Here is a 72089-nt window from a genome sequence, read left to right on the forward strand (position 1 = left end):
TCCTAGGATAGGATATCAAAATATCCTAGGATATCAAAAATATCCTAAGGAATGACCTGTCTGGCCTAATTCCAAATCTTTCCCATCTTCCCCAAAGGGTCTAAGTGGTTCTGGGCAGTTTGGGCCAAGGTCTAGACTCCCCCTAAACTACATCCATCCAAACAGACCAGAAACAAATTCACCTTCAGGGATCAGACGTCTGGATCCTACCCACCTACCTCCCCAACCTCCAGGGGGGATTTGAATGAACGGTGACACCAGAATTGTTCAAACCTGCCTATTTTCAGAGCTGGAGAAACCAGCCATGATTTCTATGCCAGGTTTGGGCTTGTCGTCTTTGCCCAGTGCACGACTCTATGCCCCCCGCCCACCCTCCCAAAATATTATTGCACGGGAAGCAGAGCTTCCTAGCTGAAAGAGCTGGGCCTGGGCGTCAGAAGACCTGAGACCTAATCCGGATTCTGCCACTTGTCTGCTGTGTGACTCTGGGCAAGTCATTTAACTGCTGTATGCCTCAGTTCCCTCATATGTAAAATGGGGGTAATAATAATAATGGCATTTATTAAGCACTTATTATGTGCGCTGGGGAGGTTACAAGGTGATCAGGTTGTCCCACGGGGGGCTCACAGTCTTCATCCCCATTTTACAGATGAGGGAACTGAGGCCCAGAGAAGTGAAGCGACTCGCCCAAAGTCACCCAGCGGACCACTGGCGGAGTGGGGATTTGAACCCACGACCACCGACTCCCAATAATAATAATAATGTTGGCATTTGTTAAGCGCTTACTATGTGCAAAGCACTGTTCTAAGCGCTGGGAGGGTACAAAGTGATCAGGTTGTTCCACGTGGGGCTCACAGTCTCAATCCCCATTTTACAGATGAGGTAACTGAGGCTCAGAGAAGTTAAGTGACTTGTCCAAGGTCACACGCCCGGGCTCTTTCCACTGAGCCATGCTGCTGTTCGTGAGAAGCCCAGTGACTTGCCCGGGGTCACTCGGCAGACACGTGGCGGAGCGGGGATTAGGACTCAGGCCCTCTGACCCCCAGGCCCGGGCTCTAGCCACTAGGCCACACTGCTCAGCCCCTCCCCTCACCCCTGGTGGGGTCGGGCAAGCCTTGCGGAGGGTCTCAAGTCCCGGGGGGGTGGGCAACATGGTTAGGTGGGCAAGGCCCCTTGCTCGGACCTCTCAGGTGCCGCGTAGTTCAGTGTTCCCGAGGGACAAAGTGGGGGGTCTTACCATTGGTACTACGGGGGGGGCCTCGGAAAGAAGGGTGCTCTGGTGGTGGGGGACCTCATGTGCAGCCCCCTCCCCATAATAATAATAATGTTGGCATTTGTTAAGCGCTTACTAGGTGCTAAGCGCTGGGGGGGATACAAAGTGATCAGGTTGTCCCATGTGGGGTTCACAGTCTTAATACCCATTTTACAGATGAGGTGACTGAGGCTCAGAGAAGTGAAGCGACTTGCCCAAGGTCACACAGCAGACGTGTGGCGGAGTCGGGATTCGAACCCATGCCCTCTGACTCCAAAGCCCGGGCTCTTTCCATTGAGCCACGCTGCTTCTCCCCATCATTCCCAGGAGCCGGCTGTCGGGGCAGGGAGAAGGGCCGGTCCCTCTTAGCTCTCTACCGGGGCCAAGCTCTGCCCACAAGCTGAACGACAGGGGAGCTCGGCCCCCCTCGCTTTGGGGGAGTCCACGGGGGCACCCCAAAACTCCGGCATCCCCCCGGTCCGTCTGATCCCTTCCTTCAATCCTGCTCCCTCTTACTCAGATTGGGAGCTCCATGTGGGACAGGGGCTGTGCCCAACCTGATTATCTTGTACCTAGCCCAGAGCTTAGTTCAGTGCTTGGCACATAGTAAGAGCTTAAGGTGTACAATAAGAAAAAAGAGAAAGAGGCACCCAATCCACCACTAAACTAAAATGTGGGACAGGGACTGTGACTAACCTGATTATCTTGTACCTATCCCAGAGCTTAGTTCAGTGCTTGGCACATAGTAAGAGCTTAAGGTGTACAATAAAAAAAAAAAAGAGGAAGAGGCACCCAATCCACCACTAAACTAAAATGTGGGACAGGGACTGTGACTAACCTGATTATCTTGTACCTATCCCAGAGCTTAGTTCAGTGCTTGGCACATAGTAAGAGCTTAAGGTGTACAATAAGAAAAAAGAGAAAGAGGCACCCAATCCACTACTAAACTAAAATGTGGGACAGGGACTGTGACTAACCTGATTATCTTGTACCTATCCCAGAGCTTAGTTCAGTGCTTGGCACATAGTAAGAGCTTAAGGTGTACAATAAAAAAAAAAGAGATAGAGGCACCCAATCCAACACTAAACTAAAATGTGGGACAGGGACTGTGACTAACCTGATTATCTTGTACCTATCCCAGAGCTTAGTTCAGTGCTTGGCACATAGTAAGAGCTTAAGGTGTACAATAAAAAAAAAGAGAAAGGCACCCAATCCACCATTAAACTGAAATGTGGGACAGGGACGGTGACTAACCTGATTATTTTATATCTACCCCAATGCTTAGTAGAGTGTGTGGCACATAGTAAGCTTTGCACACAGTAAGTGCTTAATAAATACGATTGAATGAGTAAAAGTAAGGGCTTAGCATGTGCCATTAAAAAAAAAAAGAGAGAGACATGCACCCAATTCCACCACTGACCTCAACATAGGAGGGAATCAGACTCATGGTATGAGACCTCCTAATTTGCTGTTGATTTGCCCAATGGTTTCTAGCAGTTAACCTCTCTGTGCCTCAGCCTTCTCACCTGCAAAATGGGGATAATAATCCTGACATCTGAAAAGTATAAAGGGAAGAATTTTCTCAACAAGAGCTATTGCTGAGAAAATAGAATAGAATAGAAAATAGAATAATACCTATTCTATTTATTTCATTTTGTTAGTATGTTTGGTTTTGTTCTCTGTCTCCCCCTTCTAGACTGTGAGCCCACTGTTGGGTAGGGACCGTCTCTATATGTTGCCAACTTGTACTTCCCAAGCGCTTAGTACAGTGCTCTGCACACAGTAAGCGCTCAATAAATACGATTGGTTGATTGATTATTGAATTTTTTTTAATTTCTTTTTAGTGAAAGAGCTAATCTTTGCAGCTCCTCTCAACTAGCTCTGGGAGACTCATGAGGGACAGGGACTGTGAACCATCTGCCTATATACATACATATATGTACTTTAAGTACATACTCCCAGCCTCAGTATGGTGCTTGGCATAATGAAACTCTTAACAAATACCTTAGTCATTATTATTAGGGTACGGTGAGCTATTTGAACATTAACACATTGAAGAAGATCAGTTCTCTTAAAATGCCAAGAACAGTTAACTGTTTCCTTATGAATAATACCTATTCTCTCCTCCCTTTAGCCAGTCTTTACCTTGCGGTATTACGTTATTCTGCTCCTCAGAGTGGAACATTTCCTTCAAAGCATAAAACATCCAAGGATCTTTCCTAGGCTAAAATCTGACACTTTTGGTATTTTGCATTTATGAAACCCATAAAATGGATCTTACATGTGCAAAAACAAGGATCACAGAACTCCGGCGAAAGGCATGATAATAAACAGTCTCTAATCTGTAAACTAGACTAGCTAGTTTCTAGACTATAAACTCGTCATGGGCAGGAAATGTGTCTACCAAATCTGTTGTACTGGACTCTTTCAAGTGCTTAGTTCGTTGTTCTGAACACACTGAAGGCTCAATAAAGACCATTAATTGATTGATAAACTCCTTTCTAGATCGTAAACTCCTTGTGGGCAGGGAATGGGTTTACCGACTCTGTTGTATTATACTCACCCAAGCACTTACTACAATGCTCTGCTCACAGTAAGTGCTCAATAAACACCAATGATTGCTTGAATACAAACTCCTCCGAACGGACTAGCACAACAGTCCGGCACTTTAGAGCCGCACGTAACTACTCGCAGGTCTAAAGTCCGATCTCAGTCCACCTTAAGAAGCCCCCTTTGTTTAGACATTAAGCCATTTTAACAGACCCTAGAGGCCCTTTCAGTGGCATGCTGACACTGCCACTTTTGGCTGGGAGAGATCAGGAGATAGAGGACATTGTGGGTTATGAATGGTAAGATTAAGAGCAGTGGAGCCGTCCCCTGTCTCTCTGGAGTTGATTCTGCTATTCAGGTGGCAGGTGTGCTATTAAAGCAGTGAGAAGCTTATTCAAAAGCTTTGAGCAGACTCCTTTATATTCATTGCCCTTTCTTAAAGCACTAAAAGAGAACCCCTTTCCATTATGCTAGAAATCCGTGACTGTTTAAAGCGTCGAGTCCATCATATTTTTTAGGTACACACATACACAAATACACACAAGGCAGACTTCCTGCTTTGAACAGCTGGAGTGCAAACAGAAAAGAGTAGGCCACCACTGAGGCTTTGGAGAGAATTATTGATCAATGCGAAGCCCCGGGGGCTGTGGAGGTTTGCAAAATCAATCAATCAGTCACAACCAGTGGGAATTATTGAGCGCTAGGCACTGGATTAAGCAGTTGGGAACGGTACTACAGCAATGATACACGTTACAAAAGTTAAGGGTGGCAATGGAGAGCTGCTTGAATTTTCAGTGGATGCATATGAGATTCTGGTTTACCGATCTTGGACGTAATGAGCGAGACATCCCAGAATGGTAACTGATCCTGTTGGCAGAGGTTGGGTTAACTTACTCATTTTCTGAAGGAGGGAAAAAAAAAAGGATCCTGGATAAAAGTGGAATTTGAAATGGCTGATGAGGTACATTAGCTAGACAACCAACCTGTGGGTCAAGGAGAAAGGTTGCTTTCAATCAAGAAACAGAGTCCATCCTTTCCTAAATCAATCAATCATTTTTACTAAGTGCTTACTGTGCCCAGAACACTGCATTAAGCACTTGGGAGAATACAATATAACAGAATTGGTAGGCATTTTCCCTGTCCACAATCTATATTATGTCTTTCTCCCCCTAGAGACATTCTGGAGGGGGAGACAGACATAATGCAGATAAATAAATTATGGATATGAACATACGTGCTGTGGAGCTGAGGGTGGGGTGAATTAAAGGGGGGCAAATCCAAGTGCAAGGGTGATAGTCAAATTAGCCGACTATCTGGAATCCAACTGGGCAAGACTCACAGTTTGAAATAGTGTAAGCTCATTGTGGGCAAGGAGTATATCTGTTAATTAATAATAATAATGACATTTATTAAGCGCTTACTACATGCAAAGCACTGCTCTAAATTCTGGGGATATTACAAGGTGATAAGGTTGTCCCCTGGGGGGTTTACAGCCTTAATCCCCACTTTACAGATGAGGTAACTGAGGCCCAGAGAAGTTAAGTGACTTGCCCAAAGTCACACAGCTGACAATTGGCGGAGCTGGGACTTGAACCCACGACTTCTGACTTCACAGCCCGTGCTCTCTCCATTGAGCCACGCTGCTTACTCTCCCAAGTGCTTAGTACAGTGCTTTGCACACAGTAAGTGCTCAATAAATACAATTGAATGAATGAATGAATTGAATTTTTATTAGGGCATGGATTCAATGTTCTCTTGGTACTAAAGCATAGGATTAGACATAAGAAAATCAGATAAAACACATTCTCTGTTCCACACAACCCTCAGGATCTAAGAGGGAGTGAGAGTGGATATTTTATCCAAGCTCGTAGTGGGCAAGGAACACGTATACCGACTCTGTAGTAATGTACACCCCCAAGCATTTAGTACCGTGCTCTGCACACAGTAAGCATTCAATAAATACGGTTGAATGATTGATTGCTCTGCACAAATAGCTCAATTAATGCCACTGATTGATTATCCCCATTGCACAGTTAAAGGAACTGAGGCAGAGAGAGGTTAAGTCAATTGCACAAAGTCACACAGCAGGCCAGCGGCAGAGTTGGAACCAGAACTGTGCTCTTTCTATTAGACTTTATTACTCCTTGATTTCTGATATTAAAGATGAAATAAGCCAAGGAAAAGAGCCACTTTGGAATGGAAGAAGATGGGAGTTTCTGAATAATTGGTTAGTCCTCTTTGGTTCTGATTATAATTGTTGCTCTCATATAACCACTGTGACTGCTTCCGTGAGCTTACTGAAAGCAACAGGAGAAAGAATAGTCTGCAAAAATTACTCTCTGAATCTTTTCCTTCTGGTTCACCATCTCTATGAGGATAATTCCCCAAAATCTCCATCTCCAGCACTGATCTTGCTCCTTCTCTGCAGTCTCGTACTTCCTCCTGCCTTCAGGACGTCTCTACTTGAATGTCCCGCCGACACCTCAAACTTAACATGTCCAAAACAGAACTCCTCATATTCCCACCCAAATCCTGCCCTCCTCCTGAGTATCCCAACACTGTAGACAGCACCACCATCTTCCCTGACTCACTAGTCTGTGATATCAGCATGGTCCTCGACTCATCTCTCTTTCATTCAAGCCACATAGTCAGTCTGCCACCAAATCCTGTCAGTTCAACCTTCACAACACTGCTAAAATCTGCCTTTTTCTCTACATCCAAACTGCTACTGTTTTGATGCAAGCACTTAATCCTATCTTGCCTTGATTATGTATCAGCCTCCTTGCTGACCTCCCTGCCTCCTCTCTCATCCCATTCCAGTCCATATTTCACCCTGCTGCCAGGAACAAAAAATAATAAAAATATCAAAAAAAATAAGACCTTGCTTCCCCATTCTTCGAAAAGCTCCAGGGCTTCCCATTCAACTCCACACCAAACAGAGATATTACCATTGACTTTAAAGCACTCAAGCAGCCTGGCCTACTGCATAGAGCATGGGCTGGGAATCAGAAGGACCTGGGTTCTAATCCTGACTCCTCCACTTGTCTACTATGTGATTTTGGGGAAGTCACTTCATTTCTCCTTGGGGGCAGGCAACGCATCTTGTGTTTCTAGTGTATCTCTAAGCACTTAGGAAAGCACGGTGCATTTAGTGGGCTCTTGATTAACACTAGTACTCCCAGTAGTTTCATTTTTTGTTCCCTCTAAACTATAAGCTCACTGTGGGCGGGGAACATGTCTACCAACTCTGTTAACACATTGTAGCCTCCCAAGTGCTTAGTACAGTTTGCTGCACACAGTAAGTGCTCAGTAAATGCCACCAATTGATTTTGTGCAGAAAAAAATAAGTCTTTATTTGAGGTATTTGCTGAAAAATCTTTTTTTCCCCATTAGCTATATACCAACGGGCCTTACATTAATAAGAAACAGAAAAAAACACTCATTTCACCTAAGAATATCAGGCACATTGGCCAACTAACAGAGGTAGTATTTGCTATTGGTGTACCTTGCCACAGTTCAGATGAGGAAGGAAGTCAAGATTGCACTTGTGCAGAAGGTAATTTTGCTGTGGGATGGGATCCAGGAGTCCTAATAGTAAAAATAAAAATAATAATAATATTTGTTAAGCACTCACTATATGCCAAACACTTGTATCTGGGGTAGATACAAGTTAATCAGGCAGGACACAGTCCCTATCCCACATGGGGCTCACAGTCTACATAAGACACTTAGTTAACAGTCACCTCCAACCCCCTGCACTGCTGCTGCCCTTATCCCACTCCTGGTTTTCCTGAAATCTGGGAGACTCCTGCCACCAGCAGCAGAAGGGACTTTACAGAGAGAGGGGAAAGGCAGAAGGGGAGGAGGAGAGATTGAAAAGCAGAAAAGCTAAAATACCACAGGCCAGTCAGGCAGTCTTGCTGACATCGGCATTTCTATATAGCGAGGACGGTCGATTGTCTTTGTCCCAGACACTCTGTTTTTCTGCTGGTCTGTTCCTTGTCTGGTACAGATAGTTCACCCGCTGCCTTTATGTCTGGTGTTTCTGTTTTAAGCACCAGACACCTGCCCTCCCCTCCTGTCCTGAGCCCTGGGTTTCACAGCGAGTAAAGAGGTGACCCAGTTCATAAGGACCTGGAAAGGGAGGACGATGGCCCAAGAGCAAGGAAGGAATGAGGGGTCCCTCCAGTCAGTCAGTCCATAGTATTTATTGAATGATTTCAGTGTGCAGAGCACTGTACTAAGTGCTTGGGAGAGTACCATTTTTCTTCAAAAATGTTCAGGCCATGTTTTCCCACTCCCTATGAAACTCCAGTGTTGCCCATCCACCTCCCCATCAAAACACAAAAAACTCCTCACCAATGGCTTTAAAGCATTAGATTATTTAATTTATTTGTACATATCTATTCTATTTATTTTATTTTGTTAGTACGTTTGGTTTTGTTCTCTGTCTCCCCCTTTTAGACTGTGAGCCCACTGTTGGGTAGGGACTGTCTCTATATGTTGCCAATTTGTACTTCCCAAGCACTTAGTACAGTGCTCTGCACATAGTAAGCGCTCAATAAATACGATTGATGATGATGATGATTAGATCACCTTGTCCCCTCCTACCTCACCTCATTACTCTCCTACTACAAACCAGGCCATACGCTTCGCTCCTGTAATGCTAATCTTCTCACTGGACCTCAATCTCATCTCTCTGGCCACCAACCTCTCTCCAACATCCTGCTTCTGGCCTGCAAAGACCCTCCCTCCCTAAATCTGATAGACAATTACTCTCTCCCCCTTCAAAGCCTTATTCATCATCAATCGTATTTATTGAGCGCTTACTATGTGCAGAGCACTGTACTAAGTGCTTGGGAAGTACAAATTGGCAACATATAGAGACAGTCCCTACCCAACAGTGGGCTCACATTGAAGGCACATCTCTTCCAAGAGGCTTTCCCTGACTACGCCCTCCTTTCCTCTTCTCCCTCTCCCTTCTGTGTCTCCCTGACTTGTTCTCTTCATTCACCACCTCCCCCACGTCCCAGCCCCACATTATTAGGATGGAGGGTTAATTTTTAAATGGGGGTTAAGATGCTGACCCCCAAATGGGACATGCACTGTGTCCAACCTGATTCGCTTATATCTACTGCAGTTCTTAGTACAGTGCCCGGCACAGAGTAAGGTTTTTACAGATACCACTTAAAAAAAATTACTCCATTCATTCAATCATATTTATTGAGTGCTTACTGTGTCCAGAGCTCTGCACTAAGCGATTGGGAAGTACAAGTCAGCAGCATAACCAAATAACCATGAACCCAAGCCATGAAATGTGTCTTTCATAATTAAATTTGTCCCATGTAGATCTAGCCTTTGAGATTGTTTTATGAACTGTTTAAATGTTTCTTTTTAATTGATAAGTAGTAATTAAATGATAGAGAACTATTACAATTTAAAAGGACCTTTTTTGTATCTTCATATCTTGATTGTGAGCCCACTGTTGGGTAGGGACTGTCTCTATTTGTTGCCAGCTGTACTTCCCAAGCGCTTGGTACAGTGCTCGGCACACAGTAAGCGCTCAATAAATATGATTGATTGATTGATTGACATATAACAATAAACGGACACATTCCCTTTCCACAATGAGTTTAGTGTCTAGAGTTGCAGGAATTAAAAAGAAATTTAGGTTTTGAGGAGCCACAGTTAACTACCTACCTCAGATTCCTTCCTCAATCCTACTCACAGGTGGATCTGGCCATGAGCTAGTGACAGGAGCTTTGACAAAATCAGAACAATACTTGTATTCCCTTTTATTATTTAAGTAATTGTTTTCATTCCATCCACCCTTTCCACAAACCTCTTAGAGACATAGAAGAACAGAAGTGCAGTATCCATTTCACAAGTGAGGAAGCAACAGGAAAGTTAAAGAACTTATTTAGAATTCCAGAACAGGACTATTCACGGCCAAGATGGGAAGTCAATACTCCTGACTCCCAATTCAACACTTTTTCCAATAGACCATACGGCTCCTTACAGTTACAGGCAGTGGGATCTCCAATACGTGTGCCTATTCATAAATAGGCCCCTGTAAAAAATACTTTCTAAGAACTGCCAGGGTTTAGAGCATTAAAAATGGGTTTAGCAGCTTTCGAATTCAACTGTATGGCAATAGCTTCACTACCTGAAAGCAATTCTGTACTTTCACTCCCTTTGTGATGTGTTGTTGCAAATTCCTTCAGTCATTCCTAACAGACAGAGCACAGGCCTGGCAGAGAACCTGGGTTCTAATACCTGCTCTGTCACTTGCCTGCTGTGTTACCTTGGATAAGTTACTTTGCTTCTCTGGGCCTCAGTTTTATCATCTGGGTATTGGGGATTCCATACCTGTTTCCCCTCCCACTTAGACAGTGAGCCCCATGTGAGTCAGGGACTGTCTCCAAACTGACTGTCTTTTTTTATGGTATATGTTAAGCGCTTACTATGTGCTAGGCACTGTTCTAAGCACTAGGGTAGATACAAGTTAATTGGGTTGGACACAGTCCCTGTCCCACATGGGGCTCACAGTCTTAATCCCCATTTTACAGGTGAGGTAACCGAGGCCCAGAGAAATGAAGTGATTTGCTCAAGCTTATACTGAAGTCAAGTGGCAGAACCTGGTATTTGAACCCAGGTCCTTCTGACTCCAAGGACCATGCTCTATCCACTAGACCACACTGCTTGTCTCTATTCCAGTGCTCAGCCCAGTGTTTGGTACATAGTAAGCACTTAAATGCCATCATTACCATTAATTTTTTTAAAAAACTTCAGTTTCCACTTAGTATAGAGTCAAGTCCAAAATAATAAGCTAGCATGTACCTACAATTCCATAATCGCTGTAATATAACCATCCCACATAAAACTTCTGTAATATTTCACAGGATTTCCTTCATAATTGTTCCTGGATCTGTGTGAAGGGTTGTGTAAAAACCATAAATGTTCCTCCAGGGAACCAGATAATTTGAAATCTTGTTAAACAGTTTAAGTAAATGCGCATGAATGCTACATGGTATGTTCAGGCTGGGGAATGCTTTAGACTACAAAACAGAGCAGGCCAAAGCTCCGTCTTCAAATTGAGGGTTCAGACTCATTGAAACCTGGCTCCCCGCCACTGCGGCGGTTTACCTCATAAGAAAAGTTCTAGGCAAAAATCAGGGTCTTGGAAGGACAAAGCAGCAGTTTATATCCTGGTGTCCTAATTCCATTGTCCTTCTTGGGCCAATCAATCAATCATATTTATTGAGCTCTTACTATGTGCAGAGCACTGTACTGAGCACTTGGGAGGGTACACCTCATTTCCTTGTGGCTTAATATGGACAGAATCAAACAAATGAGGACAAACTTTCCCGAGAGAAGGCATGGCTCTAGTGTGCTTTGAAAACACACAGAGATTGAATAGTATGAATGTGAAGGAAGAAGTGAGATTCGAACTTGCCCCTACTTGTTTCAAAACTTAGCCTCCAACAAGCAGCCCATGATTCCCCAACCCCAGCAGATGAAGAACCGAGATCTAGCGCATGACTACTCTTGTCCTCAATCAGTCAAAAATGCCAGGTAATATCCACCTGTCAATCACACGTTGAGTGAGAGAGACGGGGAGGATGTCAGCTGCTTCCGTTACTTGGGTACATGTGTACTTTGTTCTGTTGGCTTGCGAATGGTAGGAGCAGAAAAATGAAAACAGGAAAAGTCAGTGTCGAGAGGTTCAAAAGTCACAAATTGTTCACTGGGCTTCAATTATTTCAGTATTTGATTAGTGACGGATTCATAAATGCATTTCTCTGAATTTGGGTATCTTTCGTGAGGGATGAAAATCAAGTTTGCCTTAATGCAGATTTCTGGACACACTTACTTGGGTGAAATCAATAAATGGTATTTACTGAACAATTACTGTGTTAAGTTTAAATGAAGTGAAATACACTATTAGCTGCAGCATCTTTGCCCTTTGCACTGTTCTGTTCACAAGAGGCATGATGATGATGATGATGATGATGATAGCATTTATTAAGCACTTACTATGTGCAAAGCACTGTTCTAAGCGCTGGGGAGGTTACAAGGTGATCAGGTTGCCCCACAGGGGCTCACAGTCTTAATCCCCATTTTTACAGATGAGGTAACTGAGGCCCAGAGAAGTTAAGTGACTTCCCCAAAGTCACACAGCTGACAATTGGAGGAGCTGATATTTGAACCCAGGACCTCTGACTCCAAAGCCCGTGCTCTGTCCACGGAGCCACGCTATGTCGCTAATAATGATAAGAGAAGCAGTGTGGCTCAGTGGAAAGAGCCCGGGCTTTGGAGTCAGAGGCCATGGGTTCAAATCCCAGCTCTGCCAATTGTCAGCTGTGTGACCTTGGGCAAGTCACTTAACTTCTCTGTGCCTCAGTTACCTCATCTGTAAAATGGGGATGAAGACTGTGAGCCCCACGTGGGACAACTTGATCACCTTGTAACCTCCCCAGCTCTTAGAACAGTGCTTTGGACATAGTAAGTGCTTAATAAATGCCATCATTATTCAGCGATTAGAACAGTGCTTCAGTGCTTAGAACAGTGCTTTGCACATAGTAAGTGCAAAATAAATGCCATTATTATTATTATATAGATGTCAAAGACCACTCTATATGTATATAATTATACCACTCCTCTTCACATGACTGAGAAAGAGATGGTTCAGTGAAAAGACTTCAAATCTAGGAATCAGAGGATATGAGTTCGAATTCTGGCTCTGACACTTGCCTGCTATATGACCTTGGGCAGGTCACTTCACTACTCTGTGCCTCAGTTACCTCACCTGCAAAGTGATGACTTAAGACTTTGAGCCCCGTGTGGTATATGGACTGCATCCAACCTGATTAACTTGTATCTACCCCCAGAGCTTAGTACAGTGCCTGACACATAATAAGCACTTAAATACCTTTTTTTTTTTTAAAGTGCAATCCTGGGAATCAGAGCTTCTGAGTTTTATTCCTGAATCTATTGCTTGTCTACTGTATGACCTTGGGAAAGACACAACTTCTCTGTGCCTCAACTTCCTCATCTGTAAAGGGGAAATTAATATCCATTCTTCCAATACAAACTTATTATAAAGCAAAGTTTTCTGAATGTCGGGTTGAACAGGATTGCAACCCCTATGTTACGGAAGTACTGAATGCATTCCTTCCTATGGAATGTGCTGCGACATATTTAAGATGCCTGTTACAGAGACTGAAGTTACTGTAATTTGATTAACCAGAAACTGGCAACTGCTAACGAAACTTCAGGGCAAGACCCATTCCGAACCTAATTATGGGCCCTCTTTCCAAGTGGCTTCGCAGAAATCCAGCATTTCCAGGCTTCCAACCAAACTGATCTGAGTGCACAAAGAATTCAGCATAGTCTGCTGAAAAAATCCCCTACAAATCCAAGGGTTGACTCCCTATCTCTAGGCCCCAGTGACTTAGCTTCAGAGTCACTGTTGCAAGTCACTGCCACACTTAGACTTTGTGTGTTTATTCAGAGCTCAAGAGAGGAACGGGTAGGAGAATAGCCAGTCCCATCAAACTACAATGACCCTCTGGAAAAGTCAGTGGCCACTCTTCCCTATGCCGATTCATACCTAACTCTGCTGCGTGGATCATTTTTCTAAAAAAAAGGAGTCAGTCCATGTTTCCCCACTCCTAATAACCTCCGGTGGTTGCCCATCCACCACTGCCCCATTCATTCATTCATTCAATCGTATTTATTGAGCGCTTACTGTATGCAGAGCACTGTACTAAGCGCTTGGGAGGTACAGCTTTGAGACACATCGAACTGCGCTGTATATTGGCTTAGTTGAAAAAGCACGGTCATGGGTTCAAACCCCAGCTCCGCCAATTAATAATAACAATAACAATAATGGCATTTATTCAGCACTTACTATGTGCCAAGCACTGGGGGGCTCACAGTCTTAATCTCCATTTTACAGATGAGGTAACTGAGGCCCAGAGAAGTGAAGTGACTCGCCCAAAGTCACCCCACTGACAGTTGGCAGAGCCGGCCCCAGACTCCTCACCACTGACTTTAAAGCACTCAAACACCTTGCCCCTCCTGTCTTACTTTGCTGATTTCCTACTACAAGCGAGCACTCTCACTTTGCTTCTCTAATCACAACCTGCTCACTGTACCTCAAATTTGTCTATCTCACCGCCAACCCCTCACCCAAATCCCAATTCTGGCCTGGAACTCCCTCCCCCTTCATGTCCAACAGACCACCTCTCTCCCCAACTTCCAAACCTTATGAAAGGCACAGCTCTTCCAAGAGGCCTTCCCTAAGCACTAGTTTCCTTTACTCCATCTCCCTTCTGCATCACCCTTGTACTGAGATTGTTTTGTCAGCCCCATAGCAGCTACGTACACGTCTACAAATTATTTATTTACATTAATGTATGCCTCCTCCTCTGGACTGTAAGCTCCTTGTAGACAGGGAACATGTCTGCCAACTCTGCTATATTGTACTCGCTCAAGAACTTAGTACAGTCCTCTGCACACAGAAAGCACACCATAAAAATGATTGATGGATTAAAATCACATCTCCTCCAAGAAGCCTTACCTAAGTCCTTATTTCCCCTACTTCCTCTCTTTTCTGCATTGTCCTTGCATTCTGTAACTGACCCGTCCTCCCCACTACCAGACCAAGCCGTTACAGAGGGGCACCCACCCTAGCCTGGAAGACCAGATAAGAGGTGAGAGAAGTGGTCCCAGGACTCTTATTGTTGTACTCTTCTTGTAGTATTGTACTCTCCCAAGCATTTAGTACAGTGCTCCACACACATTATCATCATCAAGTGCTGTTGAGTCGTTTCCGATTCATAGCGACTCTATGGATATATTTTCTCCAGAATGGCCCGTCTTCTGCCATGATCTGTAACCTTGCTAACGGTTCTTCCGTTATTGTTGTTATGGTTTCTATCCACCTAGAAGCTCTTAATAAATACGACTGAATGAAAGGACCTCACCCCACAAGAGAGAAGGGGACCCAAGACTTTGGCCCATTGACAAGGAGGCCAGCCAGCCAAATCCAGATAAAGCCACTACCATCTGGACGCCAGCCCAGGGCTTCACCACCACATGTTACTTGGGTCCGGGGGGCAACCTGGGTGAATCCCACCCCATGGTGAATGGGAGAAGGGACCAGAAAGAAGGCAAGGCTCAATCCTGGGATGGGCGGTTAGTGCAGTCCGCTGGTAGTGTCCATTTGACAATAAAGTCCTGCTTGCTTGAAACACAGACTCCACCTCCTCTTCTGGGGAATGGCTAACAAGATCGACAGCCCCACACCCCTCTGTACTGCAAACTCCCCTCTCGACTGTAAACTCCCTGTGGGCAAGGAACGTGTCTGCCAAGTCTGTTGCATTGTACACCCTCAAGTGCTTAGTACAATGCTCAGCACATAGTAAGTGTTCAATAAATAGCATTGGTGACCTCTGGAAGCCTCCAAATTTCCTTAGAAATAGATCTCTTATGCCTTGGGCCTCAGTCAGGGGATTCATTCATTCAGTTGCATTTATTGAGCATTTACTGTTCGCAGAGACTGTACTAAGAGCTTGGGAAGTACAATTCAGCAACACATAGAGACAATCCCTGCCCACAATGGACTCACAGTCATCAATCGTCATCATCAATCATATTTATTGAGCGCTTACTGTGTGCAGAGCACTGTACTAAGCGCAGTCTGGAAGGCATGGAAAGACGAGACAAATGGTGAAGAATGCCAACTATCCAACGCTTAGTGCAGTGTCTGGCACAGAGTAAGTGCCTAACAAGTACCGATAAAATTTTAAAAAAAATCTGTCTCGCTGTATGGGTAACTGGAATACATTTTTCCTTCCACCTATGCCCTCACCAGAAGCTGATGAGAATGGTGAAAATCCTGCTTTGTACACGGCAGTCGGGGCCCAACGGTCTTGAGGCCAGGAATTCTAGGAGATTCAGAAGCTGGCTCCCTGTTTGCCTGTTAGGAAAGGGGAGGGAGAAGATAAAGAAGAACAAGTGAGTGGATGGGAGTAGGAAAAGTTATCCTAAAGAGAAGTTCTGGGACTGCACAGAAACGGGGGGATGGAAGGGGGGGTGTGTGTGACATGGTTGGGAGTATCTGTAACAGTCAAAAAAAACCAGTTGAATGAACCCTCTTACCTGACTTCAGCAAGCCACTGAGTGAGCAGCAACCTTCATCTTCATCACCCTCTAGACTATAAGCTCATTGTGGGCTGGGAACATTTCTATCAACTCTGTTGTCTTGTCCTCTCCCAAACCTTCAGCTTTGAAGATAGTAAGTGCTCAATGAATACCACTGATGATGATCTCACTCAGAACATAGAGCTGATCACCACGGGAGATCTTTTAGACTGTGAGCCCACTGTTGGGTAGGGACTGTCTCTATATGTTGCCAACTTGTACTTCCCAAGCGCTTAGTACAGTGCTCTGCACACAGTAAGTGCTCAATAAATACGATTGATGATGATGATGATGAGAAGCCTCTGGGCTTGTGAGCCTCTTGCTTCAGAGACAGACAGGAACAAATCAGAGCCGTGGAGGGAGAGAAAAGAACAGGAGCCCCCCTGTTGGGTGTTTAAATGCTGTTGGCTCAGGGGTAAGCTATAAAAAAGGGTCCCTGAGACAGAGAAAGAACCTCTCTACCCTGAGTCTCCACTATGTGTCTTATCATCAATTATCAATGGCATTTACTGATCACTTGTTATAATTATGGTATCTGTTAAGCACTTACTATGTGCCAAGCACTATTCTAAGCTGGGGTAGATGCAAGGTAATCAGATTGTCCCATGTGGGACTCACAGTCTTAAACCACATTTTACTGACAAGGTAACTGAGGCACAGAGAAGTAAATTGGCTTGCCCAAGGTCACACAGCAGACAAGTGGCGGAGCTGGAATTAGAACCCACGTCCTCTGACTCCCAAGCTCATGCTCTTTCCATTAAGCCACACTGCTTCTCCTGATGGTGTGCAGAGCACTGTCCCAAGTGCTTGAGAGAGTATAATGCAGCAGAGTTGGCAGACATGTTCCCTGCCCACCATGAGTTTAACATCTAGAGGAATGTGGAGCGCATTGTTTACACATGTGAACCGATTAATGATCTCTCCAGCCTAGTATTTCGACTCTAAAAGACAATCTGGCCCATGACTGGTGCTGCCTTTCGCATCATCTTAATGCTTTGGGAACAATCAGTGGCATTTATTGGAGCAACCTAATCATCTTGTATGTGACCCAGCACTTAGTGCAGTTATTAAGTGCTTAAATACCACGATTATTATCAATCAATGCTATTTATCAAGCCGCTCACTGTGCAGAGTGCTTGATGCATTAAGCGTTTGTCTACTATTATGCTATTACTATGATTATTATTGAGTATTCTATCCTTAGTAGGGCGTACATTTAGTTAATGGATGACCTTTTAGACTGTGAGCCCACTGTTGGGTAGGGACTGTCTCTATATGTTGCCAACTTGTACTTCCCAAGCGCTTAGTACAGTGCTCTGCACACAGTAAGCACTCAATAAATACGATTGATTGATTGATTGATTGATTGATTGATTTTGTTGAGCTAGCCACATTCTCTCACTCAGTCCCTGGGGAGGTAACTGACATTGCAAAATGGTGGGCAGAAGTCGGGGGATGTTGAATTCAGTCAGGGTTAAATTGAAATCCCTCTGTGAGACCCCCTGGAGCGGATGACAATGAGATCAGTTTGCCAATCATATTTATTGAGTGTTTACTGTGTGCACTGTATTAAGCGCTTGGGGGAGTACAATATAGCAATGAAACAGACATATTCCCTGCCTTCAATGAGCTCGCAGTCTAGATGGGGAGACAGACAATAATGTAAATTTTAAAAATTATATGTATGTCCATGTACATATATATAAGTGCTGGGGGACTGGAAGGAGGGATGAATAAAGGGAGTGAGTCAGGACAATGCAGAAGGGAGAGGGAGAAGAGGAAAGGAGGGCGTAGTCATGGAAGGCCTCTTGGAGGAGATATGCACTCGATAAGGCTTTGAAGCAGGGAAGAGTAATTATCTGTCAGATTGTCTGTCAGCTGCCTCTACCTGCTTAATAAGCTAGAATTGAAAGTGGCTTCTAGATGGCCCTTGATGGGGTCAGAGAGATAGATTCTTCCTGGAAACGTTAGAATTCAGTCGGTAATGGAATAAATGGCTATCTGATCTCCCGGAAGCTGAAGCTTATTTCGAATGAACTTGAAATGAACATTTTCTATAAATAATGATGGTATTTGTTAAGCGCTTCTATGTGCCAAGCACTGTTCTAGGCGCTGGAATAGATACAAGGTAATCAGGTTGTCCCACATGGGGCTCACAGTCTTCATCCCCACTTGACAGATGAGGGAACTGAGGCCCAGAGAAGTTAAGTTACTTGTCCAAAGTCACACAGCTGACAATCAATCAATCGTATTTATTGAGTGCTTACTGTGTGCAGAGCACTGTACTAAGTGCTTGGGAAGTACAAGTTGGCAACATATAGAGACAGTCCCTACCCAACAGTGGGCTCACAGACAAGTGACGGAGGCGAGATTAGAACCCACAACCTATGAGTCCTAAATCCGGGCTCTTTCCACTAAGCCACACTGCTTCTCCAGAGTTTGGAAGGTGGGTGAAGAGGGGAAAAGGAAAAAAATGGAAAAATAAAAGGAGGAGTTCATCAGTCAGTCAATCATCGATTGAGCGCTTACTGTGCGCAGAACACTGTACTAAGTGCTTGGGAGAGTACAATACAACAATATAACGGACACATTGCCTGCCTAAAATGAGCTTACAGTCCAGAGAGAGATGCAGGCGTTAATATAAATTAAAATCGCAGATGATGATGCAAGTTATGTTGCCAACTTGTACTTCCCAAGCGCTTAGTACAGTGTTCTGCGCACAGTAAGCGCTCAATAAATACGATTGATTGATTGATGAATACATAAGTGCTGTGGGGCTGGGAGGGGGGTGAATGAAGGGAGCTAGTCAAAGCAATGCAGAATTGCGCAGGCGAAGAAAATTCTAAAAGAAATTATTCCACATGCAAACTCGGTGGGTGGAAGTTCTTCTTCTCAACGAAAATCGGCAAAATCTCCTCAACTCCCTTCCCCACCTAGTTCATTTCTCTGAGGAATTTTTCCCTAGGGGTGAACTTTCACTAAGACTATTCAAAGGTGGTGGTTTTGGTGGGATCAAAGGACCGGGAAGCTGACACAAAACTGTAGGACAGCCAATGGGAAAATGGGGCATTGCTATTTCTCTCTGCCGTGAGTCAAAGAGTTAAGTCTCCGCATTCACGGGCGTTAAAGTCTCACCTCCCCTGCTGCACTACACATGTCCGCGGCAGATGGCTGGCTGGGAGCTGCATTTTTTAACTTGTTTCCTCTGTTTAGGACTGGACTAGAACTACAGCCAAGTTATTATCTTCACTTTCCTTTCTTGATCAAAGAATCGGCCCGTGGCCCTGTTGACCTTATCCTAGGCGGTGAAATGCCTTTCTTTTTTTCCTGGGCAACTGTAAACAACAAACCAGTGGGAATATCTAGGTGTTAAACCACCAGAACAATCTCCCTATTAGCAATGATAATGAACTAGCGGAGGCGATTGTTTTTCTGGCAATGCTTCTCTAATCTAAAATTATTGGGAGCCCACGTAAGGGTTTTGGCATTGATTCTGGCGAGCAACAGCGTAGAAAGACAGAATAGTTATTGTTGCCTTTCAGACACTCCCCAGATTTTCCTCTTCCATGGGCGATATGGAAACTAGGGCCCTGTGTATCGTACCACTCTGGGGCTGAGTTTACAGTAAACTCTCAGTTACCCCTGGTAATGGGACACAGTGTGAATGGCAGCTTACCAGTTTGGAGCTGATCATGAACAAGAAGGGTCAAAAGGCTTGAAGCTGGGGGGGAGCAAAACGGCCACGGCCAGATGGAGGAAAGCCAGTGGTTGACTTAACCTAGTCTTGAACCAGTGCGTGTCTTAAGAACAGAAACACAAGCAAACAAGGTGTCTGCCATGAATGTTTTGGTGGCCACTTTTGAGGATTGGTTAAGAGCACTGTGCGTGAGCAGGCCTGGATCTGGGGTTTGGGTGTCTGAGCCTTTCTGCTGTTGGCCTTCAATAGTCCCGTTGGGCTGAGAACACAGGGTCCACACTGCTGCCTTCTCTCTGCGCCTGGACTCTGTGGACTGGACCGAGACCAGTAAGATGGAGGAATAGGATTTGTGGCAAGAAATGGCACGGCCTAGGGAAAAGAGCAACCATCTGGGAGACAGAAAACCTGGATTCTAAACCCAGCTCCTTCACTTATCGGCTGTGTGCCCTTGGGTAAGTCACTTTATGTCTCTTATGTCTCCTATGTCTCTGTTCCTCAGTTTCCTCAACTGTAAAATGGGGATTCCATACCTGTTCTCCCTCCTACTTAGACTGTGTGGCCCTCGTGGGACAGGATCTGCGTCCAACCTAATGGATTTGGATCTATCCTAGCGTTTAGAACACATAGTAATCACTTAACAAGTGACTCTTTTAGACTGTGAGCCCACTGTTGGGTAGGGACTCTCTCTATATGTTGCCAATTTGTACTTCCCAAGCGCTTAGTACAGTGCTCTGCACACAGTAAGCACTCAATAAATACGATTGATTAACAAGTACTTTTAAAAAAATAAAAGTATGAATGCTATAATTGAGGTGCCTCAAACTCTTTCCTCCAAGGCATATGTTCTCCTCCAGAGTTGGTGCTTGATGCTGACACCTCATACATCTTTTTATTTCAATGTTTGTTAAGCGCTTACTCTGTGACTGGAACTGGTACAAGCGCTGGAGTAGATATAAGCTAATTCTCCCCCTCTGGACACAGTAAGTGTTCAATAAATGCCACTGATTGATTCAGTTCATCAAAGAGTAAAGATTCGGCAATATTTCTATAGATCCACATGACTCTCTGCAGAGGCACAGTGTCAGATGCGAATCTAATCTAGATTGTACGATAGCACATGTGAGGAATGGCAATGGGTGAAATAACCCTGAATGTTGGTGATGAGGATTTGAGGTTCCCTTTTAAATGATGATGTAGACATGCTTTCTTAATTCGGGGACTCTTGGTTAATCCACTTCCCACCCATTCACAGGGGATCTAATCGTTAACAATTTTTTTCTGGTATTTGTTCAGTTCTTACTATGTGCCAGGCACTGTACTGAGCGCTGGGGTAGATACAAGCTAATAAGTTTGGGCACAGTCCACATCCAAACTTAATCACCATTTTACAAACGAGGTAACAGAGGCCCAGAGAAATGAAGAGACTTGCCCTAGGTCCCACAACAGGAAAGTGGTGGCGCAGGATTAGAACACAGGTCCTTCTTTCTCCCAAGCCCATGCTCTATCCGCTAGACCACTCTGCGGGGCTTCATCTCTCAAATACAATTAACCCCACTCATTTCCCCACCACCACCATAAGGTCTGTCCTGAGAATTCACAGCAGCTCTGAGAAGGGAAGTCTCAGATTATTTTAAGCAGTGGAATTTATTGACCACTCACAGTGTGCTTGGGAGAGTATAATACAACAGAGTTGGTAGACACATTCCCTGCCCACAATGAGCTCACCGTCTAGCAGGGAAGACAGACATTAATATAGAGGAAATCGTGGCTATGTACATGAGTGCTGTGGGGCTGCCTAAAGGAAGCAAATCAGAGCGACTCAGAAGGGAGTGGGAGAAGAAGAAATGAGGGCTTAGTCAGGGAAGACCTCTTGGAGACGATGCACCTTCAATAAGGCTTTGAAGGTAGAGAAAGAGTAATTTTTAAAATAGAAATGTGGACATTTGCTTACTAGGAAATCCTAACTGTTCTCTGCCAAATGAGCCTGGGCAGAAAAGATGGAAAGTGACCCAGAAAGGACAACCCGCCCAGAACTCCAGGATTCAGGATTCAGGGACACTCCTTGTGACATCATGAGCTGGCGGTGGGAGGTTTGAGGACTGAGCTGTCCTCCTAGCTCTTCGGCCTTTCCAAATCCTCACATACAAAATGCTCTCCAACTGAACTCCTCGAGGGCAAGGATTGTGTCTACCAACACTGAAGTATTGTACTCTCCCAAGCTCTTAGTACAATGCTCTGAGCCAAGTAAGCACTCAATAAATACCAACCCATCAATCGTATTAATTGAGCATTTACTGTCGGCAGCACACTTTACTAGCACTTGAGAGAGTGCAGTATAACAGAGAAGTGAAGTGATTTGCCCAAAGTCACACAGCTGACAAGTGGCAGAGCCGGGATTAGAACCCATGACCTCTGACTGCCAAGTCTGTGCTCTTTCCACTAAGCCACGCCGCTTCTCCGCTTCTCCACTGAGAAGTGAAGTGACTTCCCCAGGGTCATACAGCGGACAACTGGTGGAGCCAGGATTAGAACCCACGACTTCTGAATCCCAGGTCCGTGCTCTGTCCGCTACACCACTCTGCTTCATCAGAGGAGAGGAGTCCCTTCATGGTGATTGTGGCTCAGTGGAAAGAGCCCGGGCTTTGGAGTCAGAGGTCATGGGTTCAAATCCCGGCTTCTCCAATTGTCAGCTGGGTGACTTTGGGCAAGTCACTTCACTTCTCTGTGCCTCAGTTACCTCATCTGTAAAATGGGAATTAAGACTGTGAGCCCCCAGTGGGACAACCTGATTACCTTGTAACTTCCCCGGCGCTTAGAACAGTGCTTTGCACATAGTAAGCGCTTAATAAATGCCAGTATTATTATTATTATTATTCATGAACTCTAGAGGATCTTAACCTGCTGAGTTCAACAAAAAGATAAATCACCGTGTACAAGTCCATCCAGAGTAATGGGTTTAACATGCCCTGTTTTAGCGTCTCGTGTAAGCCCTTTGTGGACAGGGATTGTGTCTACCAACTCCGTTGCATTGCTTTCTCCCAAGCGCCTCGCACAGTGCTCTCCAAACAGCGCTCAGATACCATCGGTCGATTGCTCTTTAGGTCACCGCACGTGACGAGGTATTTCTTCCGCCTCGTGCTGTGTCCTTTCACCACTTGGCTTAGGCCTGTTTTCTTTCAAGTTTCCTAAACTCATCTTTGTGTCCATTCGCTGGCGGGGGGACGTGGGGCTAGAAAACTCAACCGCCAGAAGGCCCCGGGGGGTTATTTCTGCATCCGGTGACTACGACTAAGTAGGTTTCAGTGACTGGCAAGATGTAATTTCGCAAATGCCCGGCTAAAAATAGCCCACCGGAAAGCCGTCCTGCCGTAAGTAAACTCGAATCACCACCGTGGTTAAGTCTATAACCACATATCTGCCTCGGAGGAAAACCACCTTCACTACATGAGCTGCAGCTAATAAACAATTTCTATGAACAGAGACGTCTATAAATAACGCACACGAAAACAATACGCCTTTTTTCCATTCTGTTGAAAGACATGGGTTCTGAAATTTCCATGAGGTCAAGAAAAAGTACATCGGTAGAACATGGAGGAAGATGCTGAGGACAGGGGAAGCAGCGTGGCCTAGTGGGTAGAGCACGGGCTTGGGAGTCAGAAGGACCTGGGTTCTAACTTGGTCCCGTCACTTGCCTGCTGTGTGACTTTAGGCCTGTTACTTGACTTCTCTGTGCCTCCATTATCTCATCTGTAAAAATAGGAATTAGTACCGTATGCCCAATTTGGGACAGAAACTGTGTCCAACCTGATTAGCTTGTATTCATTCAATCATATTTATTGAGTGCTTACTGAGTGCAGAGCACTGTACTAAGCCCTTGGAAAGTACAATTCAGCCATAAATCTACCCCAGTGCTTGGTACGGTGCCTGGCATTTGGTAAGTACTTAAATACCATTTAAAAAGGCTCACAAAATGGGACTTTTGGGGGTTTTTAACTTTCACTTTAGTCTTTTGATCTTGAATACCGTACGTTTTCACTCTGACATCAATGAATATAGCCTGTGAGCTTGTAGTGGGCGGGGAACATGACTACTAATTCTGTCCTATTGTACTCTCCCAAGCTCTGCACACAATAATTACTCAATAAACATGATTGATTTTAATATAATTGTTATCGCTAAACATTTTCTTAATAATTGCTGTGTACCTGACACTGTAGGCTTGGATACAGAGTTTGATCAAAGACAGACCCATCCCGTGCCCTTGGTGATAGATGAATTCGTTGTGGTATTTTTTGTGGCATTTGTTAAGCTCTTTCTATGTGCCAAGCACTGTCCTAAGCACGGGGATACAATATTTCAGCCAGATATAGTCCCTGTCCGACATGGGACTTACAGTCTAAGTAGGAGGGAAACCAGGTACTGAATCCCCATTTTACAGATGAGGAAACTGAGGCCCAGAGAAATTAAGTGATTTGCCCAAGGTCACACAGCCAGCAGGTGGAAGAGCTGGAATTAGAACCCAGATCCTCTGACTCCAGACCCACACTCTTTCCCTTATAGTAATGCCTTTACACAGGCAGGAACCTGGACCTTGGACAGATTTTTCTAAAAATCAATCGATCGTATTTACCGAGCATTCACTGTGTGCAGAGCACTGCACTAAGTGCTTGGGAGAGTACAGCGTAACAGAGCCGGTAGACCCACTCCCTGAAATATCAGATAAAATATTCCTACTGTGGGCAAGCTCACTGTAGAGCACGGGCTTTGGAGTCAGAAGTCATGGGTTCAAATCCTGCCTTAGCCAAGGTCACACAGCAGACAAACAGTGAAGACGGGATTAGAACTCAGTTCCTCTGACTCTCAGGACCGTGCTCTTTCCACTAAGCTAAGCTCCTTCTATCTCTCAGAGATTTCATTAGTATCACCTATGAACCATACTCAGAATCAAGTGGCAGCACACTGCTGTCAACGAAAACCTTGAAGTAGATGGAGATTGCACAAGCATAAGCTGGTCATTGACTGGGAAGCAGTGAGGCCTAATGGGTAGAGCACAGGCCTGGAAATCAGACGGTCATGGGTTCTAATCCCAGCTCTGCCACTTGTCTGCTGTGTCCTTGGACAAGTCACTTCGCTTCTCTGTGCCTCAGTTACCTCATCTCAAAAACGGGGATAAAGACTGTAAGCCCCACATGAGACAGGGACTGTGCCTAATCTGATTTGCTGGTATCCACCCCAGTGCTGGCATATAATAAGTACTTAACAAATACTACGATTATTATTATTATTATTCATGTCAGTTCGCAGTGCCGTGGTGTCAGCAAAGCAATTCCTAACAATTCGCACATCTGTGTGCTTGGGTGTGTAAGTGTGTGTATATGTGTGTGTGCCTCTAGAGCACGGGCATCAAAAGGGGCTAATCAATCAATCATATTTACAGAGCACTTGCTGTACGCAACGCACTATACTAAGCGCTTAGGAGTGTACAAGAGTTATTAGACACATTCCCTGCCCTTTCTTTTATGTTGACATTGAAAGACCTCAAGGGCCTGAAAAAAATTCAGATTTTTCTACTTAAAAGATGGTGAAGTGAGCAGGAAACGTGTAGCAACACCTTTATTTACATTTTGGAAAGAAAAGGATGGAGGAAAACATTATGGATGCATTGGCTTTAAAATAAAAATAAAGCCCAGATGTCAGCAGTACGTTGTGTGCTCTAAATTTTGCTTCATGTAGGCCGGAAGGGAGAAAATTGTTTTTATCCCAGATATTTGTTTCTCATAGATGTCATCGGTGCATTTTTGTCCCTTAGAGAATTGCGAATGTGGGAATAGGCTCTAATAGAAAACACTTGGCCTGCTTTCAGTCCCTAACACGTTTTCCAGAGTTCATGTTATGGTTATCAGAAGGAATCTATGGAAAATAAAGCTGCTCACAACTGCAGATCATCAGCGTGGCTTAACCTTGTCAAGTGGGGATGAAACAGGAAGTGCTTCGTGACAGTGACTGGCAGAAATACAAACCGATGAAAAAAACACACTGCAGCAAAGGGGGGCTCAGGGAACGAAAACGTGAACTCGGTCTGTTCTCTACCATGGCCAAGATCAGAGAGAAGTGACGTGCCCGTTCCCCGTTTCAGCAAACCGATCCATTCCAGCAGCCTTCCTTAACCTTCCGAACGCACTGTTTACGAGAAGGTGATTGAGGGCAGAGGGGTATTGCTTGGAAAGATAACATATTTAATTGTACAAATGTCATTCTTCACGTCGCGATCCAGAGGGTGATATACGGTTTAGAGAGCCGCAGGGGAGTACTTTGGAGGCACGTAGAATTGAAAACATGACGGTGAGGTCCAACGCAGGGTGGGTTTAACAGGGTCTATAGGGAAGCCTAAAACAGTGTTTCTCTCTTTAATCTCCTTTCTCGAGTTGCATTACCCCTGGACATCCTGGCTTTTCGCAAAGATGCACAGCCTAAACCTCCACAGACATTAATTTCTGTATTAAACACGGGTGGAACTCTTAATAAAAAGAATCCTTATACAAAAAAGCGTGTCTTGACTTTCTGCTCACCCTTTGAGCTGTTTCAAAGGGGAGCCACGCAAATCGTCACTGTGCAGTTTCACACTCCTTCACTTGCACTGTTCCAGTAATTTGCGATTGCCGTCCAAGTTATGTTGCCAATTTGTACTTCCCAAGCGCTTAGTACAGTGCTCTGCACATAGTAAGCGCTCAATAAATACGATTGATGATGATGATGAAGTTATTCTAGATTCCCTTGTTCGGAGACCTTTCGGCAAACTTCGAGGGGATAAGATATACCGACAAAAATGGACAGCACGCTGCTAATAGTAATAATAATTTTGGTTGTTAAACATTTACTAGGTGCCAAATGGTATACTAAACAGGGACAGGAAGAAGGTAATCAATTCAGACGCAGTCCCTACCCCACCCAGGGCTCACCGTCTAAAGGGGAGGGAGAACAGGTAATCCCCATATTACAGTTGAGGAAATTGAGGCGCAGAGAAGTGAAGTGACTTGTCCAAGGTCATGCAGCTGGATTAGAACCCAGGTCTTCTGACCCTAAGCCCATGCTCTTTTCAGAAGGCCCTGCTCTTCCCCTACTAATAAGTTTTCTACCGAGGAGCCTTTTGGCAATGCCTGTCACGAGACCAACCAAATTGATTTCTCACTGAATCATCGGTGTAAAAGAAATATCATTCCTTGTTGTCTGTCACTGTTATAAATTCCAATTTAATCAAGCCACATCTGTTAATGAAACATTGAGTTAGGAAATTCTAGACTGTAAGAGAGACGAGGTATATTTGGGGAAAAAGTCATCTGTCATTTAAGGGAAATAGCCCTGTCATCCTCTCACCACTCTTTTTTTTTTTCTTAAATAGTATTCTGAAGCAGTTACTGTGTGCCGGGCATTGTATTAAGTGCTGGGATACATATAAGATAATCAGCTTGGACACAGTCCATGCCCCACATGAGGCTCACAGTCTTAATCACCATTTTAAAGATGAAGTAACTGAGGCGCAGAAAAGTTAAGTGACTCACCCAAGGCCACAGAGCAGACAAGCGGCAGAGCCGGGATTAGAACCCAGGTCCTTTGATTCCCAGGCCTGTGCTCCTAGGCCACGCTTTTCCCCCTATCTCGGCCCCCTCTCCCAATAACCTAGATCCAACTCATCCATCAAAATATCACATTTACTGAGCACTTACAGTGAGCAGAGCACTGAGCTAAGCACTTGGGAGAGTGCGACAGAGTCGGTAGATACGTTCCCTGCCCCCAAGGAGTTTACAGTCTAGAGGGGAAGCCAGACATCGATAGAAATAAATAAATTATGGATATACATAAGTGCTGTGGGGTTGAGGTGAGGCACAAATGACCAAAGATCTAAGATCCAAGAGCATAGATGACACAGAAGGAATAATAGTAGTAATAATAATAATGCTATTTATTAAGCACTTACTATGTGCAAAGCACGGTTCTAAGCACTGGGGAGGTTGCAAGGTGATCAGGTTGTCCTACGGGGGGCTCACAGTCTTAATCCCCATTTTACAGATGAAGTAACTGAGGCCCAGAGAAGTGACTTGCCCAAAGTCACACAGCTGACAATTGGCGGAGCCGGGATTATTGAGTGCTTACTGTGTGTAAAGCACTGTACTAAGTGCTTGAATATGATAGAACAATAAACAGACCCATTCCCTGCCCACATTGAGCTTACAGTCTAGAGGGAGAGACAGACATTAACTTCCCTGTGCCTCAGTTTCCCCTTCCGACTCCAAAGCCCGGGCTCTTTCCACTGAGCCACGCTGCTTCTCGGAGAAGGAAGAGAGAGAGAGCCGGGGAAACTCATGGGACACAGATCCTGAACACGCCAGCCCAAGCAGCCCCCTTCAGCGGGGTCAGAGGAGATCGTTCGACTAAGAAGGAGACATGCTCTGAGATAGGGTAAGGGACAGAGCGAGAGATCTCATTTTCATGCCAGAACTCATCCACTGCACCACGATCAGACAGCGTTGCTCGAAGATGGCTTATGTTGACGAAGAAACAAAAGCAAAATTGAAAATCTGATCTGTTGAAAGAATCTTTTTTTTCATTTTTGATTGAGAGGGAAACGTATTCACCAGACTTTCTGCCAATTCATCTTTAGGCCAACTTGGATCGGAACAATACAGAGATTATTCTGCGGTAGTCATTTCTACGCCAGTCTTCTGCAGAACTAATTGATACCCATCGTGAACAAGACGACCCAAAATATCCAAACTAAATTAACGGGTACTAGAGGGTAAGTCCCTTGCCCATTGCTGACATGCGGTTGCAAATTAAAATTTCCAAGGTTCCGTGGCCTTCCGTTTTAAAGGTTTAGCTGTCTGTTGCCAAAATATTCATTTCAGCAAAGCTTGAAACAGCCTAGCAGGCTTAGCAATAAACAGGTGAGCCCGTTGGTACAAGTCGGGGTTGGAGACGTAAATTCATTTCAAATGGTCTCTGAGCACCCTTACTGGGTGTCAACCAGACTGGGTTGGGGGTTTGGAAACGACACTGACCTCGCTTAAAAGAGAATCCCAATGTCGCTTCTGATATATGAATGGACGAGAATATTCAGGGCGGTTAGCCCACCACCCCTGTGTTGCCAAGACCAGGGCTTCAATTCTAGGAGACAGACTTCAGGTCAGAACTTCTCTTGTCTTTACTGGGATCTTGCATTGCCAGATGAGGCGTGTAGTAGAACTAATAAATGATGCTGGTGGGATTGTTAGGACTAGGAAGTGATTCTTGTGTCGGATCCAGGTCTGGCAATCGTAGAAAAGATCCACAGCTCTGTAGAACTTTAGCTGTGACAGGAGTCTCTAATAGCATAATTACGGCATTTGAGAAGGACTGGCTCTATGCTAAGCGCTGGGGTAGATATGAGGTTATCAGATTGCACACCATTCCTGTCCTAATTGGGGCTCACAAGGAATTCAAATCAATCAATCAATCAATTGTATTTATTGAGCGCTTACTGTGTGCAGAGCACTGTACTAAGTGCTTGGGAAGTACAAGTTGGCAACATATAGAGACAGTCTCTACCCAACAGTGGGCTCACAGTCTAAAAGGGGGAGAGTAGTCCCATGTGGGACATAGACCGCATCCAACCTGATTAGCTTGTATCCAGTGCTTCATACAGTGCCTGGAACCTAGTAAAGTGCTTAGCAAATACCATAAAGAAAGAAGAAAATCGAGTGAGGCATCAAAATGATTCAGAAAACTGGAGGTGGGGGTCTATGGGAGCAGTAGATGACAGCAATTAGGAAATATCAATAATAATAATTGCGGTATTGGTTAAGCTCCTATTATGTGCCAAGGACTCTTCTAAGTGCTGGCTTAGATATGAGGTAATCAGGCTGGACTCAGTCGTTGTCCCCCATGGGGCTCACAGTCTTAATCTCTATTTTAGGGATGAAGTAACTGAGGCACAGAGAAGTTAAGCGACCCGCTCAAGGTCACACAGCAGACATTTGACAGAACAGGAACTAGAACTCCTGGGCCCATGCTCTTTCCACTAGGCCATGCTGCTTCAGGAATCGTTGTGAGTGTGGGAGGTGACTGAAAAGGAGGCTGACTCTTTCCCCTTCCCCTTTGGGTGGGGTGGAGTGGGAGCCGGTGAGATCCCCTCAGGAGGGAGCACTGGGGAAAAGAGTGTCAGCTGGAGAGAGCCAGGTTTCAGTGATGTCAAAAAGGAGCACTGACAGGGTCTAAGAAGAAGAGCAGAAGCAGTATGGCCTAGTGGAAAGAGCAGGGCCCGGGGAATCAAAGGACGTTGGTTCCAATTCCAGCTTCACCGCTTGTCTGCTAGATGACCTTGGACAAGTTCCTTAACTTCTCTGTGCCTCAGTTACCTCACCTGCAAAATGGAGATTGAGCGCATGGGCTCTATGTGGGAGAAGGGACTGCATCCAACCAGATTAGCTTGTATCCACCCCAGCACTTAGTACAGTGCCTGGAGTGTAGAAGGCGCTTAACAAATACCATAAAAAAAGAACAGGTGGAAGTTGAATTGGAGTTTCCCACACTGGAGTGAGAACTCCCCAGATAACATTTAATAATAATAATAATAATGGTATTTCTAAAGCACTTACTATGTGCCAAGCACCGTACTAAGCAGTGGGGCAGAATACAAGCAAATCAGGTTGGACACAGTCTCTGTCCAACATTGAGCTCCTTGCTGACCTCTCGGCCTCCAGTTTCTCCCTATTCCAGTTCATATCAATCAATCAATCATATTTATTGAGCGCTTACTGTGTGCAGAGCACTGTACTAAGCGCTTGGGAAGTACAAGTTGGCAACATATAGAGACAGTCCCTACCCAACAGTGGGCTCACAGTCTAGAAGACTGTGTCTTCATATGTCACTATGCTGCCTGGGTCATTTTTCTAAAAAAGTAATTCTACACATGTACATGTCTCCCCAATCCTCAAAGCCCTAATGGCTTGCCATCCCTTTCCCCATCCTATCGAACCTCGTTGACCTCCTATAACAACCCAGTCCCCTTACTTAGCTCTTCACTGTACCACTTGCCCACTTCCTCCCTCTGGCTTAGAACTCCCTGTGGGGCTCCCGGGATTTGGCAAGCACTGACTCTGTGTCAAACGCTGGGGTAGATCATCATCAATCGTATTTATTGAGCGCTTACTGTGTGCAGAGCATACAAGACCAAGGTCCCACGAGGGGCTCGCAGTCTAAGTAGGAGGGAGAACGGGTATTGAATCCCCCTTTTACAGATGAGGAAACTGAGGCACAGAGAAGTTACGTGACTCGCCCAGGGTCAAATAGTAGTTATGAGGCAGAGCCAGGATTATAACTCTCCTCGCTGTTTCCCTAGGTTTCTCAGAAAGCTGAAGTAACCCTCCAGGAAAGCCTCTGTTGGTCTCCTTCCCTGCCCAAACGAACCTTATCTCTTGAGCATCGATTTATTACGTTATTCTTCATCATCAATCGTATTTATTGAGCCCTTACTGTGTGCAGAGCACTGTACTAAGTGCTTGGGAAGTAGAAGTTGGCAACATATAGAGACAGTCCCTACCCAACAGTGGGCTCACAGTCTAAAAGGGGGAGACAGAGAACAAAACCAAACATACTAACAAAATAAAATAAATAGAATAGATATGTACAAGTAAAATAAATAAATAAATAGAGTAACAAATATGTACAAACTTATTTGTATGTAAATATGTCTGTAAATATGTATGTAAATATGTAAACTTATATGTACATTCTTCTTATTGTCATGTTTGTTATGCTCTTACTATGTATCAAGCACTGTTTTAAACACTGGGGTAATTACAAGTTAATCAGATTGGGCAAAGTCCCTGTTCCACATGGGGTTGCACATAGTAAGCGCTTAATAAACGCCATTATTATTATTAATAGAGTAACATCTTCTAGACTGTGAGCCCACTGTTGGGTAGGGACCGTCTCTATATGTTGCCAACTTGTACTTCCCAAGCGCTTAGTACAGTGCTCTGCACACAGTAAGCGCTCAATAAATATGATTGAATTGAATGAATCTGACAGACAACCACCTTCCCCATCTTCAGGGCCCAACTAAAAGCACATCTCCTGCAAAAGGCCTTCCATGACTAAAATCCCTTAATTCCTCCCCCTATTCACCCTTGCCTCTACTTCAACTATGTACTTAGATTGGTCCCCTTATGGTACTCTCCCCCTCCCAGCCCCACAGCATTTATCATCATCATCATCAATCGTATTTATTGAGCGCTTACTGTGTGCAGAGCACTGTACTAAGCACTTGGGAAGTACAAGTTGGCAACATATAGAGACAGTCCCTACCCAACAGTGGGCTCACAGTCTAAAAGGGGGAGACAGAGAACAAAACCAATCATACTAACAAAATAAAATAAGTAGAATAGATATGTACAAGTAAAATAAATGGAGTAACAAATTTATGTACATATCCTTTACTCTGGGGCTTCCCCTAGCTGTAATTTCTTTTATTGCCTGCTTCCCTTAGATTGTGAAATACCTGAGATCAGGGATCATGGCCACCAACTCTATTACACTGTACTCTCCCAAGTGCTTTAATACAGTGCTCTGCACAGAGTAAGCACGCGATAAATACCACGGATTGAGCGATGAGAACGAGGGATTGTGAGTAGGTTGGCTTGAGAGAAGCTCAGTGTATGAATTTGGTTGTAGTGGGAGAGGAATGGGGATAAGGAATGGGGAGACAGCTGACTGAAGAAGGCCTTAAAGTCAAGGGTCAGGAGATCCAACTTCACGTGGAGAGGAATAGGCGACCACTTCTGAGGAATGAGGAGACCCGAGCAAAATGATATTCTAAAGTTTCCAGAGCACCACGTCTCTCAGCTTCCAGTCCCCAAAGACATTTCACCACCCTAACCGTCTCTCTCCCTAACTTCCCCATATTGGTCAGCACAAAACTGAGCAGTCCTGCACTTTGGCTTCCAGGGGGACGAGCAACCAAGATCTAACAGTTTGCTCCCTGAATTTCTGTATTCTTGAAACTATGCAGCTTATAAACAAGAGTCAAGGAGATCAGATAACGAGCCCACTGTTGGGTAGGGACTGTCTCTATATGCTGCCAACTTGTACTTCCCAAGCGCTTAGTACAGTGCTCTGCACACAATAAGTGCTCAATAAATACGATTGATGATGATAACAGGACCAGGGAAGCAGTGTGGCCTAATGGAAAGAGAACAAGCACAAGACAGAGTCAGAGAGCCTGGGTTCTCGTCCTGGCTTTGCCTCTTGCCTGTTGTGTGACCCTGGGCAAGTCGCTTAAATTCTCTGTGTCAGGTTCCTCTTCTGTAAAATGGAGCTTCAGTACCTATTCTCCCTCCTACTTAGACTGTGAGCCCCTTATTTATTTATTTTATCATATTTTGTGGTATTTGTTAAGCGCTTACTATTGCAATTACAAGATAATCAGATAATTGAGAAGCAGTGTGGCTCAGTGAAAAGAGCATGGGCTTTGGAGTCAGAGGTCATGGGTTCAAATCCCAGCTCCGCCAATGGTCAGCTGTGTGACTTTGGGCAAGTCACTTAACTTCTCCGTGCCTCAGTTACCTCATCTGTAAAATGGGGATTAAGACTGGGAGCACCCCGTGGGACAACCTGATCACCTTGTAACCTCCCCAGAGCTTAGAACAGTGCTTTGCACATAGTAAGCGCTCAATAAATGCCATCATTATTATTATTAGAATCAGGTTGGACACATGAGGCTCACAATCTCAATACCCATTTTACAGATGAGTTAACTGAAGCACGGAAAAGTGAAGTTCATTCATTCATTCAATCGTATTTATTGAGCACTTACTGTGTGCAGAGCACTGTACTAAGTACTTGGGAAGTACAAGTTGGCAACATATAGAGAAGGTCCCTACCGAACAACGGGCTCCTGGTCTAGAAGGCTAGAAGTGACTTGCCCAGACTCATATAACAGGGAAGTTGAGGAGCTGGAATTAGAACCCAGGGCCTCTGACTTGCCGGCCCGTGATCTTTCCATTAAACCACGCTGCTTCCCTACGGAACAGGAACTGTGTCCAACTCGATTACCCTGTTTCTACCTCAGCACTTAGTACCATGCTTGACCCATAGTAAGGGCGAAACAAATACTGTTATCATTATTATTTGTTTGTCTCCCACTTTTGCAGCTGAGTGTTGCCAAGTTTGTTGATTTGTGCTGTTAGTAAGTCAAATGCTGAGTTCTGAGTGTGAATGGAACTTGGTAATAATAATAATAATAATGATGGCATTTGTTAAGCGCTTACTATGTGGTAGACCAGCACCGCGGTCAACTGGAGAGGCTCAGAACCACTTTGTTTCCCCCGCCACCTTTCCTCCTTGGCGTCAAAAACCGTGTCCATGAGGTCAGACCCTGGGCCTTGTCTTGTGAAACATCCTTTGGGGTTTGCTCAGTTTGTGAATGAACTTCCCACTTTCCCTGTGAACCCTAGATTACTCCTCTCTCCATGTCATTCTGAAGGCAGAAATGAGAAAGGGATTCACTCTGGAGCCCCTTCTTAGATCCAGGTACTCATTATTATTATAGCATATTATTATTATTATATCATATTATTATTAATTATAATTATACTATCAATATAATAATTATATTATTAATTATTAATATAATATAATATAATTATTATTAAGCTCATCCTCTAGATTGTAAGTTAGTTGTGGGCAGGGAATGTGACTGTTATATAGTACTCTCCCAAGTGCTTAGTGCAGTAAGCGCTCAATAAATATGATTGACCAAGTGCTTACTCTGTGCTGAGCACTGACTTAGATGCAATGCTCTCTGATCAGACCCAATCTCCATCCTACATGGAGCTCACAGTCTAAGCAGGAGGGAGAGGGAGTATTAAGTCCCCATTTTACAGATGAAGAAACCGAGGTCCGGAGAAGTTGCGGCCCTGCCCAAGTTTCCCAAACAGGCAAGTGGTGGAGCCGGGATTCGATCCAAGGTCTTCCAACTTCCAGTCCTATGTTCTCTCTCCATTAGGCCATGTTGCTTCCTCCCCTTCCTCCACTCCGTTTAAACCCGTGGCATGTTACCAAAAGAACACCCAAAATCACCACCAATAACAACCCCAGAGAAGCAGCATGACTACAGAGAAGCAGCGTGGCTTAGTGGAAAGAGCACGGGCTTTGGAGTCAGAGGACGTGGGTTCTAAGCCCAGCTCTGCCACTTGTCTGCTGTGTGACCTTGGGCAAGCCACCTAACTTCTCTGTGCCTCAGTTACCTCATCTGTAAAATGGGGATTAAGACTGTGAGCCCCACGTGGGACAACCTAATTACCTTGTATCTACCCCAGCACTTAGAACAGTGCTCGGCACGTAGTAAGCGCTTAACAAATACCACAATTATTATTATTATTATTATTAACCCTCACTGTGGATGCTTGATCCAGTCTCGAATGAGCATTTTCTAGACTTTTACCCAATTTGGGCCTCTCGAACTATCAAATTTACTTCAGTTCCTCACACAAAGAATCCAGCAAATACAGGCAATATGAAGTCTCCCTCCTCTTCTCCCTTTAAGAATTGCATTCCGTTAATGTTCTGGTAATTATATTCCCTTTTACAACCCCCTCCCCCCAGCCCCGAGTAGCAATTCTCCTTCCTTCGTGTTTACACCTTCAAACAATCGCAGAGGATTCGTGGCCCACCTTCGTTGTCACGTAGCCAAAGTGTACCTATTTAGTTCTTTTAATCTAAACTCATAAATCAATTGCTCCAAACCCTCAATCATCTTCACTGCGTCTTGTCTGTACTCCCTCCAATTTAACGTCTACATCTCTCCTGTGCCGAGATTCCCAGAACAGATGGGATATTTTAGATCCTATTTCACCAGTCACTTCCCTGCTTCAGGGTAAATCTCTTGCATCTGCATCCTCAAATCACACTGGTATTTTTTTTCCTCTTCACTGTGCCTGATAGTTTCTAGCCATTTCAGTGCCCTGGGCAAAATGATGTTTGCCGACTCCTTCTCTACTGAATTCAGAAAATCGTTGCAGTATGCCATGCTCAGTTTTCCAGGGCATTGAACCCTGCAAAAAAAGTCCTGCATTCTTAGTTAGCACCTTGCTAAAGACCATTAATGAATGAAAACGGTGTTGGTGAAAAATAGTAAAGCCACTAAGCATCTTGGCAAAGGCTACCATCACCTCACGCCACACAGGGAACGCTGACAGTTAGTAGCTGCTCAGCTCAGGGTAAGGAGAATTTTGGAAAGGATTTCTTGGCCGAAAGCTTCCATTTAGGGCTTGAATACGCTTAAAGCAACCTGAAGTTAGCAGAGATTGTAGCATGTAGAGGTGACTGACACATCCGTAAATTATGTCCGTATCCGTAATTTATTAATTTATATCAATGTCTGCCTCCCCCTCTAGACTGTAAGCTCATTGTGAGCAGGGAATGTGTCTGTTCTGTTGTCGTGTCGTACTCTCCCAAGCGCTTTGTACTGTGCTCTGCACACCGTAAACGCGCAATAAATACTATTGATTTCTGGAGTCAGCCACGTTTCACTCATCCTGCCTCAGGGCCCTTCCTGGAATTCTGCTGTCAGCATATCTGCCTAATTGATTGCATTTTGAGATTTCTGGCCCTCTGCCCCGGGTCCTCCATTTTACCGTCACTCTGGGAGCGCATTACTAGCCCCGAGGCCAGATGGGCTGGCGGCAAAGTGAGGTGACCAGCCTAAGGACCCCAGACTCCCGGGCAGCAGTTGTCAATCAAATTAACCACCAGGCCAATGAAACCTGGAGGATATTGATCTCAGAGGCCAAAATCCGTACCTCAGGGGGCAGATATGACTGATAGCCTCCACAGTCCTAAAGTACATGAGTCAACTATTATTGCCAATCCGTTGGGTTGGATTGATCCTGGAGACTGAAATAGTCGCTTCTCCTGAGCAGGGAGTGTACCCGCTAATTCCGTTGGATCATCTCCCGAGCGCTTAGTACAGCGTACTGCACACAGTCAGCGCTCAATAAATACCATTAATTGATTAATTGCTTAATGTTGCTTTGGCATCTTTTGGAGAACGAAGCACGAGTTCTGCTTGTCTGGATCCAAGAGGATCTGAGTTTTTAGCAGGGGGTCGGGGGGAATGAAGTGTCACTTTATCACCTTGAATGGATATTCCCCTTCCTTCCTCTCCCCCTCATCCTCCTCTCCATCCCCCCCATCTTACCTCCTTCCTTTCCCCAGAGCACCTGTATATATGTATATATGTTTGTACATATTTATTACTCTATTTATTTATTTATTTATCTTACTTGTACATATCTATTCTATTTATTTTATTTTGTTAGTATGTTTGGTTTTGTTCTGTGTCTCCCCCTTCTAGACTGTTAGCCCGCTGTTGGGTAGGGACTGTCTCTATGTGTTGCCGACTTGTACTTCCCAAGTGCTTAGTACAGTGCTCTGCACACAGTAAGCGCTCAATAAATAGGATTGATTGATTGATTGATATTCTTGTTTGGCTTTAACATAAACTGGAATTTCCCTGCAATGCCATTTATCTATGTATGCACATTTCCCCTAGTTAAGCAGTTATACCCAAAACATTTTCCCCAGACAACAACCCTACAAGGCAGAGCCTCTTATTGCCTGCTTTCTGCAAAGACCATTTTAAAAGCAAAAGAGACGATTGACATTTATATGAGGAGAGCTATTGCCCTTATCTCTTCGTAAATAATATTGCTAATCCCGAGAGATAGCTCCGGTTGGATTAATCTCATAATCCCCAGTTACGAGCACAACAGCCATTTTTATTATGTTATTGATGGTGAATGCAGATAAAGGAAATGCCATTTGAGCAGGAGGCACGGAGAGAGAGAGAAACCAACCTCTCATTAAACATATTGAGGATCATCGAGACGGGAGCAAGAATAGCAGGGCAGGCCCTGAATACACTCCCCCTTAAAATTCCAGGAATTTGATTCAGGACAAAGAGGAGAATGATACCTTGAGACCCCCTCCTTCCCTCCCACTTACTTGTTTAGGTGAAATGCCATCCCACCGATTCTCCTGCCCAGACTCATTGGCAGATTATTCCAAAGGACAATTGGAGAGAATATGTAATTACCTGAACTCCTGGGCTTCTCTGATCCATTTGATTTACAGCTCATTAAATCGCTCAGCGGTGCTTAGCTTTGAGCTCTCGAGAAGAGAAGCACTTTAGAAATTCAGGATATTAATTTTACCCTGTGAAACGAATATTGTTCATATAAATGGAATATTCATTATCCACACTTTGAACAAGGCAATTCACACAGTCAAAGCAGAAGTTTTATCTCGATCTGCTTTTGAACTTTTTTATAAGGCCTGTAATGACAATAAGTTTTTACTTCTCTAAAGGATAATCTCCCGAGACCGTTCTGAGGAATAATTATACAAGTATATTTTTCAGTTGCGCCACAAATGACAAATTGAATCATTTATTACAACTCGGTAATATTATAGTCTCCCAAATCCATAACATAGTGCTCTACACACAGTAAGCACTCAATAAATAATATTGATGACGATGATTTGAAATACAAGGAAATCATTCTTAAAGAAAATGGGGGTTTTATTTCAGATTGAAGAGTGCGGCTGCTATTTCTGACTCTGGCATAATCAACCCTTCAGTGGTATTTAAGCACTTAGTACAGTGTTCTGCACACCATAAGCACTCAATAAATGTGACTGCTTGATTAAGTACTTACCACTGTAATATGGGCTTGGGAGGGTACAGTAAAAAAGTAGGTTGATTTGATCCTTGCTCTCGAGGAGTTTTCGTAAATAATCAATCACTCAATGAATCAGTCACATTTATTGAGCATTTACCTTGTGCAGGGCACTATAATGTGTGCTTGCGGGAGTACCAACAACAATATAACAGGCAGGGGAGAGGGGGAGATGGATATTAATATAAATAAATAAATTATGGATATATTCATAAGTGTTGTGGGGCGGGGGGGAGGAGGTGGTGAATTAAGGGAGCAAGTCAGGACAATGTAGAAGGGAGTGGGAAAAGAGGGAATGAAGGCCTCTTGGATGTACCTTCAATAAGGTTTTGAAGGGAGCAAGAATAATTGTCTGTTGGATATTAAAAGGGAGGGTGTTCTAGGCCAGAGGCAGGATGAAGGCGAGAGGTCGGCAGTGAGATAGAAGAGATTGCGGTACAGTGAGTAGGTTGGCTTTAGAGGAGCGGAATGTGTGGGCTGGGATGTAATATAAGAGTAGCGAGGTGTGTTAGGAGGAGACAAGGTGATTGAGTGCTTTAAAGTCAACAGAAAGGAGATTCTGTTTGATGCACAGATGCACGGGTAGCCACTGGAGGTTCTTGAGAAGCGGGGAATCATGGACTAAATGTTTCTGCAGAAAAATGATCCTGTCATCAGCGTGAAGTATGAACTGGAGTGGGGAGAGATAGGAAGCAAGGAGGTTAGCAAGGAGGTTGATACTGTAATCAGGGCGGAATAGGATAAGTGTTTGGATTGATGCGGTAATAATAACTATGGCATTTGTTAAGTGCTTACTATGTGCCAGGCACTGTACTAGCAGTTTGGGTGAAGAGGAAAGGACAGATTTGAGCGACGTTGTGAAGGTTGAGCCAACAGGATTTAGTGATTGATGGAATATGGGAGTTGAAGGGGAGAAATCAGCCAAGGATAATGCCAAGGTTACAGGCTGGTGAAACAGGAAGGATAGTAGTATGGTCTACAGTGATGGGAAAGCCAGGGAGAGGGCCGGGTTTGGGTGGGAAGATAGGGAGTTGCGTTTTACGCATGTTAAATTTTAGATGTTTAAGTTTAATAAGTTAAGATATGCTAAGCATAAGCTTCCATCAGTTTTCCTAGAGCGGTATTGGCCATTTGTACTGATTCATGATTTCATAGACTGATTATGATTGAAGCCTACTCTACAATAATTTGGAAACTAAACATACTCCTTTTCTTGAAGACCAGTCCGGATTAGATCACTTCTCAAGGTTTGAGCACGGGCCATTTCTCAGCTGTATGACCTTGGGCAAGTCATTTAACTTCTCCCCCTTCTAGACTGTGAGCCCACTGTTGGGTAGGGACTGTCTCTATATGTTGCCAACTTGTACTTCCCAAGCACTTAGTACAGTGCTCTGCACACAGTAAGCGCTCAATAAATACAATTGATTGATTGATTGATTCTCAGTGGGCCTCAGTTCCCTCATCTGTAAAATGGGAGTTCAGACTGTGAGCTGCGTGCGAGACAAGGACTGCCTCCAACCTGATTAGCTTGTATCCATGCCAGCGCTTAGTACAGTGCTTGGCGTGTAGTAAGCGCTTAACAAATACCATTGGAAGGGTTGGTAGAGGCAATCGCTGACCGCAGGAAATTCTGGACTCCAAGGGTTGCTTGTCTTCTAGTCTCCTAGACCCTAGTCAAGGAAGGCAAACTTACTAATAGTCTGGGGTCTTTCTTGTTGATCTGCTTCTTGGCCTTCTCGACAGTTACCTTCTGAGAGCAAGAACGGAGAGTCAGCAAGATCATCATCATCATCAATCGTATTTATTGAGATATCCGGAAGAGTGTTTCTTTTCCCTACCTAACATTGCATTCCTAGGGACTGATAATAATAATAAAAATAATAACGATAATAGTAATGTGTCAAGCACTGTTCTAAACGCTGGGGAAGATACAAGCTAATCAGTTTGGACACAGTCCCTGTCCCACATGGGGCTCAAGGAATGACTCCCCATTTTACAGATGAGGTAACTGAGGCACAGAGATGTTAAGTGATTTACCCAAGGCCACACAGCAGAAGAGTGACAGAGCTGGGATTAGAACTCAGATCCTTCTGACTCCCAGGCTTGAGCTCCATCCGCTAGGCCAGGCTGCTTCTCTAGAAGGCTACATCGTCTAAAGCCCAATCTTGGGTTACAGTTGAGTCCTTTGGGCAATAAGAGGATGGACAAAACTGCAAACCAACCTTTCCTGTCTACATGCTATTCATCCAGGACATGGCCACCGATAGAGGATGCGGGGTGAGGGTCAGAATCGCTTCAGTGGATAACTGTAAGAAATGTCTGAGGAAAGAATGTCCTTTTTGGATTAATCCTGCATAAACTTCAAGAATTATATCCATCTACTGATAGACCACAGAGAAGAATTAAATAGAACAGCTCACATATCTCACATCCCACGGTTTTTAAGGCCCAGCACCCTGTATAAGTGATTGCAAGGATGAAAAACCTAAGGAAATCTGGAGCAAAGAAAAGTCACTGTTTCAAATAGAGGAAACAGAGAACTGTTTTTTTTTTAACAGTTAACCCCTTATTCTTGATAGAACACTAAAATAACAAGTGCGAATACGCTTCTTTGAGAAGAATGGCTCTCTTTTGGTGGCACCGAAAAGGAGGAGGTTTTCATTTGCCTGCTGGGTCAAATTTTAAAAGTGGTCTCAAGTCAGCTGCTGAATATACACTTTTGAATTAATCAATCCTCGGCTTCTGGGTAAAATATTTCCTTGTAAACATAGATCAAACTTCCCAATTTAACATTTTCTTTTTTTCATGCTACCTTGACCCCGATGCTCAGAATCTTTTAGAGACCATTATCCCATTAATCCTCAAGACGCCAGGTGAAGTAGCCGATTAGCAAGTGATAAGATCATCATTTTGCAGATTTAGATGAAGAAATTGAGCTGGAGAAATGTTTACTAAGTCAACATCAGTGGAAAAGCTGGGTCTAAAAGTCTGGTCTTTAGACTTCCATACTCCTGCTCTATGAGAGCCCTCTGTTCTGAGGTACATATCGTTATCCTGCCTAGGGATATTTACTTCCAAAGGCAGGAAATTGTGCAGCAAATATCCTGTTAACAAATCAGGCTATGCTCGCTCTTCATATATATATATATATATATATATATATATATATATATATATATATATATATATATATATATATATATATATATATATATATATGTTATTTACTTAATGCAGTTCGTTGGAAAAGCACACATTAGGCACTTGGGCTCTCAAAGAAAAATATGTTTTACAGGCCAGTGGTGTGAAATGTTACATAATATTAATAATAATACTAATGGCATTTATTAAGCACTTACTATATGCAAAGCATTGTTCTAAGCGCTGGGGAGGTTACAAGGTGATTGGGTTGTCCCAAGGGGGGCTCACAGTCTTAATCCCCATTTTACAGATGAGGTAACTGAGGCCCAGAGAAGTTAAGTGACTTGCCCAAAGTCACGCAGCTGACAATTGGCAGAGCCGGGATTTGAACCCATGACCTCTGACTCTCAAGCCCATGCTCTTTCCACCGAGCCATGCTGCCTCAGAAGACTCAATACCCAAGTAATAATAACAATTATAATAATGATAGTATTTATTAAGTACCAAGCACTCTGGTAGATAAGATACCATTAAATCAGACACAGTCCCTGTCCCATACGGGACTCACAGTTTAAGGGGGTGAGGGGGAGAATGGCACTTAATACCCATTTAACAGGTGCAGAAACTGAGGCCTAGAAAGACTTGCCCAAGGTCACCCAGCAGACAGGAGGCAGAGCTGGGATTAGAACCTAGGCCTCCTGACTCCAAGACCTGTGTTTTTTCCCACTAGGCTAACTCTGTTGTATCATACTTTCTCGAGTGCTCAGTACAGCGCTCGGCACCTAGTGAGCGCTAACAAATGCCCTTAAAAATAATATTTATTGCGTGCTTACTGTGTGCAGAGCACTGTACCAAGCGCTGGAGTAATTAAAGGGCAATCACCTGTCCCTGTGCCACATGGGGTTCACAGTCCAAGTCGGAGGGAGTAGGATTTAATCCCCATTTTATGGATGAGGAAACTGAGGCACAGAGAACGTAAGTGACTACTTGCTCAAGAAGAGGAGACGCAAGTTAAATTAGCTTTGGAGCAAACTGCTTGTGAATAGGACACATATATGTACATAAATATGCATGTTTTCATATCTCTCATCTGTAGGGGGGTGTGGGTGTAGTTATATACTTTTGTTTTGCTTTGTTTTGTTTTGTTTTTTACTTGTACATATCTATTCTATTTATTTTATTTTGTTAGTATGTTTGGTTTTGTTCTCTGTCTCCCCCCTTTAGACTGTGAGCCCACTGTTGGGTAGGGACTGTCTCTATATGTCGCCAACTTGTACTTCCCAAGCGCTTAGTACAGTGCTCTGCACACAGTAAGCTCTCAATAAATACGATGGATTGATTGATTGTGTACGCACACACACACACACACAGATGAGAGAGAGGAAAACCTATCTCTCTAAGGGACATACAAGAAGTATATGTACTCCCACAAAAGAACTGTAAGGCACAGCCCTCACCTCGGAAGAGCTTAAATTAGCTATTCATTAAAGTCCCAGTAGAAGCACGCAGATGAAAAGCCGAGCTCTCAGTTATTTCTCTCAGAGCATCTAGTACATTCAGGGAGCGACTCCATCTTGGTATCCCGTGCAGAGCGATTTTTTTATGGAATCGGGCTGGGCACTGAATTCTACCATTTTCAAGGCTCGTTTCCATTTGGTAAAATGGCCAGCACTCCGCAACAGTTTATAAAATGCATAATCTGTAAAACAAGGAAGGATTAAAGAAACAAACTTGAACAAACTTGACAGCTCCGTGATGATAAGATGTTTATTGTGTTATGGCCTAAGGGAGAGTATGCTAAAGCAAGGTGGATTATAGCATGGGCTTGAAGTTCCTAGCTCAAGTTCACTGCGAGGAAACAGGCTCAGCCTCTTTAGTTTGTCCAGTAAATATAATCAAGACATGTGACTTTCAAAGGATCACTTACATTAAACTTTGAAAGGCAGATTCATTCTGGGTTTTCCATAGAATTTCTCCTCAGGTGGAGCTTGTAAAGAATACTTTTTTTAGACAGACACACTCTAGCTCATTTGTATTAGTCCTGCCTTTCGTGACAGTGAGAATGAATACACTGTAAAATGATCCCACTTTTAAAATGTTATCTTTAAACTGTTTAAATGAGGACACTCATCGCCTTAAATGTCTCATAGAGCTCCACTATATTCATCTGTTGCTTAGCAACTCCCCAAAGCACTCTGGCAAGCAGAGACTAAAATCTGCAAGTTCAGGACAAGCCGCAGAATGAAACACATCCCAGATCACCTCCGACACTTCTAGCGTACAAATGTGTTCGGGTTGAAAGGAAAACCAAAACACCCACACCCTTTCTTCTGTTTTGAGTTTAGGGAATTAGGGTTTGGTCTGAAAAAGACAAGTGTCATCCAGGCATTGTGAATATGTCACTGGACGAATGGGTTGCAGGCTAAGAGGAAAAAGAAAACTAAGCTGAGTGAACTTTTGAGCTTTTGCCTAAGATAAACAAAAAAAAAAATCCAATCCCCTGCCTCTTCTCCTTCCCAACCCTCCTTCCTCCCCCCACAAAAAAATGGCCACCAGTTTTCACAAGTGCGCAAATAATTTTAGTAGTAGAAGGCTGGTTTTCCAGGCAACTTCATCAGCCCCCATTTTGAGCGGAGTGCCGAACTTGGAGTTAGAGCGGTTTCAAAGGTAGCCAGAATCCCTGCCCTCAAGGTGGGAAGGAAGTAGGAGGGAGAGAAAGCAGCATGTAGGGGGGGAAACAGACCCAATTTAATCATCATCATCATCATCAATCGTATTTATTGAGCGCTTACTGTGTGCAGAGCACTGTACTAAGCGCTTGAAAGTACAAGTTGGCAACATATAGAGACAGTCCCTACCCAACAGTGGGCTTTAATGGGGTAAGAAACAGCAAACACAAAAGACAGAAACAAACAAAAAAATACCAAGCCTTCCAACTGCGATGGACACGGCACAAATCACGGAAATATATATGTTGCAAATGACGCCAATTGAAAAATGACAAGACTTATAGAAATGGAGTCCAGAAAAAAAAAAAGCCTACATGCGGAGAACTAGAGAAGTAGTGTGGTCTGGTGAATAAAGCATAGGTCGGGGGTCAGGAGGACCTGGGTTCTAAAACCGGCTCTGTCGTGTCTGCTGTGTGACCTTGGGCAAGTTATTTCCCTTCTCTGTGCCTCAGTCACCTCCTCTGGAAAATGAGAGCCCCACGTGGGACATGGACTGTGTCCAACTTGATCAGCTTGGACGTACCGCAGCTCTTTGGGTGTAAAAATCCTGGAGCAAGTATTAAAACTGGGCTCATACAGGAGTAACCTGGGAGATCTGGAAAGTTAAAACATAATCTTGCTCTGTGATTTTGTGTCCCCCAGTTTACTCGTTTAAAAACTTCGTATTATCCTATTTCCTTCTGAGAAATTAACACTTCTCTGGTGGCAAGAAGCCTGTGAGCTGCAGATGGCTCAGAAATGATGTGAGCTCTATGTCAGGAAAACTAAGAGCACCCAACACAGGGGATGTTCTGCAATACAAGAATGGTTTGGTAAGCACATCACCTGGAAAAACATTAGTTCTAAGTACATTAGAACAAATGTTTGGTGACACGCTGATATTTCTACTACAGACCTCCTCTGCTACCCTTTTATGCTCGGTCAGCAAGTTAAATCGTTCCACTTATCTCTGAACTATTGCTGGAGAATGATAGTTTTCCCATAAAGTTATGAAATACCAAGGAATGAAAGGTTAAACTGGCAGCCCAGTTGAAACAGAAGATCATTGCCTAGTTGTAACAACCTAACAATTTGTGTCACTCTCTCTTTGGGGGAATATGGAGTTGGGGTGGGGAAAGAAGTTGTTCATGCTTTGTTTTCTCTTCAGAGATTTTTAAAGAAAAATTAGAATCCTACATTTCTTATGGCTTATTCTAAAATATGTATGAATATATGAATATTCTAGATATTTTTAACCCAGTAACAAGTCCATAGTTTTCAATATTCTCTTCTCTATGGGATGATGTATTGTTAATTTCTTTGCTGTTATCAACAAAAAGTTTACATTCAGGACCAACCTGAGCTTGATATTGTGCTGGGCTCTACCTAAACAAGTTAAAAAGAACTGATTCCTGCCCTCATGGAGCCGACATTCTTTGATAGTCATTATTTCTGGCAGAAATCTTCAAAGGATTTAGGCCCCTAAGCAGCTGCTCCTCAAAAACCAACAATTAAATAAATGAAACTAATTTTCTTAGACAACACGAGTGCAAGAGGAAAAAGAAAAGGGCAAGTCCATTGTGGAGAAGTCCTCAATTTAAGTTACCTGGAGAAGTGGGGAAGTATTCATGGACCAAATGGGATTTTCATTGAATGGTGCAATAATAATAATAATAATAATAATAATAATAATAACTACAATTGTGGCATTTGTTAAGCACTTACTATGTATGAGAAGCACGCTGCTTCTTAGAGAAGCAGCGTGGCTCAGTGGGAAGAGCACGGGCTTTGGAGTCAGAGGTCATGGGTTCGAATCCTGGCTCTGCCACATGTCTGCTGTGTGACCTTGGGCAAGTCACTTAACTTCTCTGAGCCTCAGTTACCTCATCTGTAAAATGGGGATTAAGACTGTGAGCCCCACGTGGGACAACGTGATCACTTTGTAACCCCCCAAGCGCTTAGAACAGTGCTTTGCACATAGTAAGTACTTAACAAATGCCAACATTATTATTATTATGAAGCATTTTCATTTTATTTATTCGTATTTATGTCTGTCTCCCCAGCTCTAGACTGTAGGCTCAGTTTGGAAGGGGAATGTGTCTGTTTATTGTTCTATTGTACTCTCCCAAGTGCTTAGTACAGTGCTTTGCACACAGTAAGTGCTCAATAAATATGATTGAATGATTGCATGAATGAATACTAAGCACAGGGATGCCAGATCAGTCACTGTCCTACTGACAGTTTAAGAGAGGGGGAGAATAGGAACCAAGGCCCAGAGAAGTTAAGTAATGAGCCCAGGGTCACACAGCAGACAAACAACAGACCCAGGATTAGAACCCAAGTCTCCTGCCTCCCAGTCCTGTGCCCTATTCACTCGACCACCCTGCTTCTCTCAGAAGGGAAAGTGTTTCCAGAACTAGCCCAAGGGTAGGGTGAGGGGTAATTTGAGATAACCCAAGTTGTATTAAAGCTTCCCTGTCGGATGGAGAATTAGGGAATTCCCATAGGTCTTTAAGGAAGGGAAACCCTGAAAAGTAGCATAGTCTTGTGAAAAGAGCATGGGCTTGGGAATCAGAGGACCTTTCTTGTTTATGGTATTTGCTAAGCTCTTACTATGTGCCAGGCACTCTATTAAGTGCTGGCTAGGTACAAGATAATCAGGTTGGACACAGTCCCTGTCCCACACAGGGCTCACTGCCTAAATCTTCATTTGACAGATGAGGAAACTGAGGCCCAGAGAAGTCGCGTGCCTTGCCCAAAGTCACCCAGCGGACAAGTGGTGGAGCCAGGATTAGAATCCAGGTCCTTCTGCCTCTCAGGACCACTCTCTATCCATTAGGCTACACTGTTCAGAATCCCGGCTAGGCCAACTGCTTGCTCGGTGACCTTGGACAAGTCATTTCGCTTCTCTGTATCTGTTTCCTCATCTGTAAAATGGGGATCTAAAGCCTGTTCGCCCTCCTAATTAGACTGTGAGTCTCCTGAGGGTCTGTGGCTAACATGATTAATTGCGTCCACCCCCGAGCTTACAAAAGTGCTTGACCCGTAGTCAGTGCTTAACAAATACCATAAAAAAACCTGCTGATGATCCAGTGAAAATAGATCCTTTGGAAATTGGAAAACCTGGGTTCTGGTCCTTGTTCTAGCTGTGAATGGCTAGCCTATGTGAAGACTACTCTTGCACTTTACCGTATGCTGCAACCCTGCCCTCCTACTTGCTTATTGCATTCCCTGCTCCAGTGGGAACTTGACTGGGACGGACAAGAAAGCTCGAACAGAGCCGTGCAAATCATTAGCCTTATAACCAATTCCTCGAAGCAGGTCCTAAGTTCATCCCTATTCCTGCAAGGAGGTTGTACCATTTCAAGAAGGGAAATGATGTATTTCCAGCCAAAGGTGGACAAGATGATTAACCCTATGCTCCTTGTAGGCAGGGAACAAATCTACCTACTCAGTTATAATGTGGTCTCCCAAGCGCTTAACACAATGCTCTGCACACAGTAAGTGCTCAATAAATACCATTAATTGATGGATAGACTGTAAGCTTGCTGTGGGCAGGGAACACGCCTTCCAACTCTACTTGTCCAAGCACTTAGCACAGTGCTCTGCACGCAGTAAGGGCTCAATAAATATTGATTGACTGACGTTTGCATGGTCTAGAACTGCACCGATTCAACCTTCTCAGTCCCTTATGATCTCACTCAAGGTGTTCACGTTGAGAACAAGCCAAGAACAAAAGAGACAGTTCCGATGCAGATTTTAAAGGCTGTGCTATAAAAAAAGAAAGGCCGGTTGTTGTAACTATGACCACAGAGCCAGTAATAGTCAGTGAGTCATTTCGGTTTCCTTCCAACTGAGACACAGGCAGCTCTGAGAACAAAAAAACCTGTCTCCTGCCTGGGCCAGTTGCAGGTAGAGAGGTGTTTAAACAGGAGAGAGAGGTGGGGGAAGGGGAAAAAGCCCTAGAGTTCTTTCCTTTCTCTCTCTCTCTCTCTTTCTCTCCCTCTCTCTTGTTCTGTCTCTTTCTCTCTCATATACACACACACACCGAGGGCCTGTGACTCAATGTAGGGGTCCTGATTTTAAAATGAATATTGCTAAGTCCCAGTAAATCAAATTTACAAATGGCCCTGCCCTATCTGGTCTGCCCCTACCCTTCCTCCTCATGGTCCACAGGGTACAGCAGCGTAGAGCTGAGAAGCAGCCTTTTGGTAACTTCCCTCGTCAGTCAGGAAGCCGGGACTATAGGTGTTAGGGCAGACAAGACCCCACAGGCAGGCCTCTCCACCATCCTCGTGGCACAGGCTCAGCCTTGAGGGACCCCAGGACCCAGAAGCTACCTCCTGACACCTCCTGCTCTAGGGAGAATGGTCTGAGAATCACAAGTAATAATGATAATTATGGGCTTTGTTAAGCCCTTACTATGTGCCAAGCACTGTTCTAAGTATTGGCAGTAGGTAGCTCGAGCAAGAGGGATTTTTAAGGGTTCAATTCACAAGGCCAGCTGAGGGCTTAAAAGTACAGATGATTTGGGGTCACAGGTGATGGCAAAAAGTGGCTGGTTTAATGATGGGGAAAGAGAGAGAGAGAGAGAGAAAACAAGCACAGGTGATAGTAGAGATATAGACACCCTGAAAGGAGAAAGGCCAGAAGTTCTCCCCTAGACCCCCAACCCCTTCAAGGCCCTGGAGTCAAAGGGCAGAGTCCCAGAGCAGGGCCAAACAAGACGTGGGACAGGAAAAGATGGGAAAGAAGGGAGGGAGGAGGAGAAAGTGAGGGGGAGGATTAGGCCACAATAAGTAAGCAGGCGGAGTCCAAGAGGAGGCCACAAAGGATGTGAGGAAATAGGAAGCTGCTTTTTAGAGAAAACAAATGGAGTGATAGACTGAGGAAGTGGAGAGATTAGTGGTTCTTGCGGGAAACAAAGAGAGCATTCCTGTATAGTCCAGGCCCTGTGGATTCTCTGGGGAGTGAATGCCTAACCCTGAGGTTTCTTTTGACAATCTCCCCGGCGGAAAACCATTGGCTCTTCCCTGTCTCTTTCCCAGCCTCTCTGCCTTTCACCAGGCTCCTCTAACTCATGGAATTTTATTGATAACCCTGAAGAAAGGGAGCCGTCAACCAGCCTAAGCCTTCCCGCGGAATGAAAACAGGAAGTCGGAGGGGCAAACAAGCCCTTTATTGCGGGAAGAGACAAATAGGCTAGCCAGGTAAAGGGGAGGGGAAGGAGGAAGAAGATTCTCCAGTGGGTTGAAGAAGCCTCATATTAATCTATCTGCCGCCACGTTATTGCCCATTGCTGTCAAGCCAAGGATGTCAGGAAACTCTGGGAGTGGAGGGGCACTGAGCAGCCATGCAGAGAGGGGCAAGAACCTAGGCCACTAACCTTCCAGTTGCTATTCCAACTCAAGTTTCTAGACTGTAAGCTCCTCCCACGGACTGTAAGCTCTCTGTAGGCAGGGAACACATCTACCAACTTTGTTAAGCATTTAGTATAGTGTTCCACACACGATAAGTGCTCAATAAGTACCACTGATCAGAATAAGCTGCTTGTGGAAAGGAAACACGCCTACCGAGTCTGTTACATTAGACTCTTTCTTGAGCCCTTAGTTCAGTGCCTTGCACACAGTAATCGCTTAACAAATACCGAACTTGGGTTCACTCATCCTTAATCTTTAAGGGCTGATTTCCTAGTAAATCAGCAGAATCCATCGGGAGATCAATCGGGTGCTTACTGCGTGTGGAGCACTGTACTAAGTGCTTGGGAGAGTGTGATACAACCTAGTTGGTAGAATGCAATGCTCAGGACTGGGAGATGTGATGAAATTTAGCACTATCTTCCCTAATGCCTAAGCATCCAAAGTGCGGGGGTTACAACAGGGTCGAATAGAAAGCAGAAACAACCCATAATCTTCCAGTACGGACCAAAGCAGGAGGGTTTTGCACGGATAAGGCAGAACCAGATAAACCAAATGCCGATCTCTTAAGAGACTCACCCTGTCCATTTTGGGAGTAGAAAGGAATGAGGCAAGCGCACTAGTTGTTAAAGGAAGTTCTTCACTTCCCCAGCAAGTTCAAACGTGCTCAGAAAGCAAAACTATTTCATAAGATTAGAACAGGGGCTCCTAACGCACTGGGAGAATCGTCCGCCCCGAGACTCAGATTTTCCCAAACGGACAGGGTAAGAGTTCGACCAGACGTCCCATGCTGACAAGCCCGTTGCTATCCCCTAAGGAGTCTCTTTCGGAAAGATTCATATTTCATTTGCACAGCTAGAGATGAGATTTCAACAATCAAGTAAATAAATGTTTGTTTAGGTTGTCCTTTCTTAGAGCTGGCAAGGATGTTAAGATGATTATGAAATTTGAATATCCTGTCTGCCCCGAGTGATAAGTAAACTATATGACCCCAGAGTATAACTCAAAACTCTTCTTTGCTATTGAAGTCCTCAGGCATAATAAGGTGTAGAAATCCTTGGAAGACATACAGCAACAGGATACATTAGCAGACTTGCACAATACTGCAGTGGAATGCTAACGAGAACAATTTTAATTGCTATCTACCGTTTTTGCTTCCTAGCCAAAATATTACCAAAACAAATTAAACTTCTGAATTACTGTGACACTTCTGCCTACATGTTCAATTCTCAGGAGCATGTACACCACAGAACACAGCATTTCTGTACATTCGATCGTATTTCTTCTGGCCGTACTTACTGAGAACTTACTGCGTACAAAGCACCGTACCGTCCTGATGAAAAGTTGGTCCAGAGTTTCCAGGTGAACCTTTGAGTTTTGAGGCAGAAGAAAAATCAACCACCTAAACAGAGACGGCAACGTTAAATTCCCTTCTCTCCTCAGTGTACCAGAACTGATTAAATGAATGGCAAATCTACTAGTTCATTTAACATGCCTGCTTTTTTCCCCTCACTCACGTCCTGCAAACATGGGCTTTGCCTGAGCTTATTCGATCTGAAGGTTTTCCAAGGGCCCCATTAATAATTTAACATTAAAAGCCTACATTTTTCAAGGGGGAAAGCTGCTTATAGTAGGCAGGTCTAACTTACTGGGGGGAAGAGGAAAAAAAATATATACTGCCCCAACCCGTTCTATAGAGAACAGCTGCTCCTATCTGAAGATGGTGCTACTGACTGTGAGGTATTATCCAACCTCATTAAGGTCACACACCTCCTTCAAGAGGCCTTCCCTGATTAAGTGCTCTTTTCCCTGATTCCCTCTCCCTTCCACATCACCTTCACATTCAGATTGAGAAGCAGCGTGGCTCAGCGGAAAGAGCCCGGGCTTTGGAGTCAGAGGTCATGGGTTCGAATCCCGGCTCCGCCACATGTCTGCTGTGTGACCTTGGGTGAGTCACTTCACTTCTCTGAGCCTCAGTTACCTCATCTGTAAAACGGGGACCAAGACTGTGAGCCCCACGTGGGGCAACCTGATCACCTTGTATCCTCCCCAGCGCTTAGAACAGTGCTTTGCACATAGTAAGCGCTTAACAAATACCAACATTATTATTATTATTATCTGTTACCGTTGTGCTTCTGGTATTTACACCAACCTCAGCCCCACAGCACTTATGTACAGATCTATAAAACAGACACTCTAAATTATTTATTTATATGAATGTCTGTGTCCCCCTCTAGACTGTGAGATCATTGTAAGCAGAGAATGTGTCTGCCAACCCTGTTGGGTAGGGACTGTCTCTATGTGTTGCCAACTTGTACTTCCCAAGCGCTTAGTACAGTGCTCTGCACACAGTAAGCGCTCAATAAATACGATTGATGATGGTATTGTACTCTCCCAAGAGCTTAGTAAATTGCTTATTGAAGACACATCTCCTCCAAGGGGCCTTCCCTGACTAAGCCTTCCTTTCCTCTTCTCCCACTCCTTTCTGCGTCACCCTGACTTGCTCCCTTTATTCATCCCCACCTTCCCAGGCACGCAACACTTATGTACCTGTCGGTAATTTATTTATTTATATTAACATCTCGCTCCCCCTCTAGACTGTAAGCTCGTTGTGGGCAGGAAATGCCCATTTTTTTTGTTTTTTGTTTTTAATGGTATTCATTAAGCGCTTACTATGTGCAAAGCACTGTTCTAAGCACCGATTATTGTATTCTCTCAAGCATTTAGTACAGTGCTCTGCACACAGTAAGTGCTCAATAAGTACGACTGACTGGCTAAACTGACTATAAGTTCATTGTGTGAGGGAACGTGTCTACCAACTCCGGGATAGTGTACTCTCCCAAATGCTTAGTACAGTGCTCGGCACACGGTATGCCCTCAATTGATTGATTGCCGATGAAACTGCTTGGCCCAGTGGTAAGAGCATGGGTTTGGGAGTCAGAAGTTGCGGGTTCTAATCCCAGCTCTGCCACTTTTCTGCTGTGTGACCTTGGGAAAGTCACTTAACTTCTCTGGGCCTCAGTTACCTCATCTGTAAAATGGGAATTGAGACTGTGAGCCCCATCCTGCACTTAATACAGGGCCTCGCACATAGCAAGTGCTTAACAAATACCATAACTAGTATTATTATGTGGGACAGGGACTGTGTCCAACTTGATTACCTTGCATCTATCCCAGCGCTTAGAACAGTGCTGGACACATAATAAGTGCTTACCAAAATACCATAATTATTATATTATTGTTATCATCATTATTATTACTACTCTAGATGTGCCTTCTGGAGCAGACCTGGTCTCACAGCCATACAGGAGTTTGAACCTCAACAATTAAGCAATCAATCACATTTCTTTAGCGCTTACCGGGTGCAGAGCACTGTACTAAGTGCTTGGGAGAGTACAATATAACAGAGTTGATAGACATGTTCCCTGCCCACGAGTTACAATCTAGCCTTGTAAAGCTTATTGCCGCAAGGTTACAATTCTCTGTCTTGCAGCCTGACGAAGAACCTGCAGCCCTTTTGTCTTCTGTCTCAGTAAATCATTGCTCTTTATTGAGCGCTTTCCGAGTGGCGAGCACTGTACTAAGCCTTTAGGAGAGTACAATGCAACAGAGTCGGTTGACACGTTTCCCGCCCAAAATGAGATCAGAGTCTAGAAGGGAAGACAAACATTAAAATTAATTGCAGATACGTACATAAGCGCCATGGGCCTGGGGGTGGGATGAATATCAAGTGCTTAAAGGGTACAGATCTACATGCAGAGATGATGCAGGAGGGAGAAGGGCTTTAAAGCCGATGGTAAGGAGTTTCTTTTCTGAGGTGGACGGACAACAACGGGAGGTTCTTGAGGAATGGGAAGACATGGACTTAACATTTTTTTTGGAAGGATGATCCAGGCAGCAGAGTGAAGAAAGGCCCGGAGTGGGCGGGAGGGAGGTCGAAAAGGGGGCTGACACAGTACTCAAGGCAGGATTTGAAAATAATAATAATAATAATTATGGTATTTGTTAAGCACTTACTACGTGCCAAACACTGTTCTAAGTGCTGGGGTAGATACAAGGTAAGCAGGTTGCCCCGCGTGGGGCTCACAGTCTTCATCCCCATTTTACAGATGAGGGAACCGAGGCACTGAGAAGTGAAGCGACTTGCCCAAAGTCACACAGCAGACGAGTGGCAGAGCTGGGATTAGAACCCATGACCTCTGACTCTCAAACCCGGGCTCTTTCCACTAAGCCACACTGCTTCTCTAAGTGCTTGGATCGGCACGGAGAGGAAAGGGTAGATTTTAGAGACATAGTGAACGCCTTCTATCCCTTTATCGATCCATGCCCACGGCATCTCCTGGCTTCGCTGTGTGTGAACACGGGATTCAACATGACTCACTGTGTGCATAACGTGTGTGGGGGGGCTGGGCATATGTGTGTATGTGTGCATGTAAATGTGCATATCTATGCATATCAGAGAAGGAGCATGGCTCAGTGGAAAGAGCCTGGGCTTCGGAGTCAGAGGTCACGGGTTCATATCCCGGCTCCCCCAGTTGCCTGCTGTGTGACCTCGGGCAAGTCATTTAACTTCTCTGTGCCTCAGTTGCTTCATCTGTAAAATGGGGGTTAAGACTGTGACCCCCCCGCCCGTGGGATAACCTGATCACCTTGTAACCTCCCCAGCGCTTAGAACAGTGCTTTGCACATAATAAGCGCTTAATAAATGCCATTAAAAAATATCTATATGCTTCTATGGAAGAGTGTTGAATTTATGCTGGGGTTTGGCAGTGCCTGCTATCTGTGGACAGAGCCGTGACACTATGAGGTCGAATTCCATCTCTAGCCCAGGACCAGAAAGATTAATTCATTCATTCATTCAATCGTATTTATTGAGCGCTTACTGTGTGCAGAGCACTGTCCTAAGCGCTTGGGAAGTACAAGTTGGGAACATATAGAGACGGTCCCTACCCAACAGTGGGCTCACAGTCTAGACAGTGGGCTCACATTCATTCATTCATTCATTCATTCAATCGTATTTATTGAGCGCTTACTGTGTGCAGAGCACTGTCCTAAGCACTTGGGAAGTACAAGTTGGCAACATATAGAGACGGTCCCAACCCAACAGTGGGCTCACAGTCTAGAAGACATCTCGTCTCTCAACTCCTTAAAGACCAGATTTCTTCAGGTCATCATCATCAATCGTATTTATTGAGCGCTTACTGTGTGCAGAGCACTGCACTAGAGACTCTCAACAGGAAGTTATCTGAGATTTTTTCATTCTCATTAATTTTTGTGGCATCACTTTCACTTGAACGTCTGTTCAAAACATGCATTTCTGCTCATGGCAACCACAAAAAACAAGCCAAGGCACTAAAAAAAGACCACCCAAAGCCACCCCCGCAGGCGGCTGACTGTTTTGTGGAAGAGATTAATCCAACTTGTACTTCCCAAGCGCTTAGTACAGTGCTCTGCACACAGTAAGCGCTCAATAAATACGATTGAATGAATGAATTAATGCCACAAATCAAAGTCTTCAGATTTCCCATGGTTTTCAACCCGTCTGTTTTCAAATCTGATCCCAAGAGACATGACAGTCTCTGTGCCCTCCTCCTTACCCTTTTTTTAATGGTATTTGTTAAGTGCTTACTATATGGCAGGAACCATTCTAAGCACTTAGTACAGTGCTTTGCATACAGTAAGCACTCAATAGATACGATTGAATGAATGAAGGAATAAGCGCTGGGGTAGATACAAGGTTGGACACAGTCCACGTCCCACATGGGGCTCACAGTTAGAATTCACATTTCACAGATGAGGTAACTGAGGCACAGAGAAGTCAATAGACTTGTCCAAGGTCACACAGCAGACAAGTGGCAGAGCCAGGATTAGAACCCAGTTCTTTCTGGCTCCCAGAACGGTGCTCTATCCACTGAGCCACACTGCTTTTCATGGCACTGGCATGGCACTGTGTGCCTAGAATAAAGAGAGTCTGTTCTTCATTTTAAAAAAACGTAAGGAAAAACCATCCAATAACTTTCATCTTTTGTACTCTCAGTCACCTGGCCCCTCCTGCCTCACCTCGCTACTGCAACCCAGATTGCACATTTCGCTCCTCTAATTATTAAGCGCTTACTATGTGCAAGGCACTGTTCTAAGCGCTGGGGAGGTTACAAGGTGATTGGTTGTCCCACGGGGGGCTCACAGTCTTAATCCCCATTTCCCAGACGAGGTAACTGAGGCACAGAGAAGTTAAGCGACAAAGTCACCCAGCTGACAACTGGCAGAGCCGGGATTTGAACCCATGACCTCTGACTCCAAAGTCCACGCTCTTTTCCACTGAGCTACGCGGCTTCTCTAATGCCAACCTACTCGCGGTACCTGGATCTCACCTATCTCGTCACCGACCTCTCACCCACCTCCTGCCTCTGGTTTGGAATTCCCTCCCTCTTCATATTCATTCATTCATCCAGTCGTATTTATTGAGCGCTTACTGTGTGCAGAGCACTGTACTAAGCGCTTGGGAAGTACAAGTTGGCAACATATCTGACAGACAAGTACTTTCCCCACCTTCAAAGCCTTATTGAAGGCACATCTCCTCCAAGAGGCCTTCCCTGACTAAGCCCTCATTTCCTCTTCCACCATTCCCCCACTCAGCCCCACAAGCAGTTATGGGCATATCCATAATTTATTTAATAATAAAAATAGCTATGATATTTGTAAAGTGCTTACTATGTGCCAAGCACTGGTCTAAGCGCTGGGGTAGATACAAGGTAATCAGGTTGTCCCACACGGGGCTCACAGTCTTAATCCCCATTTTACAGATGAGGTAACTGAGGCACAGAGAAGTTAAGTGGCTTGCCCAAGGTCACACAGCGGACAAGTGGCGGAGTCAGGATTAGAACTCGCATCCTCTGACTCCCAAGCCCGTGCTCTTTCCACTAAGCCACGTCTGTCTCCCTCTCTCCTGTGTTATATGTTGCATTGTACATTGTAGGGAAGCAGCGTGGCTCAGTGGAAAGAGCCCGGGCTTTGGAGTCAGAGGACATGGGTTCGAATCCCGGCTCCGCCTCATGTCTGCTGTGTGACCTTGGGCAAGTCACTTAACTTCTCTGAGCCTCAGTTACCTCAACTGTAAAATGGGGATTAAGACTGTGAGCCCCACGTGGGACAACCTGATCACCTTGTATCCCCCCAGTGCTTAGAACAGTGCTTTGCACGTAGTAAGCACTTAACAAATGCCATTATTATTATTATTATTATTATTACTCACCCAAGTGCTCAGTACAGTGCTCTGCTCAATAAACACTATTGACTGTTTAAGCAAATACCTTAAAATGGAATATTAACAGATGGAAGATAAGGGTGCACTTCTCAAACACCTCCCAAGTGTACTTATCTCCCTCCACATTCATTCACTCATTCAATCGTATTTATTGAGCGCTTACTGCGTGCAGAGAACTGTACAAAGTGCTTGGGAATCAAGCAGAGAGTCCCAAGCGCTGGTTTCAAGGCTCTCCACCAGGTTCTCCAACTTGGATATTAGATCTCTTCACCCACTTCTCCCAAATCACTCTATCAGAGTACTTGCAGAGCACCTATTATGTGGAGAGCTTATACTGTAAAGTCTCTGTAGACTGTAAGCTCGTCATGGGCAGGGAACGTGTCTACCGACTCAATTGTATTGTACCCTCCCAAGTGCCCCGTACACAGTAAGCGCTCAATAAATACTGCTGGATGATCAATCAATCAATCAATCGTATTTATTGAGCGCTTACTGTGTGCAGAGCACTGTCCTAAGCGCTTGGGAAGTACAAGTTGGCAACATATAGAGACAGTCCCTACCCAACAGTGGGCTCACAGTCTAAAAGGGGGAGACAGAGAACAAAACCAAACATACTAACAAAATAAAATAGAATAGATATGTACAAGTAAAATAAATAGAGTAATAAATATGTACAAACATATATACATATATACAGGATGATCGATTCACATCTCAGAGAGTACGAAAGAATTAGTAGATATAAACCCTCCCTTAAAGAGCTTGCTATCTAGAGGAGGAGGTAGACACTAAAATAACTCACAGATGGGGGAAGGAGAAAAAGGGATGAGTTGAGGCTTAAGGAATGGGATGTGTAAGGTCTATACATATATGATGTTGCTCCTAGCATTCTTTGCTCCTCCCAAGTTCACCTAAATAGTATTCACTTTTGACGCTCTTACCTCCGACCCCGACTCCTACCATTCCCCTGAATTGGAAATCACTCCCCGACCCAACTCCATCAGACCATGACTCTCCCATCTTTCAACCCTCCTATAGTTCCATTCCCTGCAGGAAGACTTTCCATTCATTCATTCAATCATATTTATTGAGCGCTTACTGTGTGCAGAGCACCGTACTAAGTGCTTGGGAAGTACAAGTTGGCAACATATAGAGACAGTCCCTACCCAACAGTGGGCTTACGGTCTAGAAGAATAATAATGTTGGTATTTATTAAGTGCTTACTATGTGCCAAGGACTCTTCTAAGCACCGGGGTAGATATAAGGTAATCAAGTTGCCCCACGTGGGGCTCACAGTCTTCATCCACATTTTACAGATGAGGTAACTGAGGCATAGAGAATGAAGTGACTTGACCAAGGTCACATAGCAGACAGGTGGTGGAACCGGGATTAGAACCCACGACCTCTGACTCCCAAGCCCGGCCTCTTTCCACTAAGCCAAGCAGCTCCGCCAAGCCTTCCCTGATTAACTCACCACATTTCCATCACTTCAATCCAAGGCCACACTTAGCAATACATACGCATAGTGTCCTCTCTCTGTAATTTATTTTAATGTCTATCTCCTCCTCCAAACTGTAAGCTGCCTGTAGGCAGGGAAAGCACCTACCAACTGGGAATATGTCTGTTAATTGTTATATTGTACTCTCCCAAGCACCTAGTACAGTGTTCTGCGCATAGTAAGTGCTCAATAAAGATGGTTGAATGAATGAATGAACCCTGTAGCATTTTACTGTCACAAGCCCTCAGTACAGTGCTATGAACTCAGTAAACACTCAATACATTTCACTGATTGAATGATTATTTGTTTAGTCATTTATTCAACTATTTTATCCTGATAGATTCGTACCTCAAGCGGTTACAACCTTATTCTTCCTCTTGCACCCACTATTTGCAAATCATATTTGCCTTTCATATTAAAGTCTAAGGGCTCCTACGTGAATAATACGTCTATCATCCTAGATGAAGGTGTGTTTGTGACTGCTCTTCGGGTCAAAACCTGTGAACTACTCTTAGCCCTAGTTTGGAATCACCCATTGAGAGTTTGGTTTCTATCTTAATAGGAAAATATATTGGTTCTCTTTGAAGACACTATTTTAACCCACGAATCTCCGCTTCTTATGGTATTTGTTAAGCGTTCACTATGTACCAGGAACAGTACCAAGTGCTGGGACAGATACAAGATAATCAGGTTGGACACAAGCCCTATCCCACATAAGGCTCACAGTCTTAATCCCCATTTTACAGATGAGGTAACTTGGGCACAGAGAAGTGAAGTGACTTGCCCAGGGTCACGCAGCAGACAAGTGGCAAAGCTGGGATTAGAACGCAGGTCCTCAGACTCCAAGGCCTGTGCTCTTTCTACCAGGCCATGCTGTTTCCCTTTTTCTGAAACCATTTCTGCCTACAGAACTGTTTGGCCTTTTTTTTTTTCCCAAGTAAAAACCTTGTTCTTGGGATAGGGTTTGAAATGTATTCACTAACAAAGTCAAACACAACCAATACCTTCCTTGGCCCGCTTGTATGTTATAACATTCAAGTTTTTAATTGTCCATATTTTCTCCTGGTCTAATTCTACGCTATCCTCTAATTTATATTCCCTAAACAAGACATTTCCTACAATGCAACTTTATAGTTACTTTTATTTAGTTTCAAGACTATTTTGTGTAGGTTAATTAGTGTCTATTCAAAGTTCCTATATTACTCCTCTAGCGATGCACCCCAAATTAACATTTCATCAATCAATCAATAGTATCTAATGAGCTCTTACCCTGTGCAGAGCACTGTATTAAGCACTTGGGAAAGTACAACAGAATTAGCAGACACGTTCCTAAGGTACACTTTCATAACTTCTACACTTTCTAGTATTTGTATACTAGTATACATATACTGTATATATGTATATATGTTTGTAGATATTTATTACTCTAATTATTTATTTGTTTACTTGTACATATTTATTTTATTTATTTTATTTTGTTAGTATGTTTGGTTTTGTTCTCCGTCTCCCCCTTTTAGACTGTGAGCCCACTGTTGGGTAGGGACTGTCTCTATTTCCCAAGCGCTTAGTACAGTGCTCTGCACACAGTAAGTGCTCAATAAATACGATTGATTGATTGATTTGTTGAGCTCTTTTGTGAAAACATTCAGGTCAGAATACAGCCCAAATGGTAGCCCTATAAAGCATTATCTGTTTTTTTAATGGTATTTGTTAAGCACTTTCTATGTGCCAGGCACTGTACTAAGAGCTGGAGTAAATACAAGATAATCAGGTTGGATACAGTCCCTGTCCCATAGGGAGCTCACAGCCTTAATTCCCATTTTACAGATGAGGTAACCCGAGGCATAGAGAAGTTAAGTGACTTTCCCAAGGTGACACAACAGACAAGTGGTGGAGCTGGGATTAGAACCCAGGTCTCCGGTCCATGCTCTATCCTCTAGGCCATGCTGCTCCTCTTCCTCTTTGCCACTATCTTCCAGATAGTTTATAAAATGTATACAGTTTACTAAATTCTCCTAATGATATCTGCCAGTTTTTAAATTCTCCTAATTATATCTGCCAGAGTCTTACAGGTATATTTTAGAAAAGAGATCTATTTGGCTCCTGCCATTTGACCAGAGATTTCAACTTGTTTTTGAACGACAACTTGTTCTTGTTTCTAATAAACCTTGAGATCCCAAACTCAGTCTAAACCTACCCATTCTTTTTCCCTATCCTTAAAAACAAAAAGTACATTTTCCTTAAGCTGGTTTCCACTCTCAGTTATTCTTTGGTTGATAAAAAAGTAGCTTCTTAATATTTCCTTTAAAAGTTACTGTTATAGTCCTTTAAATACAATACAATAATATAAATGTATATATATATATATATATATACATATATATATATACATATATATATATATATATTACTGGAATATATATATTACTGGAATGGAATTATAATGAAATTTCAAATCTTATGTGTAACTTCTTATGCCCTTAAAAAACTTTTCATATCAATTTCCAATGTTAGCATTATCTCTTGCGGAAGGTTATACACTCCATTATACACACACCCAGGTTTTGAATATGGTCATAACCCTGAAATTGCTATTCCTTTTAACTGTATCTTGTATACTTTCTTTCCTAGGTTTAAATTTTACTAGTATGGTATAGGAACTCCGGATTGGAATATTATTTCCAGTGTAGTTTCTAAGCACTATCTTTGAATGTTCATTTCATTCCGGCTTAATTTTCAACACATTGTAAATCTCTTATAGAATAATCTCCATTTGGGCACCTGTGACTAATATAAACCATAGTATAATTCCATTTAGTATTAACTTTATGGATCCATTTCTGATCCGTTCTATTTTATGCTTTTTTTCCTCACATCTGTCTTTGTAAATCTTCAGTTGACTTGCTTTCTCACTATAAATTGTTCAAATGCTGTTGTCACACTTAATCGATTGTACATGTTGCTCTTTGATCAGTTCTTTTGCCATAAAAAATTAATGTAAAATGAATATATATATTATCTCTATATATCTCTATATGCAATAGAGATGGATTTTTCTAAATGCAGAACATCTTTTTGTGGATGACTCCTACCCCATTTTTCACAATTTAATGACGTTTCTATTCTCATTGCATTGCAAGTCTTCTTATTGTTTTACCTCAATCAGAATCTGGTTCTTCTCTGGCACACATAATGGTTTCTACTGTAGTTTGTTGTCAATTGCACATGAAATGAATTAGCCTCAACTGCTTGAAATATTTTTGATGGCTTTGTTAACAATCCAGTTCATCCACTTCCTATAATTTTTTCCATCTGTCCACATTTCTTATTCCATTGCTTGTTTAATTTCCAATGAAAGAATTTGCTAGAGACCCAGAGCTGTTGCTTAGTCTTAAATAATGGAATATTTTAGATAGATGTTATTTTATCCAGGCATTTATTGAGCACTTAGTGGGCAGACTAAAGTTCTGACCATTGGGGAAGAATGCAAGGATGACCATTTTTTTTTAATGGCATTTGTTAAGCACTTACTAAGTTCCGGACACCGTACTAAGTGCTGGAGTAGACACGAGATAATTAGGTTGAATACAGTACCTATCACACAAGGGGCTCACAGTTTAAGAGGGAGGGAAAACAGGGATTTTGCCCCCATTTTACAGATGAGGAAAGTGAGACAAAGAGACTTTCCCAAGCTCACCTAGCTGGCAAATGGCAGAGCCAGATATAACGCCCTTTTCCTCACTGCCTCTATTTCTCCTTTACCTCCCTGTGGACCCATCTTCCAAAAGTTTTTGCTCCAGAATAGTGACTATCCCTCAATCCCCCTTCCCATCACCTTTCCTTCCGAAGTCGGCCTTCCAAGCCAGTTTTTCCGCCACAGTGCACCACAACGTGATGTTCTAGGAGACCAGACTCCTCCACATCTTTAGAATATTTTTTCTTCCCTCCAGGGTTGTTTGTGTCCCCTTCCCATTCTCTAAACCACAGTTGCTAGGGTATCTTCCTGTCCATTCTCCTCACACCTCCTGCCCAACAGAGATCAATCAATCAATCAATCAATCAATCAATCGCATTTATTGAGCACTTACTGTGTGCAGAGCACTGTACTAAGCACTTGGGAAGTACAAGTTGGCAACATATAGAGACGGTCCCTACCCAACAGTGGGTTCACAGTCTAGACGGGGAAGACAGAGAACAAAACATATTAACAAAATAAAATAAATAGAATAGATATGTACAAGTAAAATAAATAGAGTAATAAATACGTACAAACATATATACAGGTGCTGTGGGGAAAGGAAGGAGGTAAGATGGGGGGGATGGAGAGGGGGAGGAGAGGAAGAAATCAGGACCTTTCCATTCTATTTTAACATGGGAGAAAAGTATCAGGCCTGATAAAGGGTTTATATATATATATATATACAGAGGTATATTTATACAGATTAAAGTGGAGTGTTTAGTGTAGAAAATTCAGACAAAATGATCTGCACTTATGAGGATATCTGTTGCTGTTGAGCACTGCATTGAGGCTGGCGAGCTGACTGAATTTTGGTCCCAACTGATTATTTTGTATTTGAGCGCTTGGTAGAGTCCTTAGCCCATAGCGCTTAATGAATGCCACAATTATTATTAATTCAGGACGATATTTTTGTTGGAAATCTTGCCCTGCCATTTAACCTGGAGTCTATTTCATGGATGACACTGATGACTCTGCCCTAGGAGCTGAATGTATCTTTTTGTTGTATCTGCTAATTCTGTTGTGTCGTACTCTCCCAGGCGCCTAGTACAGTGCTTTGCACATAGTAAGCTCTCAATAAATGTGTTTGATTGTTTTGTATTAATAATAATAATTGTGATATTTCTTAAGTGCTTAGTGTGGGCCAATCACTATACTAAGTGCTGGGGTGGACACAAGCAAATTGTGTTGGACACAGTCCCTGTCCTAAATGGGGCTCACAGTCTCAATCCCCATTTTACAGATAAGGTAACTGAGTCCCAGAGTCGTGAAGTGACTTGCCCAAGGTCACATAGCAGGCAAGTGGCAGAGCCAGGATTAGAACCCAGGACTTTCCGGCTACCAGGCTCTATCCCCTAAACCATCCTACTTGATAGTAATAATAATTGCGATATTTGTTAAGCACTTATTTTGTGCCAAGTAGGTACTAAGCGCTGGGGTGGACACAAGCAAATCTGGTTAGACACAGTCCCTGTCCCACGTGGGGCTCACAATCTCAATCCCCATTTTATAGATGAGGTCACTGAGGCCCAGAGAAGGGAAGTGACTGGCCCAAGGTCACACAGCAGGCAAGTGGCAGAGCCAGGATTAGAACCCAGGACTTTCCGGCTACCAGGCTCTATCTCCTAAACCATCCTGCTCGATAATAATAATAATTGCGATATTTGCTAAGCATTTATTTTGTGCCAAGTAGGTACTAAGCGCTGGGGTGGACACAAGCAAATCTGGTTAGACACAGTCCCTGTCCCACGTGGGGCTCACAATCTCAATCCCCATTTTATAGATGAGGTCACTGAGGCCCAGAGAAGGGAAGTGACTGGCCCAAGGTCACACAGCAGGCAAGTGGCAGAGCCAGGATTAGAACCCAGGACTTTCCGGCTACCAGGCTCTATCCCCTAAACCATCCTGCTCGATAATAATAATAATTGCGATATTTGCTAAGCATTTATTTTGTGCCAAGTAGGCACTAAGCGCTGGGGTGGACACAAGCAAATCTGGTTAGACACAGTCCCTGTCCCACGTGGGGCTCACAATCTCAGTCCCCATTTTATAGATGAGGTCACTGAGGCCCAGAGAAGGGAAGTGACTGGCCCAAGGTCACACAGCAGGCAAGTGGCAGAGCCAGGATTAGAACCCAGGACTTTCTGGCTACCAGGCTCTATCCCCTAAACCATCCTGCTTGATAATAATTACAACTGCGATATTTGTTAAGCATTTATTTTGTGCCAAGTAGGTACTCAGCGCTGGGGTGGACACAAGCAAATCTGGTTAGACACAGTCCCTGTCCCATGTGGGTCTCACAATCTCAGTCCCCATTTTATAGATGAGGTCACTGAGGCCCAGAGAAGGGAAGTGGCTGGCCCAAGGTCACACAGCAGGCAAGTGGCAGAGCCAGGATTAGAACCCAGGACTTTCCGGCTACCAGGCTCTATCCCCTAAACCATCCTGCTCGATAATAATAATAATTGCGATATTTGCTAAGCATTTATTTTGTGCCAAGTAGGTACTAAGCGCTGGGGTGGACACAAGCAAATCTGGTTAGACACAGTCCCTGTCCTACGTGGGGCTCACAATCTCAATCCCCATTTTATAGATGAGGTCACTGAGGCCCAGAGAAGGGAAGTGGCTGGCCCAAGGTCACACAGCAGGCAAGTGGCAGAGCCAGGATTAGAACCCAGGACTTTCCGGCTACCAGGCTCTATCCCCTAAACCATCCTGCTCGATAATAATAATAATTGTGATATTTGCTAAGCATTTATTTTGTGCCAAGTAGGCACTAAGCGCTGGGGTGGACACAAGCAAATCTGGTTAGACACAGTCCCTGTCCCACGTGGGGCTCACAATCTCAGTCCCCATTTTATAGATGAGGTCACTGAGGCCCAGAGAAGGGAAGTGACTGGCCCAAGGTCACACAGCAGGCAAGTGGCAGAGCCAGGATTAGAACCCAGGACTTTCTGGCTACCAGGCTCTATCCCCTAAACCATCCTGCTTGATAATAATAATGATTGCGATATTTGCTAAGCATTTATTTTGTGCCAAGTAGGTACTAAGCGCTGGGGTGGACACAAGCAAATCTGGTTAGACACAGTCCCTGTCCCACGTGGGGCTCACAATCTCAATCCCCATTTTATAGATGAGGTCACTGAGGCCCAGAGAAGGGAAGTGACTGGCCCAAGGTCACACAGCAGGCAAGTGACAGAGCCAGGATTAGAACCCAGGACTTTCTGGCTACCAGGCTCTATCCCCTAAACCATCCTGCTCGATAATAATAATAATTGCGATATTTGCTAAGCATTTATTTTGTGCCAAGTAGGTACTAAGCGCTGGGGTGGACACAAGCAAATCTGGTTAGACACTGTCCCTGTCCCATATGGGGCTCACAATCTCAATCCCCATTTTATAGATGAGGTCACTGAGGCCCAGAGAAGGGAAGTGACTGGCCCGAGGTCACAGAGCAGGCAAGTGGCATAGCCAGGATTAGAACCCAGGACTTTCCGGCTACCAGGCTCTATCCCCTAAACCATCCTGCTCGATAATAATAATAATTGCGATATTTGCTAAGCATTTATTTTGTGCCAAGTAGGCACTAAGCGCTGGGGTGGACACAAGCAAATCTGGTTAGACACAGTCCCTGTCCCACGTGGGGCTCACAATCTCAGTCCCCATTTTATAGATGAGGTCACTGAGGCCCAGAGAAGGGAAGTGACTGGCCCGAGGTCACAGAGCAGGCAAGTGGCATAGCCAGGATTAGAACCCAGGACTTTCCGGCTACCAGGCTCTATCCCCTAAACCATCCTGCTTGATAATAATAATAATTGCGATATTTGTTAAGCATCTATTTTGTGCCAAGTAGGTACTAAGCGCTGGGGTGGACACAAGCAAATCTGGTTAGACACAGTCCCTGTCCCACGTGGGGCTCACAATCTCAGTCCCCATTTTATAGATGAGGTCACTAAGGCCCAGAGAAGGGAAGTGACTGGCCCAAGGTCACACAGCAGGCAAGTGACAGAGCCAGGATTAGAACCCAGGACTTTCTGGCTACCAGGCTCTATCCCCTAAACCATCCTGCTCGATAATAATAATAATTGCGATATTTGCTAAGCATTTATTTTGTGCCAAGTAGGCACTAAGCGCTGGGGTGGACACAAGCAAATCTGGTTAGACACAGTCCCTGTCCCACGTGGGGCTCACAATCTCAGTCCCCATTTTATAGATGAGGTCACTGAGGCCCAGAGAAGGGAAGTGACTGGCCCAAGGTCACACAGCAGGCAAGTGGCAGAGCCAGGATTAGAACCCAGGACTTTCTGGCTACCAGGCTCTATCCCCTAAACCATCCTGCTTGATAATAATAACAACTGCGATATTTGTTAAGCATTTATTTTGTGCCAAGTAGGTACTAAGCGCTGGGGTGGACACAAGCAAATCTGGTTAGACACAGTCCCTGTCCCACGTGGGGCTCACAATCTCAGTCCCCATTTTATAGATGAGGTCACTGAGGCCCAGAGAAGGGAAGTGACTGGCCCAAGGTCACACAGCAGGCAAGTGGCAGAGCCAGGATTAGAACCCAGGACTTTCTGGCTACCAGGCTCTATCCCCTAAACCATCCTGCTTGATAATAATAACAACTGCGATATTTGTTAAGCATTTATTTTGTGCCAAGTAGGTACTCAGCGCTGGGGTGGACACAAGCAAATCTGGTTAGACACAGTCCCTGTCCCACGTGGGGCTCACAATCTCAGTCCCCATTTTATAGATGAGGTCACTGAGGCCCAGAGAAGGGAAGTGACTGGTCCAAGGTCACACAGCAGGCAAGTGGAGAAGCCGGGATTAGAACCCATGACTTTCTGGCTCCCAGACCTTGTGTGCTGCTTTTCTCATGATGTCCAGTGTCAGGGTGGACACTACAACAACCCTGTAGACTTGGCACTTGGTGTGGAGCTTGGTACCCACCTCATCGTTCAATAACTGGTAGACTCAAGAATCAGTCACACAACAACTCTCTCTTCCCCAAGCCTTCTCCAATGCCCGCTTGCCGTCCTGGAAAAAGGAGATTTTTCCAATTCAGTCCCGGAAATGCTCCGGGCAACTTTACCGCAGATCCGCACAGTAAGCCGCATGGCTTAGTGGAAAGACTGTGAGCCCGTTGGTGGGTAGGGACCGTCTCTATATGTTGCCAACTTGTCCTTCCCAAGCGCTTAGTACAGTGCTCTGCACACAGTAAGCGCTCAATAAATACGATTGATTGATTGATTGATTGAAAGAGCACGGGCTTGGGAGTCAGAGGACGTGGGTTCTAAACCCGGCACATTTCCTTGGGCACTTGACTTCTCTGGACCTCAGTTACCTCATCTGTAAAATGGGGATTAAAAGAGTGAGCCCCACATAGGACAACCTGAATACCCTGTATCTACCCCAATCCTTAGAACAGTGCTTGGCACATAGCAATATAGCACATATTTATTTATTTATTTTATTTGTACATATCTATTCTATTTATTTTATTTTATTAGTATGTTTTATTATTATGTTTGGTTTTGTTCTCTGTCTCCCCCTTTTAGACTGTGAGCCCACTGTTGGGTAGGGACCGTCTCTATATGTTGCCAACTTGTCCTTCCCAAGCGCTTAGTACAGTGCTCTGCACACAGTAAGCGCTCAATAAATACGATTGATTGATTGATTGATTGATTGAAAGAGCACGGGCTTGGGAGTCAGAGGACGTGGGTTCTAAACCCGGCACATTTCCTTGGGCACTTGACTTCTCTGGACCTCAGTTACCTCATCTGTAAAATGGGGATTAAAAGAGTGAGCCCCACATAGGACAACCTGAATACCCTGTATCTACCCCAATCCTTAGAACAGTGCTTGGCACATAGCAATATAGCACATATTTATTTATTTATTTTATTTGTACATATCTATTCTATTTATTTTATTTTATTAGTATGTTTTATTATTATGTTTGGTTTTGTTCTCTGTCTCCCCCTTTTAGACTGTGAGCCCACTGTTGGGTAGGGACCGTCTCTATATGTTGCCAACTTGTCCTTCCCAAGCGCTTAGTACAGTGCTCTGCACACAGTAAGCGCTCAATAAATACGATTGATTGATTGATTGATGATTGATTGAAAGAGCACGGGCTTGGGAGTCAGAGGACGTGGGTTCTAAACCCGGCACATTTCCTTGGGCACTTGACTTCTCTGGACCTCAGTTACCTCATCTGTAAAATGGGGATTAAAAGAGTGAGCCCCACATAGGACAACCTGAATACCCTGTATCTACCCCAATCCTTAGAACAGTGCTTGGCACATAGCAATATAGCACATAGCACATATTTATTTATTTATTTTATTTGTACATATCTATTCTATTTATTTTATTTTATTAGTATGTTTTATTATTATGTTTGGTTTTGTTCTCTGTCTCCCCCTTTTAGACTGTGAGCCCACTGTTGGGTAGGGACTGTCTCTATATGTTGCCAATCTGTACTTCCCAAGCGCTTAGTACAGTGCTCTGCACATAGTAAGCGCTCAATAAATGCGATTGATGATGATAGCAAGCACTTATCAAAGAACAAATAACTTGCTCTTTCATTGATTTCACTATTTACAAAGGAGGGTGTCTCATGCTCTCGTATTCAATGCTTGGACAAACTAGATCCCAGAGTACTTCACTCTCCCTATAACTTCCCTTTTATTAAAGGAATATTATTCAAACAACATTATTATTATTAGTAGTAATCATAATAATAATAATATTTAAGTGCTTACTATGTATTAACTTGGACAATGAATTTGGCTCTGTCCCTTCATTTATTCAATCATATTTATTGAGGGCTTACTAGGTGCAGAGCACCGTACTAAGCATTTGGAAAAGTACAATATAACAGCAGACACATTCCCTGCCCACAACGAACTTACAGTCTAGAGCAGGAGACAGACAATAATATATACATATATGTATATATGTTTGTACGTATTTATTACTCTATTTATTTATTTATTTTACTTGTACATATCTATTCTATTTATTTTGTTAAATATGTTTTGTTTTGTTCTCTGTCTCCCCCTTCTAGACTGCGAGCCCACTGTTGGGTAGGGACTGTCTCTATATGTTGCCAACTTGCACTTCCCAAGTGCTTAGTACAGTGCTCTGCACACAGTAAGTGCTCAATAAATACGATTGATTGATTAAAAAAAATTGCAGATGCATACGTAAGTGGTGTGGAGCTGGGAAAGGGGATGAATAAAGGGAGCAAGTCAGGGTGAGGCAGTCGGGAGTGGGGGAAGAGAAAAGCAGAGCGTAGAGAAGCAGTGTGGCTCAGTGGAAAGAGCACGGGCTTTGGAGTCAGAGGTCATGGGTTCAAATCCCGCTGCCACTTGTCAGCTGTGTGACTTTGGGCAAGTCACTTTGCTTCTCTGTGCCTCAGTTACCTCATCTCTAAAATGGATATTAAGACTATGAGCCCCCAGTGGGACAACCTGATCACCTTGTAACCTCCCCAGCGCTTAGAACAGTGCTTTGCACATAGTAAGTGCTTAATACATGCCATCATTATTATTATTAGTCAGGGAGCGCCCCTTAAGCATTTTGATACTCACTCTGCCTCACAGTACTTAGCGGAATATTCTTATACTCTGTTATTTCCCTTTCCCCAATCTACTTCAATGTCTGTCTTCCCCCGTAAACTGTAAGCTCCTTGTGGGCGGGGATCGTGTCTACCAACTCTGCTGCATTTTCCCAAGTGCTTAATACAGTGCTCTGTGCACTGCACTCAATAAATACCAATGAGTGATTGATTGATTGATGTGTCGAGCACTATACTAAGCACTCAGGTAGACAGCCACAAGATAGTCAAGTCTGACACAGTCCCTGTCCCTCACTGGGCTTCCAATCTAAGTAGAAGGAAGAACAAAATAATTGAATTCCCATATTACAGAGAGGTTAAGTGATTTACTCAAGGTCACACAGCAGGTAAATGGTGGAATTAGAACCCAGGTCCTCTGACTCCTAGGCCTGTGCTCTTTCCTCTGGGCCACACTGCTTCTCAATCAATCAATCAATTCTGTTTATTGAGCAGTTACAGTGTGTAGAGCACTGTACTAAGCTTTTGGGAGAGGATAATATAATATATAATAGTATAATATAAATAATATAATATTGTTATATTATATAATGAGCTTACAGTCGGTCATGGGTTCTAATCCTGGCTCCACCACTTGTCTGCTGTGTGACCTTGGGCCACTCACTTCACTTCTCAGTGCCTCAGTTACCTCTTCTTTAAATTGAGGATTGAGACTGTGAGCCTTACATGGGACAGGGACTCTGTCCAAATTGATTTGCTTCTATCTGCCCCACTGCTTAGTACAGTGCCTGTCACATAGTACTCACTTAACAAATCGTGGCTCAGGGGATAGAGCCCGGGCTTTGGAGTCAGAGGTCATGGGTTCGAATCCCGGCTCCGCCACATGTCTGCTGTGTGACCTTGGGCAAGTCACTTAAAGTCTCTGAGCCTCAGTTACCTCATCTGTAAAATGGCGATGACGACTGCGAGCCCCACAGGGGTGGGGGGGGGTGTCTGTAGATCTTTGGTGGATTTAAAGAGTTCAATCAATCAGTGGTGTTTAATGAGTGCTTACTGTGCGCAGAGCAGTGTACTAAGCACTCAGGGAGTCCATATAATAGAGTCGGAACACACCATCACTGCCTATAAAAAGCAGCGTAGTCTAATGGAAAGAGTTCACAGGTCTGGGAGACAGAGGACCAGGGTTCTAATCTGCTGTGTGACCTTGGGCTGGTCACTTCACTTCTCTATGCCTCCGTCACCTCATCTGTGAAATGAGGATTAAGGCTGTGAGGTCCACTTAGGACAGGGACTGTGTCCAACCCGATCAGCTTGCATCAACCCCCAGCCTATAGGACAGTGCCTGGGGCTTAACAAATGTCATTTAAAAGAAAAGAAAAAGCTTCCAGGCTAGAGGGGAAGACGGTGATTAAAATGTACTACACTTGGGCAAGATAGGACAGCATATACATCTAATTATCCAGACGACATAGTTGTAGATAGTGACTTTAATAGGTCTGTAGAAAGGTCCGACCTTGGGCATAACTCAACTCTCATGTGCTTCAAATTCTTCATGTGGAAAATGTAAAAGCTGCTAAAGTATCTGCTCTTCCTATCTGTTAGATTGTGAGCCCCGGGTGGGACAGGGACTGTTTCTAATCTGACGATTTTGTACCTACCCCAAGGTTTAACACAACGCTTGGCATCCACTAATCTCTTTAAAAATACCACAATTATGAATCAGATGAAAATATATCCCCGCAGTCACTATAGCCTAGAATTTTCCATCTTTTTAGAAAATGAAACCACCTCTGGAAAGCGCTTGGAACATTTGCTGTCCGGATCCAAAAAAGACTACCGTATTTAATGTTACACAGTTCTAGGATCTAACTGGACAGATTTTGACAAGCTGCTTCTAAAGAATGATATTTTTAATAATTAAAAAACCCCCAAAAAACAACCTTTCTGTCCCCAAACTAGTATCAACTCACTCAGAGGTAGGTAGAAACAGACAGTACAAGAGTAATCAAGAGAGGCAGGTATTATGCATACAAGGAAAATGAAATCTTGGGATGTTGGGTGTGTGGGGAATGTGCTTTGATGTACAAAAGATCCATTGTTAATGTGGGATGACACCTTCCCAGTTATGGCCCACAGATAAAAAAAAAGGAGGGAGTTTCTGGAAGATCAAGGTCAACCCAGAGAGAAAAATAACACAAATGCTATTAATCTGGTACAGACATCCAGCAGGATGTGGTTGCGTGGCAGAGATTGTGCCATGAGTG

General features: G+C 44.0%; 1 long non-coding RNA gene across 1 annotated transcript; it reads right to left on the reverse strand.

Moving 5' to 3' along the window:
• Positions 1–7291: 7291 nt before the first annotated feature.
• Positions 7292–37892, reverse strand: LOC119939155. The gene is made up of 3 exons (XR_005454650.1): positions 37840–37892; positions 15681–15788; positions 7292–7390 (listed from the first exon to the last, which is right to left on the reverse strand). It is a non-coding gene; the product is annotated as an uncharacterized LOC119939155 (long non-coding RNA).
• Positions 37893–72089: the final 34197 nt, after the last annotated feature.

Source organism: Tachyglossus aculeatus, chromosome 17 (assembly GCF_015852505.1).
Source record: "Tachyglossus aculeatus isolate mTacAcu1 chromosome 17, mTacAcu1.pri, whole genome shotgun sequence".
Taxonomy (NCBI): Eukaryota; Metazoa; Chordata; class Mammalia; order Monotremata; family Tachyglossidae; genus Tachyglossus; species Tachyglossus aculeatus.